Source organism: Callospermophilus lateralis, chromosome 7 (assembly GCF_048772815.1).
Source record: "Callospermophilus lateralis isolate mCalLat2 chromosome 7, mCalLat2.hap1, whole genome shotgun sequence".
Classification (NCBI taxonomy): domain Eukaryota; kingdom Metazoa; phylum Chordata; class Mammalia; order Rodentia; family Sciuridae; genus Callospermophilus; species Callospermophilus lateralis.
Window position 1 is genome coordinate 121,600,517 of NC_135311.1, and position 63,064 is coordinate 121,663,580.

The window sequence follows — 63,064 nt, forward strand, 5'->3', positions numbered from 1 at the left end:
CCCGCCCCAAACCCAGGTGTCGGTGTGTGACTCTTAATCCAGTCCCAAGTCCTCTGCTTCCTGAAACCCAGACAGGTCCGGGAAGCCCTGCACCTCTCCCCTGTGAGCCCTCCCATCTTGCTCTGGGATGTGATCCTCTCTGGCTCTCCTTCCTCCCTGCTCTTCTTCGGTGGCTTCCCAATGCTGCAGGGTCAGCCTCCGTCCACCTCTCTGGGCTCATTTCCAATGCTCTGCGCACTGGCCCCGGTGACCTCTTTCATTTCATTTCCTTGAAAGTCCATGGTTTCTCTGCCTCCAGGACTTTCCCATGTGATGCCTCTTTCTCTCTCTCTCTCTCTCTCTCTCTCTCTCTCTCTCTCTTGTATAATTCTTTTAAAAAATTGAAACAATATTTGTAACCTTTATGGGGTACATTATGGTAATTCAATACATGTATACAAGGTATAATAATCAAATTAGGGTAATAAGATAGCCATTTTTTCAAGCATGGATCATTTTTATGTGTTGGGAACTTTGTACTCGTGGAGTCATTTTGCAATGTATCCTAGATTATTTTAAACAATAGTTCTCCTACTATGCTAGAGAAGAACCAGAAGAGATTTCCCCACTGTGTTCTTTGGTTTTGGTACTGGGAATTGAACCCCGGGGCACTTACCACTGAGTCACATCCTCAGCCCTTTTTTATATTTCATTTAGAGACAGAGTCTTGCTGACTTGCTTAGGGACTCCCTAAATTGCTGAGGCTGGCTTTGAACTCATAATCGACCTGGCTGAGCCTCCAGAGCTGCTGGGATTACAGGTTTGAGCCCCACGCCCCGCCCCCACTGTGTTTTACACTCCGATTGAACTTCTTCCTACTGTCTCTACTCCCTGTCTCCACTATTGCATTCTGCTCTGCATGATTGACATTGGTTTCTAATGTGACATGAGGTGCTTGTCTGCGATTGTCTTATTTCCCTTAATATAGTTACCTCCAGTTCCATCCATGTTGCTGGAAATGGCAGAATTTTGTTCTTTCTTTTTTTTTTCTTTATGGCTAAATAATATCCCAGTGTGTGTATAAACCACATTCTCTTTATCCATTCATCCACGGAGGGGCATCTGGGTTGCCTCCATATTTTAGCTATTGTGAATAGTATTGCCATAAACATGGGAGTCCAAGTATCTTTTTGGTGTAACGATTTCATCTCCTTTGGATACATACCCAGTAGTGGAATTTCTGGATCATATGGTAGTCCTATTTTTAGTTTAGTTTTTTTTTTTTTTTTTACGGAATCTCCATACTGTTTTCCATAGTGACTGTATTAATTTACATTCTCACCAACAATGTATAAGACTTCCCTTTACTCTGTATCCTTGCCTGCCTTTATCTTTCTGACGATAGCCATCCTAGCTTGGGTGAGATGATATCTCATTGTGATTTTGATTTTCACTTCCCCATGATTAACGAGACTGAGCATTTCTTTCCTGTACCGATTGGCCATTTGCATGTCTTCTTCTTGTGTGCTCCCTCTTCCTCCTGCTCTTTGCCTGCCAGACTTCTACTCACATTCCAGATCTCAGCTGAAAAGTCATCTCCCCCAGGGGACCTCCCTGACTCCCCCAACAGGTGTTCACAGCCCTAACGATGCCCCCACGACAAAGTCAGGACATATGGTACTCTAATTCCATCCAGGGAGTAACGCTGGCCACTTTATCAGTCCACCAAGGATAGTTCAGGGTGAAAGCCCAATTTCTATTTGTTTTTTGGAAATACTGACAATAGCACTGGGATCCCCGTGGTAGGGACACCCAGAGTCTCTGGGCAGCCTGGGATGGAAGGGAGAGTCTTGATGAAGAGAATGGAGGAAATAATGCCAGGTGTCTCCCTTCCAAAGAAGAAGGACAGAAGCTGTTTCCTGGTATCGTTTAGGCAAAACCATGGGTGCCCGCCAATGATAGGGAGCTCTCTGCAGGAAGAAGGACTAACTGAACTGCTTTCTTGAGATTCCTTGGGATTTTCTTGAAATTGTGTTTAGTTGTGCAAATGACATTTAAACAGCACCAAAGGCAATGTTTAAAAAGCAAGAAAAGCCACTGGACTCCATCCATCTTCTACATCTGATGCACTGGAAAAAGCCCTGGACTCGGAGTCCAACAAACCAGGAGTTGGGTTGGCATTCCTACCTCCCAATTACTGGCTGTGCCACCTCGGGCAGGTTCTGTTGCCCCTCTCTGGGCCTCATTGTCCTACCTGGAAAGGGGAACAACTCTGACCTCAGAGGGATATGGGGGGAGTTGGGAAAATCAACTGAGATCATACGTGTGAGCTTTTGGCACGGAGTCTGACATATGGTGGGCACTCGGTAAAGTTTCTTTCTTTTTTTTTTTTTTTAAATCAAGGCAACTGTTTTCCTTTTCTCGTATTTTCTGCCAAGCTTTCATCAAGTCCAGATGAACATTTTGCACATTGTGATCATGCTTCAAATTTAACTTTGCAATCTGCTTATAAACTCACTATTCCAAGGCGTTTATTTCAACATTTTCATGATTATTTAATGGTGGAACGCCATGCCGTTGAACTGATATATCATTATTTATGGAACCATTCTTCTGTCCTTGGACACTTTTGAGTGTTATAAATAATTCTGTGTTGAATTCCGTATCTATGTTATTGTTGCTTCCGTTTATGTCTCATTTGTATTTCTTCTGTTGAGGGTTAACACTTCTTCCACGTTTATTTACTACTCCCATTTCTTCATTTGAATTGCCTGGTTGTGGCCTTTGTTCAGCTATCTCTTAGCAACTCAGACATTTTTGTATGGACATGTGTGGAATCTTGACATAACGTTGACGTTAGCCATTTGCCATCTCCCCCACTTTCAGGTACATTTTAATTTTAGTTATTTTTTTCTGTTACGCAAATTTTAAATGGTTCAACTTCCCATCTTGGCATTTGTAGTTGCTTTGAGTTTGTGCGACAAATATCGTGAGGACATCTCATCTGTATGGGATGGGCATGAAAGAGTGCTGGGTTAAAGGTCACCCTAGTTTCTGATTTCCAGGGGCTCAGTTTTGTTGGGGATACAGACATAATGTAGCCCTGATAAGCGCTAGAACAGTAAGAATTACAGCAGCAACAATAGCTGATCAAGCTTTCTCTGTTCCAGTCCCACCCTCAGGACTTGCATACACCATCTCATTTAAACCTCACAACCATCCTGTGACTTATTTATCCCCATCTTGTAGAGGAGGACAATGAGCCTCAGAATGATCAAATGGCTTATTCAAGATCTAACAGCTTAGCAAGAGCCAAGGCCACTAGCATTTGAAATCAGGTCATTCAACTTCAGAGATGGTCTTCTTGACCATCCCACTAAACGAGCTCCCCAGTGCAAGGATGTGGGGGTGGTGACAATGGTGGTGGTGGGGATGGAGTTGTACACCCAGGAAGGCCTCCAGGGACAGGTGAGTCAAAGCTGAGAACTGAAGAATAAAGACGATTTCACTGTTAGGCAAGGGGTGATAGAAGAATGGGTATTCCATTAAGAAGAAACAGCCCCCAAAGACATGGAGACACACCCCACCCCCGGACCCCCCAGAGACTGTAAGTTGTTCAGTAACTTGAAAGTACACGTGGGTCTATTATCACCCCCTTTTAAGTTATCCATTATTCATTGCAGGCTCCATGTTAGGTTCTGGGGATATGGTGGTGGATGAGACATTCCAGATACCTGCCTGCATGGAGTTTACAATCTAATCAGGGGAGACAGACAAGAAGGAAGATGACCTGAACATTTGTCATCCGTCACTGTTAGACAATCTTAAGAATTCCTTTCTACATTTTTGATTACCCCTGACAACTTGAGTCCTTCCTTCCCAATCCAAAAACAGCTTCCCTTGCAGCTAGGGTGCAGGCGTGTGACCTAGTTCCTCCAATCACACCATCACTCGAGATACCATGTGCATGTATAGCTGCCAGTGGGACATCTCTTATTGGTAGCCAAAACAGCCTGGTTCTGGAATCAGTGATGGCAGCAGCAGCTCCCCCAGGAGTCTGACCCTGCAGTGCGTCTTGGAGAGGCTCCTGAAAGCTATCTTTAGAGTTTGTTTGTCTAACATCCCCCAACAAATTCCCTTTCTAGTTAAACAACCCAGAATGGACTCTGTTGTCTGCAAGCAAGAATACTTGCAAACAGGGCTGGGACTGTAGCTCAGTAGTAGAACAATTGCCTAGCACATGTGAGGCACTGGGTTGGATCCTTAGCACTGCAGAAAATAAAATAAAGGCAGTTTACTATCTACAACTAAAAAAAAAAAAAAAACTTTCAAACAAACAAAGAAAAAAAAATGTAATCTGAGTAATCTAAGAGAGATTAAGAGCCTGGCCCAGGGTCTTGCAATGGTACAGCTTGTACCCAGGAGAGTGAGAATCCAAAACCAGAACTTGCACCCTGGATGTTGCCAATCGACACTCCCAGTGGGTGGGATGGGTTCTATGGGCGTTGCTCACACCCTTGGCTGATCATTCTGTCTTCCTGCTTTTAAGCTCATTGTGGGCAGAACTGGGATTTTCTCTCCCCTTGTCAGGTGCACAGGCTCCAGGTGGCTGGGAGAAGCCTTTTTGCGCATGGCACGAATGGCCCAAGGCTCTCTATCTCTTGCATGGACTGCAGTGGGATGAGATTGTTTGTTCATAAAATGGTATTGTCATATAATTCTATATCCATCTCAGATTTAGAAATGAGTGACAGGCTGGGGGTTGGAGCCTGATGGAGCTGTCACAGGAAGAGGGAAATGGCAGAGACAATCTAAGATTGTGACCCTCAGGTCTGGGTCATCCAGCTCCAGCATATCTACCAGGCTGGCTTGGTCCTTCTGAGAGCCACATTTATGCCCTTGACATCACTCTGAAGATTATCTGCAAGATGGGAAATGGGCTTCTGCCACAACTCTGGATCTGTTTTAATTAAATCAGCATCTTGTCCTGGGAGACAAAACAACTTGCCAGGAGCCCTGGGCCTATGGCAGGGAAGTCGATTGCACAGAAATGGTTTATCCACTGGCAGCGCCAGCTTAGCAGTCCGAGATGAGAGGCGTTTTTCTGTTGGATGGATTTCTCTGCATTTCCAAGGCTGGTGGATCAATAACTACAAACAGCTAAAATAAATTTCTGTCTCTGCTCCCTGTGCCCTCAGCTGGAGAGATGGACATCTAGATAACTTGGATTGCCATCAGGAGTTACTGCTCTGAGCTGCTGTCCATGGCCTGGCTGGATCCATCGGGGCTGCTGGGACTATTTCAGAGATGCAAAAACTGAGGCTCAGAGAGGGGACACCACAATCAGAGTCCCAGAGCCAGTGGTTGGCCTCAAGGCCTCTGCAAGTGGCGGCTGTTACTGCAAACGATGTTATTAACACTGTCAGTTTCCTGGGCCAGAGTAGTAACACTCTTTTGAGGAGCAAAGTTGCTTGCCCAAGGGCACATGGCCAGTGTGTGGCAGAGCTGGGCAGAAGCCTGTGTGCAGAGCTCGCCTGCTTGGACCTTGCTTCTGCACGGCACCCCGAGAAACTAAGATTCGTGTTTCTCTGGGAGGTCCCTGGAGGGAAAAGCAGGCTTCTTCCTCATTCCAGCACCAAGGGCATCAATTCAGGCTCTGGAAGGACCTGCTCCCAAGGCTGCGGCTCTATTTTTAGCTTTGAATCCATCAATAAATGGAGCCTGGCAGAGCAGGCAACTCCTGGATGCCTGATATTAGGAGAGAAAGGGAGTATTTATTAGACGCTTCCTGTGTGTAGGGCATTATGAGAAGTGCTTCACGTGGATTATCTGCTTCAGTCTTCATAACGTTCCTATAGAGTAGCTGCAATCATCATCGTCATTTTATAAATAAGGAAAATGAAGCTCACAGAAGTTAGGGAACTTGCTTGCTGCCAGGTCACTGATGAACTGCAGGGCCATGATCCGCAGGCGGATCACACGCAGGCCTGTGGGCCTCTGAGTCTACGTCCTGTATTCTTATCATCTGCTCTAATACAACATGGCTCTGACCATGGGCAGTCTGGGGAGGTGTGGGGTGGGGCAGGGAGGACATCCAGCATATAGGAGGTGCTGTCATGCAGAGGAGAGCACCAGCTCCAGATGGCTCATTAGGAAAGGTTCTGCTGTGTCACCAACCAGAGCCCTGGAGTCCCCAGATGGTGGAAGGCAGGAGGAGCATGGCAAGAGGGTGTGGCCCAAGCAGAGGCCAGCAGGTGGCTGTTTCTCCAACTGGGACAGAGTGAATAGTCTGGTGGATCTGAGAAACAAGCAAGATGAGGCTGGGGGCATAGATCAGGGGAATATTCCAACGATCTGGAGTTCAAAGGCAGGGGTTTTCTCATCCTGGAAGGATTGAGAGCACAAGAGTGACATCGTTCTGTCTGAGCTTTAGAGTGAGTGTAGAGGATGGATTCAGGGGAGAGACTGTGATGTCTAGATTGCAACTAGTGATAATAGTTGGTGTCTAATGAGTACCTACTATGTGTGTTGGACTTCATGTTAGGTGCTTTTCAGAGTTATCACCTAATACCCACAGCAGGTGCTCAACCAACAGTACCTATTTGGAGGCTATTATTATTCCTCTTTTACAGAGGATGAAACGGATGCTTTGAGGATCAAGTGACTGTCCAGGCTACGAGACTGGAATTGGAGTCTGGTTGATTCGAAAGATGTTACGCTGACCAGATGGGAGAGTGTGTACTAAAACATCTCAGGCAAAAGAGGGTTTATCTGAAGTACAGAAATGGAGGAGATAAGCTAGGCTTCAAAGGCAATAGAGAGGCAGACTTTGTTTTGTTTTGTCCTTTAGATGAGTCTGTTCACATACTGAGGGTGGCTGTGACATCACTCTAGTCCCAAAGCTTTTCTGAGCTAGAGCAGACTCCACCAGGGAAAGGGCACTGCTGCTTCAGGGCAGTGGCTGAGAGAGGCCGAAAAAGGCAGGGTCCAAAGTCCAGAATGTCCAGCTGCTCTGAGGTCCCAGAGGCACAGCCAGGGCTCAGGGGTCCAGTGGCAAGTGTCAGGGGTGAGTGAAGGAAGGGGTCAGTCTCAAGTGCATCCAAAAACTGACATGGGCAGGGGGTTAAAGGTCTCCAAGAAGGGAGGAAATATAACACACACACACACACACACACACACACACACACTTATGGGTGTAAGTAAAAATGCCAGAGACAGAGGGGCCAACTCAAAGACCTCCAATGGCCAAAACAGAAACACTTGAGCAAGAAAATAAACTAGAATTATATTTCAACCCCAAATATAAAACAAATATCAGCTGGGTTTGGGAGAACATGCCTATAATCCTACTCAGCAAGCTGAGGCAGGAGGATCACAAGTTCAAAGTTAATCTCTGCAATTTAGTGAGATCCTGTCTTAAAATAAAATAGAAGCTGGGTGTGGTGGCACATGCCTGTAATCCCAGCGGCTTGGGAGGCTGAGGCAGGAGGATTGCAAGTTCAAAGCTAGTCTCAGCAATTTAGAGAGACCCTGTCTCTAAATAAAATATTAAAAGGGCTGGGGATGTGGCTCAGTGGTTAAGTACCACTGGGTTTTGTTAGAGTCTGTAAACAAGTCTGGATGGCGCCTGGCAAAATGCCAGAGGGAGTGGTTTGTGAAGTAACAAAAGCGAGCCATTAAGTGTGGAGATTCCTTATTGGTTGACTGCTGTATCTAGTTTATGCTAATTAAGATAGGCTGTGTGGAATGTATAAATATCGCTCTGGTCCTACAATAAACGCTCCTACTCCTGCTGTATCAACCTACACAAGTTGTTCACCCCCCCCTCCCCCTCCCCCTTATTTTGCTGCAGCCAGACTGGGGCAGGGTTTAATCTCTGATCCCAAAATAAATAAACAAATAAAACAAAATAGAAAAGGGCTAGAATGTAGCTAGAATGCTTGTCTAGCATGTTCAAGGTCCTGGGTTCAATCCCCAGCACCAAACATAGATAAATAAATAAACAATCTATGAGTGTTGGACCGGGGATCTAGCTCAGTTTTAGAATGCTTTTTTAGCATGCATCAGGCCCTGAGTTTGATCCTCAGCACTGGAAAAAAAAAATCCACGGATCCATACACATATAAATGACTGATACATTATATAAATAAAAGATTGAGGAGGGACAGATCACCTATGCAAAGAGGTGGCACATAAATGCCCTCTACTTAAGTAGCAACCTCCTCCCTAGAGTTTGGTATGGAAAGCAGGGGAGATGGGAGAAGAGCAGCCCTTTCAGAGCAGAAATCAGGCAAACACTACCTAGGTGACCCAGATGGGCATACCAGTGATGTCACATAGCTCTCCTGTGTGTCCACTGGCAGTGCTGGCTCTGGCACAGGACCACTTTTCATTGGCACAGGCATATCCACCAGTAGCAGACGCTCCAGCTTCCTCCTGACTGTGCTGTCCACATTCCAGCAGGATGAAGACCACAAGCCCCAGAGCATCTGGCCATCTTCTCAGCTCAGCAGCACAGAGGTGCAGGGAATCCAGAAGTGCACCCATGATGAGAGGGGTCTCCAGAGGGCTCTGTCAGAAGCACAATGTCTGGGAGATGTGACAGTGATCTGCACCCACAAGTTGGCAGTGCCCAGTGGCAGCAGGCATGACCTTGAATGCAAAGGAGCAACAGCATCTAGGGGAGTCTCCAAGGGGTCAGAAGCTCCAGGTGCTGGTGGTCCTGGGGACTGAGCCCCAGGGTGTGAAGCTGCGTACCCTGTGTTCCCAAGCCTCATGCCTGGGGCTTCAAGGGTCTGCTTCTGGTTTTCTAGCGCATGAGACTGACAACCACAAACATGTCCTTCAGCGAACAAGGGAACCTGGGAGGCACCTCCATCACCCACTTATTTTCAGTACCTTTTCATTTGGGTAAAACTCAGTTTTCTCTTTTCTGGAAATCTCCTCTACATGACCCTGCTGCGGACCTCTCCTTCCTTTTGTTATTAAGCTTCTTGCTCGGTTTCTTCTATCCTTCTCTGTTGTCCTCTCTCCCCACCACCATCGCCCTGGAGTTTCAACCCCTCCACCCAGAGTCAATATCCCTGCACCTCAAGATGGGCCCTTTCCTAGTCTTAGGTTTTCAGACTTTTCTGTAGCGACTGATACAGAAAACATACAGCAACTGGAAACATAAAATTTATTTCTACTTCTGAATTTAAAAGAAATACAGCAAAAATGGCATGCTTATTGCAGGAAGGAAGAAAGAGAGAGAGAGAGGAGAAAAAAGGAAGGAAAGAAAGAGAAACAAGAGAGTCAAATGGGTCAATAAGCAACCTGAACATAGCATGTGCTCGGGAGGATGTGGATCTGCTGGGTTCTCGCGCACCGCCCACGGCAGTGTGAACCGGCACAGCCACTGGGGAAGGCAACTGGGCATTCGTAAAGTCAAACATTCCCTGTCCTATAGCCTCCGGTCCAAGTCACCTTCCCTCAGCTTCCCTTCCAATTTAAGTCCCAGGTACAGTTCTGACTCACTCCATGCTGAGAGGTCCCCCTCACCACAAGCTGCACACCTCTCTGGGGATGGGGTGGAGGTGGGGACTCAGCCCACGGCCAAGCCCAGTCTGGAGGTGTGGGGAAGTCAGCCTTCCAGGGGCAGCACGTGGCCAATGAGGCTCAGAGCCCAGAGATACATGCATGGGTCATCCATCCTTTAGGCCCACAGTTCCCGGAATCAATCCCCCAGCAATGATCTCATCCCTGCCTCACTGTCCCTGCTACCTCACTCCTATTTCTGGGATTATTTTCCAAATAAACTGTTTACATGTTAGACTTTATCTCCAGCTCTGTTTTAGGTGTTCCTAAACTGAGCCAACTGAGATCCAGCAATTTCAATCCTAGGCTTCAAATGCAAGAGAAACTCTTACCACATACTTCAGGAGATGCATTCTAGAAAGTTCTGATTAGCAAAAAACAAAACCAAAAGCAAACAAACAAACAAAGACACCAGAAATAATCCAGATAATCCCTGAAGAAAACAGACATGTACATTTTGGAGTGACATACAATGGAGTAGTGAACAGTCAGAATAAATGTGATGTGGCTACATGCAATGATATGTATGGAATTTAGCAATATGATTTTGAGTGGCAAAAGTAAATCCCCAAAACACCACATTAAACAGAGTATCCTTTTAATAAAAACTGAACACTAGAAAAAATATACCTTAGGGGAACAGAGATAGGTATGATAAAACTACATAAAAAGGAAAACAAAGAACAGTGAACAGATTCATAGGAGTCACTTTGGGTGGATGAAAGTGGGGAGGATCTTATTAGTAGATGTAAGTTCTTACCAGTAATTTATTTTTCATAATGAGCAGTGGTTCCATGGATATTTTTTATATTATAAAATAAACATATGAATACACAAATTCATAAACAATTTAAGGAAGGACTAACATTGAAAACTGGACCAACATTGAGGATGTGTACTGTATACTCAAAGATTATGATAAGCCTAATTCTATGTACTTAAAAACTACAAAAAGTAAAAAACGGAAAAACACATAAAGTTGCAATAAAGAAATAAAAATTTCTACTCCGAGATAACCCCTGTCAACATTTAATGAATGCCTTGTAACTTTTTTTCTATGAATAAATAGCTCTATGTGTTATTCATAAAATTGAGATGATACTATGGATAGTTTTTAAAAATTTAAGAAGTTTTGAGTCATTTACATATTAATTATAGAACAAAGAAAAATACAGAAAAGCAAAAGAGAGGAAAAGAGAAGCACTTAGATCCACTGTCAGCGTTTGGTGCACTTCCTTCTGTTCTTTTCCTGTGCTAAGCATCACAGTATGACTCTCTCAAAACAGTACCTCTCTCCATCTTACAACTCTTAAAATAGTACTGTGCAGCAGAGAAGTCTGGAAAGCATTCTACCAAGTGGTGAAGGTCAGTATCACCTGTGGCTGTAACATGCCCCCCCACCACAGGATGTCCCTCTGTGGGGTTCTTTTTGAAAACCTCTAAGACCAGTTTCATCAGGAGAAAAATGACAAGGCAGCCCTAATTGAGCAACACTTTGCAAAATACCTGACCAATACTCCTCAAAACGGTCAAGGTCATGAAGAACAAGGAATGGCATGGAGACTGTGCAGACCACAGAAGACTCAGGAGAAAGGAGGCTAAATGTCACGTGGTGCCTAGTACTGGAGCCTGGATCAGGAAGAGGGCATGAGGCTGGGGTACGTGAAATCCAAATAAAGTCTGGGGTTGAGCAAATGCTGACATACCAGTGTTGGTCTCTTAGTTGTGACTAATGTACCATGGAAACAAGGTTGGGGAAACAGGTGGGGAGGATATGGAATTCTTCTGCATATTTGCAACTTTCCTGTCAACCTAAAATTATTTCAAAATCATATATTAGGCCCAGCGCAGTGGCGCATATCTGTAATCCCAGCGGCTTTGGAGACTGAAACAGGAATATCCCAAGTTCAAAGCCAGCCTCAGCAAAAGCGAGGCACTAAGCAACTCAGTGAGACCCTGTCTCTAAATAAAATACAAAATAGGTCTGGGATGTGGCTCAGTGGTTGAGTGCCCCTGAGTTCAATCTCTGGTACCAAAAAAAAAAGAAAGAAAAAAAGAAAAGAAATCATCTATTACCTACCTCTCTGCTTGCCCCTGTGGATATGTTTTCGTACTTGATAAACGACAGCCACCATCTTAGGCAGGGAAATTGAAGTGGCCAATAAGGCAGGGCCCATCTAGTTCCTGTCCAGAGCAGGGGCTTTGGATGGAGTTGGACTTGAGACTAGTCACCACTCCTGCTTCTCCCCAGCAGCCTGATCCCAGGAGCCTCAGCTTTTCTTCCCTGTAAAGCAAGCGAGGATGCCCACCTTAGAGCGTGGAGTGAACAATAAATGAACATATACAGAACGTCCTGACCCGTAGGAAATGCTGGGTCACTTCTGCAACCTTCCACACAGTCTCTCCATCTCTAGTTTTGCCTTTTCCACAGAAGGATTTTGTGTGTGTGTGTGTGTGTGTGTGTGGTGCTGGGGATTGAACCCAGGACCTTGTGCATGCAAGGTAAGCACTCTACCATCTGAGCTATATCCCCAGCACACCATGAAGGAGTTCAATGTAAGAAGATACTAGGTAAATCCTGGTGACAATCTGAAATAAGTGTTGACTATAAAAATATATATATACAGTTTTTTGGGGGGGGCAGGGAGTACTGGGGATTGAACTCAGGGATACTCTACCTCGGAGACACATCCCCAGTCCTTTTTATTTTTTATTTTGAGAAATGGTCTTGCTAAGTTGCTGAGACTGGCCTTGGACTTGTGATCTTTCTGCCTCAGCCTCCCAAGGAGCTGGGATCACAAGCATGAGACACTGCACCCAGCTCAGAATAATTTTTATGTCTGTTAAAAGAAAGAAAGAAAAAAGCTGAAACTAAAATAGCAAAGGAATGGAGGTGGTGCCTTCGGGGGTAAGGGGATGGAAATGTTTGAAAGAAATAGACTTACTTGGGAGAAGAACAAAAATGACAATTTAGACTTTCTTGGAGAAATATAGATTTAAGTACATATGTAGAGCAACTGTGTAAAATTAGAAATGAAGAAACATAATTTCCCATGTGATCAAGAAAATAAAGGAGATAAGTATAAATTGATACATCCTTAGCAGGCAAAAGGGGCCACAAAGGAAGAGAATTTGTGATAAGATGTGTGAAAAACAACATCAGAAACAAGAACAAATATATCAGTAACCACAATAATATGTGGCGGTTACACACACCGCAGGTGAGAGCCTGAGATGCTCTGATTGGGTTCCTAACATCAAACTACTGTATGTGCCATTTGTAAGAGTCATGGTGAAAAGCCAAATGACACACCAAGACTGAACATCAGAAAAATTAAACATGGTAAATACAGACCAAAGGAAGAAGCAAACCAACATTAATATCAGAAAATCTAAATTAAATCAAAAGAACATTAAGAGGAAGAGAGAGGAACATTGGGCTCATGAAAGTTTACAATCCTCCAGAAAGATGCAGAGATGGTGGATTTGTATGCTTCAGAAAAGGTGCTTGGAAAGATATAAAGCAGGAACTTAGAGACATAAAGGAAAAAATTGACAAGTTCACAATAATGATGTGAGGCGTTAAAAACTTGCCACCGAGAAAACTGATCCAGTCGATTAAAACATAATTTAAAATATTGTAGAGAATAATGAGGACTGACTCCCGCCGGCATTCAGTCCCACAACTCAGAGTGCTTCCTGCACAGCGGAGGATGGGAGGGAGGGGAAGCTGTTTTCCAGATGTCCTTATCACGGGGCCTGTAGCTGGGGCAGCTTTAATACAAGATCTGAAAGGCAGATTCGAGGCATTGACCACTGCCCTGTTCCTTAGACCACTGCTGCTTCCAAGCACAGTCTACAGCCACTGAGTTTATAGCCTCAATATTTGTCCCCAGTGCTGTGGACGTTGGGGGAATGCAGTGTTCACATCTGGATCTTTGTATTGTCACCACAGGGACATTTGTCAACATGGTTCCAGTGGTGATGTCCTTAGGCTCAGCCCAATGTACCTCTACAGGGAGTCCACTCTTGAATTTGGGGAACACACAATGCCCTATATTAAACCTCATTTTGCTTAAAATACCTGAGGCAGTTTCTTTTCCATAAAAATACACTGATTTTTATTGATTTAAGTTACCAGAGATTGCATTTTACATTAAGTTACCATAGACTACAGATTTGAAAAACATGATTTAAAAACTTGAGTTAATATAGAGAGACAATAAAAGCTTACACTATTAAGCTGATAATGTACTTATTTTTCAAGCACACAACAAACAGTGACAATGTATCACAACAAACAGTGACAATGTATCAGATCAGAGAGGAAATTTTAAGAATTCTCAAGAAGGATCAGTGTTTTATAGATTATTTTATCTGACTGCAATTCAACTTTTTAATTTAAATGTTTTTTTAAAAATTGACAGTTAAATACAAATTTCTAAGTTATTCATGAATCAAAGAGTAAATTATAGTGGAAATTATAAAATATTCACAATTGAGTGACAATAAGAACTCTACCTTTACTTATTCAAGTTTTATAGGCTCTAACTCAAGAAATACTTAGGGAAAAATGTACAGCATTAAATGAATTAATTATAAAACAAGCTGGGTGGCACACACCTATAACGCCAGTGACTCTGGAGGCTGAGGCAGGAGGGTTACAAGCTCAAAGTCAGCCTGGGCAATTTAATGAGATCCTATCTTTAAAAATAAAAAAAATAATTATAAATGAGGTGAGGATTCAGGTCAAGAAAGAATAAAAATAATAAAAGTAAACCAAAGGAAGTGGAAGAGAGTAAATAAGAAAAGTAAGAACAGAAGATAATGAAATAGAAAATACAAAAAGGATAAAAAAAAAAACAGAGATAACAAATGATAAAAAAAAAATCTAATTCTTTGAAAAAGAAAACCCTAGAAAGACTGACCAAGAGAGAGTAAGAGAAAGTGAGCAGGAAAGAATTGACAGGATTAGGAATAATTAGGGGAAAATAACTCTGATACAATGAAGATATTTTTAGATTGTGAGATCATTTATCTCTATGCCATTAAATTTGAAAACTTAAATAAAATGATAAACTTTAGAAAAGTATTAATTACAAAAATTGTTTAAAAAAAGAAGTGGAACTGAAAACACTAAAAGTCATTTAATAAGTTGAGAGGCACCCAATTGTTTTCCAGTGAATTTCTCCTGTTTGCAGCTTTTCATAGCTATGACTGAAATACTTGACAAGGGACAACTTAAAAGAGAAAAAGTTTAATTTGGGGCTCAAGGTTTCAGAGATTCAGTTCCTGGTAGGCTAGCTCCATTGCTCTGGGCCTGAGATGGTGCAGAACATCATGGTGGAAGCTGCTCAGCTCATGGCATCCAGGAAACAGAGAGAGGGAGAGAGGGAGAGAGGGTGTGGGGATGATTGAGGACCCTGGAACAAAATATCAACCCCCAAAGCCACACCCCCAGTGACCTAAGTTCTCCAGTGACACCCTACCTGCCTACAGTTACCACCCAGTACACCAGTCCTTTCAAATTATTAACCAATCAAATAGATCAATCCACTGATTAGGTTTAAGTTTTCATGATATAATCATTTCACTTCTGAACATTCCTTCTTTGTCTCACACATGAACTTTCAGGGGGCATCTCATATCCAAACCTTAACATACACAACAAATTTTCAAGGAAAAATGCTTCCATTTAAGTCAAGAACAAGGAAAAGAAAATCTGTATTGTATACACACTGTTCCAGAGACCAGAAAAAGTGGGAAATCTACTTAATTCATATAAAGATACTACAACCTTGATAGTAAAACTAGAAAAGGCAGGGTAAGAAAATCATAATATCAGCTTATCTTTCTTAAAAATATAGATGCAAAATCCTGACTTATATGATTCAAACTAAATGTAGCAGTATTTTTAAAAACAACGTGTCATACTTAAGCAGGAGTTCTATGAGGAATGCAATGATGAATTGACATTAGAAAATTCTATCAAGGTATGTTATATTAATCAATTTAAGCAGAAAACTATCAAAAGATATGAGGAAACATAAAATTCAAGAACCATTAAAAACAATAAAATTGGGCTGGGGATGTGGCTCAAGCGGTAGCGCGCTCGCCTGGCATGCATGCGGCCTGGGTTTGATCCTCAACACCACATACAAACAAAGATGTTGTGTCTGACGAAAACTAAAAAATAAATATTAAAAATTCTCTCTCTCTCCCTCTCTCACTCTCTCTTAAAAAAAAAAACAATAAAATTAAATACAATATAATAATTAAATGCAATAAAATTCAAGACCAATTAATGAGAAAAAATCAATAACTTAATAGGAGAAAGGAACTTTCTTTATCTAATGTATATTTATCAAAAAGTTTATAGCAAAAATAATATCTGTGAAACTTTAAAATTGCTTCCATTTAAGTCAAGAACAAGACAAAGATCTCCATACAGCTATTCATTATTGTACCAGAAGTTCTAAACAATGCAATAAGACAAGAAAAATAAATATGGCTTATAAGGATTGATGCAATCTACCAAAAGATATAAATGAGAAGGAATAACAGGAGTCTGATACAACACAAGATGGAATTGTCATTATTTATAGACCATCTGACCATATAGATACACACATTTTAAAAAGGACCAGTAGACAAATTACTAGAATTAATAAGAGAATTCAGGAAAATTTCTTGATGCAAGGTCAACAAAATAAATTGCCTTCCTTTATATCGGTAACAACCTAGAAACCAATTAACAAAGCAACAATAAATATGAAGTGCAGACTAACTGAATAAAAACATGCAATATTTTGATGAAGAAAATTTATAAAAATGAAGACCTGAAAGAATGGATATAAATATATCTTATTCATAGATGAGAAGACTCAGTATTAAAAATTTTGAATTAAGCCTCTAATCTGTAAATTCAGTGAAATTAGAATAGAAATCCCAATAGAATTATTCAGGGAAGTTGGTAAAAATGGTTGATTCTACAGTTCATATGGAAGAACACATGTAGATAGATAGTTAAGACAATTAAGAAAAGTAGGAACCAATAAAGGTGGATGGATAGAGCTTGTTCCCCAGATTTAAAGATATATCACAATACCATGGAATTAAAACAATAGTATATTGGTCAGGAACAGACAAATTGACTAATGGAACAGATAACTAAGAAGTAAATTCATGTATTAATGGGAACTAGGTATACAGCACAGTTGTCATGATATGTCAATGGAACAAACAGCTAACAATAGAGTGAAAGGTATTGGGCCAGAATCTAGGCAAAACCATATATTTTATTATTATTTTTTGTACCAGAGGGGCTTAACCAATGAACCACATCTCCAAACTTTTTTTTTTTTTTTTTTGTATTTTAATACTTAGAGACAGGGTCTCACTGAGTTGCTTCCAGCATCTCTAGGTTGCTGAGGCTTTGAACTCCTGATCTTGCTTCAGCCTCCCTAGCAGCTGGGATGACAGGCGTGTGCCACCTGCCTGTCACTTATTTCCTCAGTGCAGTAATTATGGTTATTGGTGACAATGAATCTCAATTCTCACTTCGTTTGTGACCCTGAGAGTCAGATCATGACAAATTTCAATATGGACAACCGTATAATTTTTTTTTTTAAATAAACTTTATTTTCTAGAATGATTTTTGGACTTACAGAAAAAATGTGAAGATAACTATGAAGAATTTCCATATACCCCACAGTTTCCCTTTTGCTATCATCATGGTGTTTTTATTTGACATTGGATTGAGATGCATCTGTATTGATCAAATTCATTCAGTCTAACTGTGGTGTAGTGTCCCGTGGGCCTGGAGGATTTCAGGGTCCCTGGGGGCACGAAGGTATTCAGTGCTAGTGAGTTCAGCCTCCTCACTCAGGCCCATCAGACCCCTGGTTCCATATCGAAAGTGTTTCCATAATCTTAATGTGAGGAACGTCATTTGGTTCTCAGTGTTAAGAATCAGTCTATCGGTGAATAATGGCAAACCGAACTATCTTTACAGGATAGAATGTAAAGGTTATGAGTCTCGGGGATGCAAAAGTAAAGGTTTAGTTGATAGAAGGTGGCAGAAGTGGAGAGGGACTATCAAGGGAAGTTGTTTCACACGGAGGAGAGTCAAAACATGGAATATAAAGAAGAAACAGACACTTAAGATTATCCCCAGGGATAACAGAAACCATAGAAAAGCTAGAAATGTAAACATTAAAAATTAAAAATTGGGAGGAGAAAGGGGAATGGACAGTTAATTAAATCACCACATCAGAAGTCAATAAATATTAACCCAGTGCGGGGTCACAGGCCTGTAATCTTAGGGGCTGCAGAGGCTGAGGTAGGAGGATCTTAAGTTCAAAGCCAGCCTCAGCAAATTACCAAGGCCTTAAGCAACGTAAGGGTGAGCAGGTCCAGCCCTCCATGAGGTGGTCTCCCTTCTCTCAATATATATATATTATATTATATTTCTCCCTTCTCTCAAAATATATCTTATATTTGATAAAGGGGCTAAAAGCATGCAATGGAGGAAGGATAGCATCTTCAACAAATAGTGCTGGGAAAACTGGAAATCCATATGCAACAAAATGAAACTGAATCCCCTTCTCTCGCCATGCACAAAAGTTAACTCAAAATGGATCAAGGAGCTTGATATCAAATCAGAGACTCTGCGTCTGATAGAAGAAAAAGTTGGCTCCGATCTACAAATTGTGGGGTCGGGCTCCAAATTCCTTAATAGGACACCCATAGCACAAGAGTTAATAACAAGAATCAACAAATGGGACTTACTTAAACTAAAAAGTTTTTTCTCAGCAAGAGAAACAATAAGAGAGGTAAATAGGAGCCTACATCATGGGAACAATTTTTTACTCCTCACACTTCAGATAGAGCCCTAATATCCAGAGTATACAAAGAACTCAAAAAATTAAACAATAAGATAACAAATAACCCAATCAACAAATGGGCCAAGGACCTGAACAGACACTTCTAATAGGATGATATACAATCAATCAACAAGTACATAAAAAAGCTCACCACTCTAGCAGTCAGAGAAATGCAAATCAAAACCACCCTAAGATACCATCTCACTCCAGTAAGAATAGCAGCCATTAGGAAGTCAAACAACAACAAGTGCTGGCAAGGATATGGGGAAAAGGGTACACTTGTACATTGCTGGTGGGACTGCAAATTGGTGCGGCCAATTTGAAAAGCAATATGGAGATTCCTGGGAAAGCTGGGAAAGGAACCACCATTTGACCCAGCTATTGCCCTTCTCGGACTATTATTCCCTGAAGACTTTAAAAGAGCGTACTATAGGGATACTGCTACGACGATGTTCATAGCAGCACAATTCACAATAGCTAGACTGTGGAACCAACCTAGATGCCCTTCAATAGATGAATGGATAAAAAAAAATGTGGCATTTATACACAATGGAGTATTACTCTGCACTAAAAATGACAAAATCATGGAATTTGCAGGGAAATGGATGACACTAGAGCAGATTATGCTAAGTGAAGCTAGCCAATCCCTAAAAAACAAATGCCAAATGTCATCTTTGATATAAGGAGAGCAACTAAGAATAGAATAGGGAGGAAGAGCATGAGAAGAAGATCACCATTAAACAGGGTCGAGAGGGGGAGGGAAAGAGAGAGAGAAGGGAAATTGCATGGTAAAGGAAGGAGACCCTCACTGTTATACGAAATTACATATAAGAGGAAGTGAGGGGAAAGGGGAAAAAAAACAAGAGAGAGAAATGAATTACAGTAGATGGGGTAGAGAGAAGATGGGAGGAGAGGGGAGGGGAGGGGGGGATAGTAGAGGATAGGAAGGGCAGCAGAATACAACAGACACTAGTATGGCAGTAGGTAAAAAAGTGGATGTGGAACCGATGTGAATCTGCAATATGTATACGGGGTAAAAATGGGAGTTCATAATCTGCTTGAATCAAATGTATGAAATATGATATGTCAAGAGCTTTGTAATGTTTTGAACAACTAATAATAATAAAAAAATAAACAGAATAAGGGAAGAAAGGGAAAAAAAAGGGCTGGTGATGTGGTTAACCATCCCTGGGTTCAATCCCTGGTACCAAAAAAAAAAAAAAAAAAAAAAAAAAGTCAAAAAATACTGTTAAAATGGATAATTTTAGTAATAGAGGCATAAGTATATCGTTCACAATTATGAAATCAAGCAAACTAAAACAATACCCACGGTTTATAAAAGTTTGTTCCCTAAGGTTGGACTTGAATGTGCCCATTGCTAGCTACATAAATTATATTTGAAATAATAATAATATTAGAATAAATAATTAAGCAAAAAAAAATCTAGGTCTGATTTTTATATTCCCCCAGGGGCTCAGGCACTGTCACTCCGTCAACACCAAACCACCGGGTTTAAACTCAGCAGGCGGGTAAAGCCATTCAACGCCTGGTACCCCTGGCGCATGCGCCCGTCAACCCTGCCCTGGAGGATTGGCACCTCCTCCGGGAAGCCCTCCTGAGGGAGGGCGCGCCCTCTGCTGGGGCGGCAACGCTAGCACCCCCAGGAGAGCTATCTTTTGCGCCTCATCAAGGACTCCGCCCCCAGCCTGCTCCAAGGCGGGGCTCACCCACTTCACGTGACCCTGGTTGGGGGTGTAGCTGGAGGAGGGGGAATAGGTGAGAAGGGCTGGACCCGTTGGGCCAGGGTTCAGTGGACGGTGGGGGACTGTCCAAGTCAGGCCTGGGAAACTGGATGGGGTGTATCAGAATGGGACGGAAGGGAGCGCTGGGGAGGGGTGATGGGTATGAGCCCTGCTCTGTCTGGGCCATGTGGGGTGATTTAGAGCTGGGCGTTTGATTTGGGGGGGAATGCCGGCTCTTCGCTTCCTTAGGCGAATCTGCCAGGGCGAAATGAAATAGTGCATATAAGCCATTAATAGCAATAGATATTACTATCTCCCACTTAAACAGAGAGGGCGAGGCCAAGGCTGCTGTAGCAGCTCCTGTGGGAGGCAGCCTCCCCTCCCTCACCCAGGGCACCAAGTCCAGCTGGAGTGCTTGATCCCTGGAGGGTCCCCCTCCAGACCTGGAAAGGAGGCTACCAACCAGGTTCCCGTAGGCCTGGTGCCCTGAGGTGGTCTCCCTTCTCTGTCTCCACACAGGCCCTTGTCTTCCTGTGGCCCTGCCAGGTGAACAGACATGTCACAGGTGGGGGATGCAGAGGGCTCCAGTCCAGAGGATCCTGTTCCCCATCCCCAACTCAGATGTGGGGACTTCCAGAAGGACATAGCAGGAACCACCCCCATGCCAGACCTAAAATCAGAGGCCCAGGTTTGGGCTTGGAGCAGGAAGAGGGGCCTCATGGAGGGGTCCCATCCAGGTGCCAGCTCCCAGGCTGGAGGTGCTTCTGAGGCAAGCTTGGAAGTTTTGGAGCTGCCAGCTTTGGAGCAGGGCCAAGATTCCAGGCCTGGCCCCAGGCTCCACGTGCAGCTGCCCACAGTGCCTGCTCAGGGGAGTGCTCAGCTCCCCAAGAGGCTCCAGATTTCCCTGCATGACATCTTACATACCAGATGCCTCAGGGATCTCTGTAGCAGGTCACCAGGTCTCCCGAAGAGAGCACAGGTGGACAGAGAGAGGCTGACAGGAGCAAAAGGGGCCAGCAGCCCCAGGCCCAGGGAGGTGGGAGATGAAGACACGTGCTCTCCAGGGTGTGATGGGAGAAACCCCACCCTCAACAAAGAGGCGCCCCCTGGAAGGGGCCCTCCCTCCGCACCAGGCCCTATGAGGTCACGAAGAAAAAGCAGGAAGTGTAGGGCCTTCTCCAAAGGTAGGAAAGGGGCTGATGGCTTCTTGTGGCTTGATCAGAGCTCCTCTGTGGGAGGCTCCCCCCAAGGTGCTGACCTGGAGTCCTTGGGGGGCCCCTCTAGGCCTCCCTCTCCCAAGGACGCTGGGCCTAGAGATCCAGTTGGAAGTTGGGCTGCGCGTGCCTCTGGGGCGGAGGAGTGTGAACACTTGCCTGCTGCTGGGGACCGGGCTCAGCCAGGCAGCCCCCATGGTTCTGTTGGGTTCCCAGTGCCCTTTGGAGAAGAGTCCCTCAGGCCCACTGCACAGGACCTTCTGCTGAACCCTGTGCTGTGTCTGGAAGTGCCAGGAGGGGCTTCCACAGAGCCGCAGGAAGCAGAGCCCCTGCTGGGGGCTGGCACTGAGAACCAGGAGGAGCTGGAAGCCAAGGCCCAGCCAGCACCCGGGGAGAGGCTAGGATGGGAACTCGCTGCCCCTGCGGATGCCTGTTCCAGCTCCCCAGAGAGCCTGGACATCTTCAGCTCCTCCCTGGAGTCCGCCACCAGCCAAGCCGACATAGGCCCCCTCGAGGGGCAGAGAAGGCTAAGGAGAGGTCCCGCATTCGGTGCCCAGGAGCACAGCACAGATACACGCTCAGACCACCCCTGCCAGGATGAGCCAGAGGAAGCCAGCCCAGGAGGCTGCCCCAGACTGGTAAGTTGAATCTAAGAATTTGGAATAGGAAGGGCCAGGCCACCTCTTCACACGATGCTTGGTGGTAGAATTCAATAGGGCGAAGCTAGATGGGTTCTTCTTCTTCTTTTTTTTTTTTTTTAATTTTTTAGATGTTGATGGACATTTATTTATTTATTTATATGAAGTGCTGAGACTTGAACCCAGTGCCTCACACATGCTAGGCAAGTGCTCTACCACTGAGCCACAACCCCAGCCCCTAGATGGAGTCTTAATGAACATTCTCTCTCACTCTTATGTAAGCTGAGGCCTGCCAGAGTCAGAAAAGAGGAAATGTATTACCCTACTGAATTCTTGGAGGGGTCCTAATCATCTGGAGTCAACAAGTCCTGGGTTCAAATCTTGCCTCCCATCTTTCCTAGCTGAGTGACCTTGTGATTTTTTTTTAATCTAAATTCCTCCATCTGCAAAAAGGAAATACTAACACCAGCTAAATAGAGTTCTTTGGGGGATTAAATGAGATTATGATGTAAAATAACGCACCTAGCACAGCATAAGGTACAAGGTAAACAATGTAATTCATGTTAACATTTGCTTTTTCTTTAGTGTGGACAATAGCCCTAGAAGACAAGCATTAGCTTTATATGACTGGATGGAGAAACTGAGGCTCAGAGAGGTTAACAAAATTGTTCAGGCTCACACAGCTGTGGAATCAGTACCCAGCCATGTTCCCTAAAATCATTGCTTCCCTTTCTGTAGTTTTCCCACTTACACTAATTTTGTTAGTAATTCACAGCTAACATGTATGTACACCAAAAATGGAAGGTATTTTTTAGTGACTATTTCCCACACAGTTGAAGTTTCCACATTTATTGTACTTGCATATTAATACATTAGATGTTTTTGACATAATCTTCCTGTGAAACCCAGAGAGATAAGGTAACAGATCCAAGGTCACCCAGCTGGTCAGTGACAGCCAGGGCACAAATCAGCCTGTCTTGAGAGCTTGCTGCTCATGAATCTTCACGTCATAGCACAGTAGTCCTCATATCTAGGTGGGCTAGCATGTGCGGGGTACTGTGCTAAGCACTTCATCTTCAATCTTTTAACAGTCCCTCAGGGTAGATGCTATTGACTTCTACCCATTTCACTGATGCAGATGCTGAGGCTTCAAGGGGTAAAATGACAGCCTAGTTAAGGGCGGAGAGCCAAGTCGTAGCCCTGGGATAGGAACCAGTGAGCTACCTGTTTGTTTATTGCCATTTGTACCATGGTTACATTAGAATGTCTTCATATCATCTTTGTAAACATAACTTCAAAACATTTATCTTTAATTTTCAAAGTGATGTGTGTTCATTATAGAAAATAAAGAAGAAATAAAAGTCACCCGTAATGCCAACGTTCAGCACCAACTCCTGAAGGCATTTTGGGTATCGATCTTATTTATTGTTAATGCCTCCTGGGCTCATTGCCCATCATCCGGGGATAATGCCTGTCACACCCTGTGCCCTTCCAGTGTCTTTCCTGGGAATGTCTGCGCAGATGTCAACATCTCTACCTTTTCAGCTGAGTGGGCTCTGGCTCTGCCCTCTGTGTTGCTCTGGGGCTTGAACTTGGCTTTGTAAGCTCCATGGTAGATGAAGCTCTTTCCAAGTTGGTACACGTTGTTCTGCTGAATTTTTCTGCCTTTCCTGAACCCTGCGTCATAGCTATCTTAGACAGCTTTGTCACAGTCCTAGGCGCTGTCAGGATGAGGGGCTGGGCTGGGACTTCCTTTTCTCATTTCCAGCCACTGTGGTGTAGCAGGCAAGGGGCTGGCATTCTGTCCTGGCTTTGTCTACCCAGTGACTTAGGCCAGTGCCTTCACCTTTCTGAGCCCAATTTCCTCATCTGCAAAATGTGGCTATTAAAAGCACTTACCCCGTGGGGTGGTGGCAAGGAGTACACGAGATGACACATGTTTGGCTTTTAACACGGCGCTGGGCATAAGAAAAATGTTTAAAAGGTTACCTGTGGTTGACAGGTGCGGTTTTGTCCTGTTGTAAATGATGCTGGGGCGGACATCCTGGTACACCTGGCTCCTCCCCACGCCAGATGATTTATCTGGACCAGATGTCCAGACTTGGGATTCCTGGGTCTGCGGCATTTTGGGGGGGCTTGTTGAGGCGTGGCAGTAGAGCCAGGTTCCTGCCTCGCTCTACTGGAAACAGCCCACGGCTGCTCCCTTCCCCGGGCCCCATCCTTGACTCTGCAGTACAGCCCATCATCCCACAGCTTCCCAAACATCCCGTTGCCATGGTGACCGGTGCCAGCTGCAGGAGAAGAATGAGGCTGGGCTGTGACAGGGACGGGCGGGTGGTGAAGGACAGGGCTAATGGGGTGTGGGCAGGGGTGGGCTCAGTGCCCAGCTGGTCTGGAGCCCCCTTTTAGGGCCCCAGCTCCTTCTCCTGGAGGCTGCCTGGCTGGAGGCAGGGACAGACAGATGGGTTCAAGGTCAGGCTCTGCCTCTTAGGACAGGGTGACCTCCGACAAGAGATGTCTCTTTCTAAATCATAGTTGCATCCTCTGTGAAATGAGGAGCATCCCGTGGGCCCCAGAGCTGCAAGAGAGGTGGCCCGTGTGTCTTCAAATGGCAGAAAATAGAGACTTTTGGAGGAGGGATAGGAGAGGATCTGGAAGCCATTATTTTGTCTATCTTGAGCCCCACAGGGGATAGGAGGGGCCATGGGGAGGGCAGCTCTGTCAGTGCCCTGAGCTCTGCCTTCAGTCTGCCCACCACGACCAGGGGACACACAGCTCCTCTGGCCCCAGGCAGATTCCTGGGCACCAGGTTCACTGTCTGCACCTGCGTGGAGTCAAGAGGCTGGTGAGGGAGGAGCCAGTGGTTGCAGCGGGTGGGAAGCCTAAGAATAGCTCTTTTGGCTGGGGGTGTAGCTCAGTGATGAGCTGCTGGAGGAGCATGCGGGAGGCCCCAGGTTCCATCCCTAACACGGGGGTGGGGGGGCAGGGGGAGAAGAAATAGAAATAGAATAGCTGTTTTTGTTAGAGTGCTTACTATAGGCTAGGAGCTTTCCCTGTGTCGTCTCAGGTCATCCTCATGAGCAAAATCATTGTTATCCCCCATGTTGCTGATCAAGAAAATGGGCATTCAGAGTTGGCAACTCACTCAGGGTCCCTTGGAGAGTAACAGGTGAAGCCTGGGCAGTGAACCCAGGCCGTACCACAGCAGAGTCTGGGCCCTCAGCCAGGCTGCCAAAGCCCCAGCTAGCGGGGTTTGGATGTGTAACAGCCTCCTGCTGAACAAAGAGGAGGCCTCCTCTGCAGCCTCCACAGTCTAGTGAGAGACAAGCAAGTAACCAGAGTTTAGCTACAAACTGAAGCCCAGGGGACTGTTCAGCAGGCAGAGCAGGTAGGAAGGGCGGGGCAGGAAGAGGGCAGTGCATGTGCAAAGGTACTGAGACAGGAGGCAGCATGGAGCGGGGCGGTAGGTGTGTTAGGGCCAAGCTGGGAAGAGTGAGGTGAGAGATCAGTGAAGAAAACATTGGATGGAACAGGAGACACTGAAGTGTGGTCACGTGTCAGGAGGAGGGCCCTCTCCAAGGCAGGAGCCAAGGAACCTTATCAGCATTAATGTTTATAGAGAGAGCTTGCCGGGTTCTGGGCACAGTTTAAAGATTCTTGAATAATGATCGCAATCCTTGCGTCACAATCCAATTGCGTCAATGCTATGAGGTAGACACTGGTATTATCCCCATTTTACTGATGAGAAAACTGAGGCACAAAGAGGTTAACTTTCCCAAGATCACACAGATCCTGAGTATTGACAGCAGGTATCCCATTGCACGAATATGCCTCCATTTATTTGTTGACTCCATATGGAAGGGTGGGTTCTTTGCAGGGTTTTTTGCTATCACACATGGCGCTGTTGGGAATGATTTGGTGTGTTTCTTGGCATATATGAGCAAGAGTAGCTCCAGGGAACATTCTATGGAGTGGAATTTCTAGGTTATAAGATACACATGTCTTCACCGGGGGGCACAGTGGCACACTCCTGTAATCCCAGTGGTTTAGGAGGCTGAGGCAGGAGGATCACAAGTTCAAAGCCAGCCTCAGCAACTTAGCGAGGCCCTAAGCAACTCCAAGAGACCCTGTCTCTAAATAAATAGGGCTGGGGATGTGGCTCAGTGGTTGAGTGTCCCAGGGTTCCATGCCTGGTACCAAAAAAAAAAAAAAAAAGATACACATGTCTTCAACTTCACTTAAGCAGTGCCAAATATCTCTCAAAGTGATTGAAATGTTTTATATCCCACCAGCATATATAAATGTGTCAGTGATTTCACATCTTCACCAACACTATTGATATTTTCATATTTTTATTATTATTATCAAAGTAGAGATATGCTACAATATCTCAGTGTTGTTTTAATTTTCATTTCTCTATTACTAAGGAGATTCTTGTGCATTTTAACCATTCCTGTGAAGTCTTTTGCCAAAAATAATAATTTTTTGTTGTTTAGCTTTTCTTATTGGTTTGTAGGAGTTATTTATATGTTCTGCATACACTACTCCTTTTCAGTTATATGTTATGCAAAGTTCACGGAGAGTTTGGCACATACTTTTACTTTCCTTATATGACTGTTGGTGAGCAGGAATTCTTGATTATTTTTATTGTTGTAAAATACCCATAATGTAAATTTTACCATTTTAACAATTTTTAAGTGTTCAGTTTGGTAGAATAAAGTACATTCATATTGTTGAACAACCATCATCATCATCCCTCTTCAGAACATTTCCTTTATCCCAAACTGAAACTCTGTACCTATTAAACAATAGTTCTGTTTGTAATTCCAGCAACTCGGGAGGCTGAGGCAGGAGGATTGTGAGAAAGCCTCGGCAACTTAGGCCCTAAGCAGCTTAGTGAGCTCCTGTCTCTGAATAAAATATAAAAAGGGGCTGGGGATGTGGCTCAGTGGTTAAGTGCCTCTGAGTTCAGTCCCCGGTATCAAAAAGAAAAACAGAAGTAATAATTCCCATTCTTGCTTCTCCCCAGCACCTGGCAACCACTGTTTTACTTTTTGCCTTCGTGAATTTGATAACTCTGAACACCTCAGGTAGTGGAATCATGCAGTTATTCTTTTGTGACTGGCTTATTTCACTTAGCATAATATACCACATTTTATTTATTCACTCATCTCTCAGTGGACATTTAGATTGTTTCCACCTTCTGGCTGTTGTGAACAGTGCTGCTACGAACATTAGTGGGCAGTTATCTGTCTGCGTTCCTGCTTTCAAGTCTTCTTTTGTCTATTCACTCAGAAGTCTGGGGGAGTTCTTACTATTGCAAATATCCAAATTTATGAATTTATGCATTCTCCTTCTTCCCTTCCTTTCTTTCTTTTTTTGAAGAAATGAGATTTTTGTCCTGTCGTTTTATTGCATCTCTGTGGCTTAGTTAAACATGGTCCTCTGTAAATTGGTTGAATCTAGAGGTTTGATTAGAATTGGATTCTGTTGTGAGCTTTGTGGGTGGTAGTGTATTCTTTCCATTGGAAGGCCCATAATGTCTGGTTTTTTTTTTTTTTTTTGATGCTTTCATAAAATGATAACTTTAAAAAAACTGCAATTTCTAGCTGTTGCTGGCATATAAAAATTATAATTGATTTTCACTTATTGATTTTGTATCCAGAAATCTTGCTGAACTCTTACTAATTCATATAATTTGTCTATTAGGAGTTTTTCAGACAGACAATCATGTGTCGACAGATGACAGTTTTTGTTATTTTCTTTCCAGTTCTTCACGTCTGCCCCCTCCCTGTCCTCACTGTGCTGTATGAGACCACAGTGTGACATTGAATAGAAATGGGTGGTGATAGCAGGGACTCTGGATCAGTTCTAGATTTTTTTTTCTTTTGGAGGGGTACTGGGGATTGAATTCAGGGGCACTCAACCACTGAGCCACATCCCCAGCCCTATTTTATATTTTATTTAGAGACAGGGTCTCGCTGAGTTGCTTAGTGCCTTGCTTTTGCTGAGGCTGGCTTTGAACTCACGATCTTCCTGCCTTAGCCTCTTGAGCCACAGGGATTATAGGCGTGCACTCTGCACCCGGCTTCAGACACCCCTTTTTGGGAGGTACCAGGGATTGAACTCAGGGGCACTCGACCACTGAGCCTCACCCCCATTCCTATTTTCTATTTTATTTAGAGACAGAGTCTCACTGAGTTGCTTAGTGCCTCATTATTGCTGAGGCTGGCTTTGAACTTGCGATCCTCCTGCCTCAGCCTTTCTAGCCACTGAGATTATAGGTGTGCGTCACTGTGCCTGGGCAGACCCTCCTTTTTTAAAAATATTTATTTTTTAGGTATAGATGGACACAACACAATGCCTTTATTTTTTGTGGTGCTGGGTCCCAACCGTGTTAGGCGAGTGCTCTACCGCTGAGCCACAATCCCAGCCCCAGACCCTCCTTTTTAACATAAACTTTCCCCCCATATTTTTAATTGGTGCCTTGTAATTCTACAAAATGGTGGAATGCCTTGTTACATATTTGTCCATGAACATGATATACAATAGAATTTGGCCATGGTCATTCCACCCGAATTTCCCCTTTCCCTCCTGTTCTCCCTCCCCCTGGTCTCTTTCCTCTACTCTGCTGATCTCCCTTTGATTTTCCCAAGATTCCCCCCACCTTTCTTTGCCTTGTTCCTCTCCAGCTTCCACATTTGAGAGAAAACATATGACCCTTGAATTTCTAAGTTTGTGTTCTCGGGATCCATTCATTTTCCTATAAATAATATAATTTCATTCTTTTTTAAAATTGTTCTTGTAGTTGTAGATGGACAGAATGCTTTTATTTTATTTGTTATATATATATATATATATATATATATATATATATATATATATATATTTTTTTTTTTTTTTTTTTTTTTTTTTTTTAATGTGGTGCTGAGGATCGAACCCAGTGCCTTATGCATGCTAGGCAAGCACTTTGCTGCTGAGCTACAGCCCCAGCCCTAATCTCATTCTTCTTGAAGGCTGGATAAAACTCCATTGTATACATATGCAACATTTTCTTCATTCATTCATTGATGGATATGTGGGCTGGTTCCATAGTTTGGCTATTGTGCTGCTATAAACATGGGGATGTGTGTATCACTCTAGTGTGATGACCTTGATTCTTTAGGATAAATCCCAAGGCATGGGATAGCTGGGTCCTATGGTGGTTCCATGCCTCATCTTTTGAGGATCCTCCATACTGATTTCCATAGTGGTTGTACTAATTTACAATCCCACCAACAGTGTCACAGAGTCCCTTTGTCTCCACATCCTCTCCAGCATTTATTGTTTTGTATTCGTGATGACTGCCGTTCTGACTGGTGTGAGATGAAATCTCATTGTAGTTTTGATTTGAATTTCCCTAATTGCTAAAGATGCTGAACATTTGTCTGTGTGTATTCCTTGGCCATTTGTAATTCTTCTTTTGAAAAGTGCCTCTTTAGTCCATTTGCCCATTTATTAACTGGGTTATTTGTCTTTTTGGTGTTAAGTTTTTGAGATCCTTATGTATCCTAGGTATTAATCCTCTGTCAGAAGGGTAACTAGCAAGGATTTTCTCCCGTTCTGTAGGTTCTTTCGTCACATTCTTAATTGTTTCCTCTGCTGTGCAGAAGCTTTTTATTTTTTCCCCAGGGTTAAGGACCAAACTCAGGGCCTTGCAAGTGCTGGGCAAGTGCCCTGACACTGAGCTAAATCCCCAACCCCGAGAAGCCTTTTTTTTTTTTTTTGGTACCAGGAATTGAACCCAGGTGTGCTTGATCACTGGGCCACATCCCCATCCCTTTATATTTTATTTAGAGACAGGATCTTGCAAAGTTGCCTAAGGCCTTGCTGCGTTGCTGAGGCTGGCTTTGAACTTGCAATCCTCCTGCCTCAGCCTCCCAAGCCACTGGGATTACAGTCATGCACACCATGCCTGGCCCCCAGAAGCCTTTTAATTTGATGCCATCCCTTTTATTAATTCTTGCATATTTCCTGTGCTTTAGGAGTCCTATTGAGAAGGTCATTGCCTGTACCTATAGGTGGGAGTGCTGACCCTGTGTTTTCTTCTAGGAGTTGCATAGTTTCTGGTCTGATTCCCAGGTCTTTGATCCATTCCAGGTTGACTTTGTACAGGGTGATAAGAGTCTCATCTCATTCTTCTACATTTATTTCTACCATCCTGTTTAGAATTTCTCATTCCTATACTTGGCACCTTTTAGATGGATTATTTCTCTTGCTCCTTTTTTATCTCTAATTTAGAATTTTTCTACGTCCTGTTGATGTTCTCTCAGCCTGAATGCCTGACTTAGCAAAGCGTAAAAGTAGTTACAGTCTTCCTCCTCTGAAGTAGGGAAGGATCTTGGAATACTTTCATTCTGAGCACGCACCTTCCCAATTTGTGTGTTATTGTTATCCAGCAAATTGGTCTTATCCTATTTTTTAAATACAACAAATCACACACTGTTATTATAGTTTCATGCAATGTTTGTTTAGATTTAACAACATATTTATCATTTTCTTTGCTCAGAATTCTTCATTGCATCTCAGCTTTTCTGAGTGGGATAATTTTTCTTTCCTTCTCCCTCCATGCTTTATCATTTTGTTTATTGAGTAAAATAAAATGATCAAGAAAACCAACTGTCTTTGTTTTCTCTACAGTGTCTTTATCTCATCCTCATTCTCATCTGATTCTACAATTGACAGTTTTCTGGTTTGGTTTCGTTTGGTTTGGTTCTGGGGATTGAACTCAGGGCTCCTCTAACACTGAGCTACATTCCCAGTCCTATTTTTTTTTTTTTTTTTTTTTGAGACAAGGTTTCCCTAAGTTGCTGAGGCTGGTCTTGAACTTGCTATCCTCCTTCCTTAGCCTCCCGAGTCACCAGGATTGCAGGGTGCTCTACCTTAGCTGGTGACACTTATTTTCTTTAAGCACATTGAAAATAATATTCTAGCCGGGCACAGTGGTGCATGCCTATAATCCCAGTGACTAGAGAGGCTGAGACAAGAGGATCACAAGTTCAAGGCCAGCCCCAGCAACTTAGTGAGGCCCTAAGCAATTTAGTGAGACCCTGTCTCAAAAGAGAAAAAAAAAAAAAAAAGGTTGGGAATGCTGCTCAGTGGTAGAGTGCCCCTGGGTTCAAGCCCCAGTACCAAGAAAAAAAAGAAAGAACATTCTACTAGGGTTTACCTTTCATTATGACGATTGAGGAATTAGCTGTTAGTTATTTTCCAATCTTTTTCTACCTACAGTGTCTTTTAGTGAGTGGCATTAATAGCACAGTGGCCTGTGGAATTGGACTGCCTGGATTTAAATCCTGGTTCTTTGGTTTGCTAGCTGTGTGACCTTGGAGAAGCTAATCATTTCAAGCCTCAATTTTCTCTTCTGTCAAATGAGGGCAATAATCATATTAGTACCTCATAGGGTCATAGTGAGAATGTAAAGTGCTTACAAAGCAGGAGTAGCATATTTGATGTGCCCTTACAATAAGCTATAATTGTTTTCTCTTGGTGCTTTTAAGATCACATTATCACTGGTGTTGATGTGTCTAGGTATGGATTTTATTTTTCCTGTTTGAAATTCACCAAACTCCTTTTTTTAAAATTATTTTTTGGTACTGGGCTTGAACTCAGGGGCACTCGACTACAGAGCCACATCCCAGCTCTTTTTTATTTTTTTATTTGGAGATAGGGTTTCCTTGAGTTGCTTAGCGCCTCGCTGTTGCTGAGGCTGGCTTTGAACTCTGGATCCTCCTGCCTCAGCCTCCCAGGCCGCCAGGATTATAGGCATGCACCACCGCATCCAACCTCACCAAGCTTTTTGAATCTGTGAATTGCTGTCTTTGATCAGTTCTGGAAAATTCTTAGCCATGCATCGTCAAATACCACCTCTGCACCATTTCCCCTCTTCTCCCCTTCTGTAACTGAAGTTAGATGAATTACTCTTCTTTACTCTGTCCTTTGTAGCTCCTTAGCTGTGCTTCACAGTCTCTGTACCATGAATATTCTGTATCACTTCTTTTTTTTTTTTTGTACTGAGGCTTGAACCCAGGGGCAGTTAACCACAGAGCCACATCTCCAGCACTTTTTTGTATATTATTTAGAGACAGGGTCTTGCTGAGTTACTTAGGCCTCACTAAGTTGCTGAGGCTGGCCTCAAACTTGCGATCCTCCTGCCTCAGCCTCCCAAGCCCCTGTGATTACAGGTGTACGCCACTAAACCAGGCCTGCATCACTTCTTTAAATTTATCTTTAAGCTGGGCACAGGGACACATGCCTGTAATCCCAGCCACTTGGGAGGCTGAGGCAAGAGGATCACAAGTTTAAGGCCAGCCTGGGCAAATTATATATCCTCAAAATAAAAACTAAAAAATTGGGGGATAGAGATCAGTGGTAAAGCACCCCTGGGTTCAATCTTCAGTACCCAAAAGAACAACGTTTACCTTCAAGTGTGCCAGTTTGTTTTGGCTGTGTCTAATATGCTAGGAAACCTATACATGGAGTTTTTAATTTTAATTTTGCCTATATTCCTTATTTCCAGAAATTGTATTTGGTTCTCAACCAGATTTGCCTTTTAAATGTCTCCACACCTACTCGGCCTTCTCCCTTCACTCATATGCGAGGCTCTTCTTTTATTTCTTTACACATATTATACATAGTATTTTGTATTCTGGTCCCATACGTCTGGCCTCGGGGACCTTCGCGCCTCCCCCGCTGCTGCCTGCCATTCTCAGCCTCAGTGCTGGCTGAAGGACCCTGGAGACCAGGGCCGGCCAAAGGCTCGGAGCTGTGAAGAGCTGGTCTTAATATCTTCCCGGCTCCTTTTCCCAGGTGTACCCTGTTTTCTATTTTTTCCTTCCTCTTTCTCAATTACTCTTTTAAAAAGCTGATTCATTCCCATGTTTTAAAAACACCACCAAAAAAGTGACCTGCCTCCCTCCGAGCACCCAGCCCCTGCCCTGCCTGCAGCCCAGGTTATGGGCCCTTTTGGTACTTCTGGAGATAATTTATGCACATTCAAGCGCATACAAACTTAAAAATTCACTCTGTCTGAGACACAAATGATAGCACACTACGCATATTGTTTTGCACTTGCTTTTTAATAAAAAATATGTTTCTGATTATAAAAGAAATACACGCTCATTTTGAATAACATAAATATCCAAGTGTAGACACGTAGAAAGTGAAAGTCCCTCTGGAATTTCCTTCCCCAGAGATACATTCTGTTACGCATCTATAAATATATATTTACATAAAGGGGCTTATGCAACCAATATTGTTCTGTAACCTGTTTTTTTTTTTTTTTTCTTCTTGTTCTCCCAATAACACCATGATATCTTTCCATGAATCTTTCTGCATCTCCACGGAGCCCAGCAGTTAAGTGTTGGGGCTTTGGGATCAGAATTAAACTCCAACACAGCTCGCCAGCTTAGAAGCTATGGGACTTTTCAGGGCCTCTCTGAGCCTCAGTCTCTACATCTGTGAAATGGTAGGATAAAGGTAGTACACCCTGCCTCGTGCTGTTCAGCGACCTTAATAAGGCTGTGTGGGATGAGCTTCCTCCAGGGCCCGCTACTTTGTAAGCCCTGGTAAAAGGTCACTTTTATTGGGACTTCCTCATCTCTTTGGCCACACAGAATTTATGGTGTAATATGCTACCATGTATTCACTCTTCCCTCTTTAATTGGATTGTGCCCGACTTTATTTTGTTATAAATGTCAACCTGGTGAACGCCGCATACCCTTCGGAAAGAACATCTTACAGTGAATTCCCTGCCAAGGGGTCATCACTGGGTTCTTTGGATTCTAATCTCTGCATCCTCTCTCTCTCCAAGGAGGAAGTGAAAATGCCCCGTGGGGTGAAGCTTGTATCTTACGTAGGTTTTTTTTTTTTTTTTACTCTTATTGACCTTTTTCTTCCCTGTTTCAGTGTGGCGGGGTCCTCCCCGGGGTGATCCTCCTCCGGCTATGATGCTGAAGTTTAGACTTCCAGTCTCTCCCTTGCAACCTGACCGTTCCATGATCATCCAGTCAAGGATTAATTTTCAAGCACAACCTGCTTTCTAGAAAATTCCTGTGGTTTGCAATAAATTTTAAAAAAATCAAAACACACTTAAAGTGGGATAAAAGCCTAAAGAAAGCAAGGAAAAGAGAAAGAAAATATTAGAAGTCCCCACCCTCTACCAATTCTGGAAAGGCACAAACTTCTAGGCTCAAAGTTACCACTGAGCTGCTTCCTGGTAACCATAGCAAAAAGAGGAGCAGGATGGATTCCATAGTTCATTAGAAGACCAAAAACTATGCTGCATCTTGGAATGAAGGGATTTCTCTCAGGAGCAATAGCTGGGTGGTGGGCAGTCTTACAGAAGGGGAGATGGTTGCAAGTGGCTGTTTCAAGGAGAAGCAAAAAACAAGTTAGTGGCCTCTGAAAGGGACATGCCCAAAGCTTTGACAGGAGGAGGTGGTGCGAGGACAGAACATGTGGCCCCTGAGGAGGTCACCTCTGGTCAGAAGGAGGTGAGAAGGTTCCTAGCTCAGGAGGGTGGGAGTGAGCACAGGCTCCTCTCCTGGGACAGGGGCCAGCCAGTCGGCAAACGTTTACTAAATCCTGCTAAATGCCAGGCCTTTTGCAGACATTGGGTAAACAGTGAGGACCGACATAGGCACGTCCCCTGTCCTCCTGGGGGACAGACAGACGGCAGTTGCAGGGGAGGCGGGCCCTCCGTCCAGGCTGGTGCTCAAGTTCTCCTCTCCCCACAGCTCAGTTCCGGGGCGGTGATCCGGCTCTTGGGGGCCATCAGCCACGGCCAGGCTGGGGGACAGCAGCTGCTGAAGCTGGAGGCTCTGGAGGACTTCATGGAGGCCGGCTCGGCCTTGCCGGCCCAGAGGCCCAGAAGGAGGGAGAGGGCCCAAACCCGGGGTTCCGCTGGTCACCAGGTACAGAACAGGCTCCTCACGTGGTTGGTGTGGCTCAGTCACCTGACTTGGAGGTGTCACTCAGGCACAGAGGGATGGTGTGACTTCTCAGAGCAGTAGCCAGGGGCCCACCTGCCTGGCTGCCTGGGCTCTGTGTGTTCTTCCTCCAGAATTCGGGAGGTCAGTTGGAGGAGGGGGACTAGCGTGTTTGGAGAGGGTGTCCTGTCAGGCCTTTGTCTCTGGCTGACCAGCATGTTCTGCTGCCCCCAGGTTGTCCAGTCACCTCCTTTAGGAGGGACAGCACGTGACTCCGGAAGCCTCTCTGATCCCTCCCTCCCTCCAAGCGGCTGTTCTGGGCCCCTCAAGGATCCCCTCCCCAGGGCCGACTGTTCAGGGGTGAGTGCGCCTGCCCCTGCCACCCGGCCACCCTGGAGAATGGGGAGCAGAGCATGGGGGGCCGCAGGCACTGGGGAAAGCAGTGTCCCCTGCTCACCTCTCCCTACAGGGTGGCCTGACGGAGGCTGCAGATGGGGAGCCTCTCCAGGAAAGGGCAGAGGACTCAGGTGAAGGGCCATGGAGGGTCCCGGCCCCAGCCCCTGCTGGGACTCCTGCCTCCCACCAGCCTAGAGTCCTTCCCCTCGGGCGGGGCTGCTGGCCACCAGGGCCCAGCTGTGGACAGGGGGGCCTGGGTCCCTGAGGGGGGATGTTGTCCATCTGGGCTCCTGGGGCCTGCCCCGCCTCATGCTCGTGGGGGCTCCCAGGAGGTTCTCTCTCCCCCACAGCTGGACTTCAGCTTCGACAGGAGATGACCCCCCAGGATCTCGTGGTTCGGGCTACTGTAGTGCGCGCCATGCAGGAGGCACTGTGGAGTCGGTAAGGCCTGGCCTCTGCTTCCCCAGTGTGCTGGCCGTGTTCTGAGGGCTCGTGTGTGTGACTAACCCCACTCGAGGGGGAGGTCACTGGCTCACCCGGCCAGCCTGCGGAGAGCCGAATTGTGAACCTGGGCATCTCTGCCTTCAGGGTCATGCTCTGCCCTTCAGCTATTGCAGCCCTCAGTGTCTGCTCCGGGCCTTGTTGGCATCACCCACAGCAAATGCTTTCAGACACAATGAGAGGCTGTGCTGGGAGCATCTGAGATGGCTGCCCAGGTGAGGCCAAAGCCCAGAGAGGGCAGGACTTTGTAGAGGCCACACTGCAAGTCAATGGAAGATTCAGGGTCACTACTATCCTCTCCCCTTGGCTTCACCCCCACCAGCCAGATCCCTCCCTTCCCCACCTCCCCAGCTCCATTGGCCAGGGACGGCCCGGGCGGAGGAATCTGGATTTGACTCTGGCTTTGCCATTGATCAGCCCTGATCTCTTCTGAGCCTCAGCATCCTGTGGAAGGAGAACGGTCATATTTATTTGTTATGAAGTTGGGTAAGAATAGCCAGGCCCAGGTAGGGAGATGCCCGTGATGGAAGTGAGTTGGCCCACTTGGGTTTCCCCGCCACAGATCTCCCCTGGGGCTAAGTGTGTGAATAACCCCATGGACTCAGTGCCCAGGGGCCTTCTCTTGTTCCTACAGCCTACGGGAGTGTCCCGACCTGGTGCTGAGTGAGGAGGTGGTGGAGGGCATCGCTGGGGACATCGAGGCAGCCCTCTTTGACCTGACACAAGACACCAGTTGCCGCTACAAGACCAAGTACCGCAGCCTGCTGTTCAACCTGCGGGACCCCAGGAACCAGGTGAGCGGGCTTTGACCTGGGCCTCCGCTGGGGTGCCGAGCACTGGCAGGATGCTCTCAGGATGGTTGGTACAGCCTCTGCCCCCTGCCTTGCAGGACCTGTTTCTCAAAGTGGCTCACGGGGACGTCACCCCCCACAAACTGGTGCGGATGAACTCGATCCAGCTGGCCCCTCAGGAGCTGTCCCGCTGGCGGGACCAGGAGGAGAAACGGGTGAGCTGTGGAGCCGAGTCAGGAGAGGGCACCCAGAGATAGGAGAGGGTGAGAGGGACAAGGACGGGGACACAGACAGGGAAGTGCAAGATGGGGAACCAGAACCAGGAAGCCGTTGGAGAAGTCACATGGAGAGTCCGGGAGATCCTCCCAGGAGGAAAGCAGGAAGAGGCAGAGGTGAAAGGCACTGGGGACAGAGGGCTCTGTTGAGAGGTGACACACTTGGATTTCTGTGCAGCTGGCTTGTGTGACGGTGGGACAGGGAGGACCAGGTGTAGTCTGCAGTCTGGAGTCCAGGGTGGTCATTCACCCTCCAGGGGGAAAAGTTCACAGGAGTCTCTCTTCCATTCCAGCCTCAGAAGCCTTGGGAAAAGCTGGAGGCCTCCTGGTACCCCAGTCTGGGGAAGGGGCCCCACAGTCCCATCCCTGTTACCCTGTGTCCATGGGCTTCGCCATGCCTAGGAACTCAGGGGTGGGGAAATTATGGAACTGACCAGCTTTGGAGAACGTTCACCAAATACTTGTTGGTGACCCATTGAGAGGGGAAGGGACTAGCCTAGGGGATGGGGTGGGGTCTGAGATGCTCTTCTGAAAGACCCTGGGCTGGTCAGAGCTCATAACCGGAGTCCACTAGGTAAATCCACTCACTGTGGGCAGAGCTGCTGTCCAGGCATTGTGGGGTCCCGGGGCAGGACTGGCTCCATAGTTTGTGGGGTTCAGTGCAACATGAAGATGTGGGGCCCTTTGCTCAAAAACTGTTAAGAGTTTCAAGGTGATAACAGCAAAGCTTCAGGCCAAGGAGGGACCCGGGCGACTGCATGGTCCTACATCCTGCTAAGGGAGGACAGGACCCCTGCCTTCTGGGCTTTTAAGGAACCTTGCAGTTAGGATGACATTGATCACCAGTGACAACCACACCAGGCCAGGCTCTCTGCACGTGATGTTTAATCCAGTGCTCTTAATGGAATTCCCAGAGAACAGGTAAACCAAGGTGTAGGGCAGCTCGGTGGTGGTCCAAGGCCACACTGCCTCATGAGTCTTTATTAACGGTCCAGCAGGGACTCAGCACCTGTGCTCTTTCTCTCCACCACAGCCTCCCCAGGGCAGTGAGAGGCAGAACTGACTGTGGGTGAAGGTGAAGTCTGGGAAGCCTTCCTGGAGGAGGCAGGATTAGCATGGAGGGTGAATGAATGAGTGGAATCTGGAGAGGTGGGACTGAGGGTGGTGGGCTTTCCAGGTGAGGGGAACCAAGGAGCCAGTGTGGAGGCAGGGAGAGGCCTGGCTTGGAAGGGGAGCCACAGGAGAGGGCCCTTGAGATGGGGAGGTGTGGCTGGGCCCTTGGTGGTCAGAGGTCCCTGACTGAGCTCATCCCCTTCAGGGCCTAGAGATCATTGAACAGCAACAGAAGGAGCCTCGTGGGCTTCCGGCCTCCAAGTTGACCCACAAGGGCGAGGTGGAGATCCCGAGGGATGTGGACCAGACGCTGACCCTGGAGGACCTGGTGGTAAGTTGGGGTCACTAGCTGTGTGGTCGAGAGCAAGTCACCTGTCTACTCTGAGGCCCGCCTTGTTCATTGTAAAGCAGGGACCGTGGTCCTGACTGCGCAGGGTCCAGCTGGGCACGGTGAGACAGTGCCACCAGGCTGCCGTGTCCACGCTTTCTTGGTGCTGGTCTGCTTTCTTTTGGCCTCACTCCAAGGTGTCCAGGCGGGTGGCACCAAGGCCTAGCCACAGTCCGCCTCAGCCTTGGCCCTCCTGCCCAGGTCTGTGGCGGGGAGGCAGGAGGGCCACACTGCTCCGGCAGTGTTTTCCGGATGTCAGGGGCAGGGACATGCTCTACTTGGTGCGTTTGGAGATGCCCCAGGCAGGAAACCACCCATTGCTCAGGGTGGTCAGGCCAGAGGGCCTCCTGGAACTTTCCCTGGCATCTGGAACACCAGTAGGAGAGTCCAGAGTCTCAGCGCCTCTCGTCGCTGGGGACTGGCTTTCCTTCAGTCACATCCCACGCCTTCCTGCCCCTGGCCTCCTCCGTCTTGTGCAGATCCGGCCCCAGGGGCTCAGCAGCTCCAGAATCTATGACCTGGGCACCTCAGCCTCCCGCAGCCGAACAGAACTTCCCCTTGGCGCACATCAGTCACTCTCAGAAGAAGCCCACTGGCTTGGTTTGCTGTTCCCTTGGGGTTACTTGTCCCCTGGCTCTAATCAGCTGTGTGTCCAGGAGAGAGAGCTTCAGAGCTTCAGGCCTCTTGACCATGACCATTCACTCAGCACATACGTACTGAGCACCTACTGGGTGCCAGGCTCTGGGGGAAATGGCAGTGAGCCTGACAAGCTGAACCCCCAGCACCCCACCTGTCACCCCCAATGCTCAGGCCAAGGAGAGCCACAGCCCGGGTGGAGAGGAGCCCTGGGAGACGGTGGCTGCTCCCCCACCAGAGCCCAGCCCTCAGAGTAGGGGACTGAGGGAGCCATGTGTCTGCAGAGAAGAAGGTGGGAAGACCCAGCAGGAGTCCTCAGTCCCCAGAGAGAGGCAGAGAGAGGGGAGGTGGTGGAGTAGGGAAGGGAAACCACACATGGTACACCTGAGCTGTGCCCCTTTACAAGCAGCACCTCATTCAGTCTCAGACCTCGCAGTGACCTACACAATCTGTGCTATTCTGGGATGGAGAATCTGGAGCCATTGGCCTGAGGCCACCCGGTAGTGGTGGAGCCGAGGTTTGAACCTGGGCTGCCTCGCTCAAAACCCGAGCTTCGGCACTGCTCCCGAGGTGGCTATAAGACAAGGACAGAGTTTCAGAATCTTTTTTTTTTTTTTTTTTTTGTGCTGAGGATTGAACCCACTGAGCCACATCCCAGCCCTTTCTTATATTTTATGTAGACAGGATCTAGACAAGTTGCAAGTTGCTTAGGACCTCACTAAGTTGCTGAGGCTGACTTTGAACTTGGGATCCTCCTGCCTCTGCCTCCCAAGTTGCTAGGATTACAGGCATGTGCCACTGTGCCTGGCAGTTCAGAATTTTCTTAAACCTTCTTAAAGCAACCTGTTCTTTTTAGGTGTGTATTTTAAAGGGAACAATAATTCGGCAGGGGACATCAGGAGTCCATGGGACGCCAGGTGCGGTGGAGCACACCTGTAATTGCCGTGACTCAGGAGGCTGGGCAGGAGGATCTCAAGTTTGAGGCCAGCTTTAGCAGGTTAGCAAGGCTCTATTTCAAAACAAAAAAATAAAAAGGGCTGGGGGTGTAGCTCAGTAGAAAAGCACTCTGGGTTCAACTCCTAGTACCAAAATATAAAAAAAATTAAAATGTAAAAAAATTTAAAAGTCTATTGAAGGTGGCTCACTGTCCCTGATTCTGCCCTCTGTTTCTGAGACTGGATCTAAGAATATAAAATTTAGGAAAATACTTCTGCACAAAGATGTCCCCAGTGCTATTTAGAATAGTGCAAGCCAGCAAATGACCCAGACAGCAAGCAACAGAGGTGACGGGGACACTTCAGCCCACTGCATCGAATGCTTCTGCTATAAAACGAGGATGTCAGGTTGAATGCTCCGTCTCAGCTGTTTTAACAAAGGGCCCAACCCCCATGTGTGGAAAAACTATGATAAAGGAACGAATGCCTGGAGTATCACGAGTTGTATGTGTGGTAGGATGAGGAAGGATGTTTCTTTTTTCAACATTTTTTTTTTTTTGTATTTTCAAATGAGAAAAGTAAAATAAACCATCTCTCTGAGGCTCCCTGCCCATGGAGGGCCGCTGACTCCCCAGCCACCTTTCCATTTGCCCCCTCTGCTCCTGTGCCTTCCAGGGACCCGTGGTGTCTAGAGAATGCAGCCCCCTGGCCCTGCCCGCCTCCCTGGAGGACACCACGGAGCAGCATCATCACCACTTCCTGGACCCCAACTGCCGCATCTGCACAGGTCGGGGTGGGTGGGGCACTGGGTGGGCTGGAGCTGGTGTGGGGATCAGCAGCAGGATGGCGACCTGGCGAGAATGGGCAGAGTGGGGGTGCCTGTGCCCAGGTCACTATGAAATGAACCTGGTGCAGCCGCGGCTCTCAAGCCTGGGTGGCCTCCTCTCCTGCCTGTGGTTTGAGCTCCTGCCTCTGCTGTTTGCAGACTGCGAGACCTTGAGCGGGCTGCCAGGCTTCTCCAGAGCCACCAGAAACAGGGAAGACCAGGTCTCCCAGAGAGCTCCAAGCCCAGCTCCTGTGTCCTCTCCAGAGATGTCCCAAACCAAGGACACCCCTCTTACAGAGCCCCAGGACAGGTTTGTGGGAGCTGGGAGGAACAGGCTGGGAGGGAGAGGCACACCCAGCATGTTCTTGTCTTCCTGTATGGTCCTGGGCAAGTCTTCCTGCTCCATGAACCTCAGTTTTTCCACCTGTACAATGGAACTAATCATTCCAGCCTACTAGATTCCTTCTGCACGAGGTCACGCTGGGACCAATGTTCCAGTCCCTGCCTTGGTGACCCAGCACCTGCTCTGAAAAGGAAGGAGTTGCTGGGGTTCAGTTCCGATGACCTGCTCTGCCTGGCCCAGTCTGTTTGTCCCTCCCTCTAGGCCACAGATACCTCCTGGGCCCACAAAGGCCTTGCCCAGCCCCCCACCCTGGGAGGGAGCTCTTGACATGTTCTCCATCAAGCGGTTCCGAGTGAAGGCCCAGCTGGTCTCAGGACACAGCTGTCGGCTGGCCCAGGTACTCCTGCTCTGCTGGCTGGTCCTCCCTCACACCACCCCGCGGCTGCTCGCCTCCCTTTCCTTCCTTCATCCATCCATTCTGTCACCCTTGCTAAAACAACACTGCATCCTCTCCGTACCTGGCAAATGAGACCCCAGCCCCATCCCTACAGGGACACACAGGGTAAAGCACTCCCTGTGATCCCAGGCTTAAAGCAAAGGAGGGTTTTAGGAGGGATTGTCCAGTGACCCAGTGACCAGGGCGCCTGTTGGGTGAGGGTGAGGAGGGGTTGTAAGAGATTGGCTGGGACAGGCTGTCAGCCTCCAGGGCAGGTAAGTCCTCTGGGCAGCCCCTGAGGGTCCCCGTACACTACCTGTCCATCTTCTTCACCCCAGGCCCTTTGGGTGGCTGGGAATGAGTCTGCCTATGGGCGTGGGCAGTTGGGGGGCTGACTGGCCTCCTCCATGCCCCCAGACTCTGCCTGAGGTGATCCGCTCAGCAAGCTGCATCCTGCCCAATGTTGTCTGGGACCTTCTGGCCAGCGTCTGCCCAGCTGAGGCCAAGGTGACTGCCCCTCTTGGTACCCCTGCTTTTCCTGCTGCTTCACCTCTTCCTGAGTTCCCTCCCGCTCCTGCTCTGCTGCAGGAGCCTGCCCTGAGAAATTGAGTCTAGTTCCTGTGTGACTGAGCCTCACTGAGTGACCCTCAGCAAGTCCCTCTGTCTCCTTCCCTGGGTTCCCAGAGACTTGGATGAGACCAGGGGCATCTGCAGGAACAGGGGACAACTGCTCCTTAGCTGCTCTCCTTCTGTGACTGCAGGACATCTGTGTGGTCAGACTGTGTCCCCTCGGGGCTCGGGACACCCAGAATTGCCGCCTGCTGTACTCCTACCTCAACAACAAGCAGCGCCATGGCCTGGCGGCTGTGGCGCACGTGGAGGTGGTCCTGCTCCCGCTGCCTGCCTTCCAGCCGCTGCCCACCAGACTGCGCCCTCTGGGGGGCCCAGGTGAGTCTCACTGCTCACTCCACCCCTGCCTCCCTCACAGGGGACCGACTTGTTGGTACCGGTACCTCTGTCTCAGGAGAGGCAGGCACATCTCAGAAGGGAACTACAGACTCAGGCAGATGGGAAAGGAAAACAGCCCTCCCAGGATGTACTGTTTGACAGATGAGGAGACCGAGGCAGTGAGAAGGCAAAGTGACCTGTCCAAAGTCAACAGCAGAGCTGGGCTTCCCATCCAGGCAGTACCTAAGTACCACCCTGCACTGCCTGTCCCGTTAGGTACCCCTGAGTAGAAGCTTCTGGAACAGCCACATTTGACTCAGGTGCAGCAGGACAGAGGCAGGACCCACAGATAGCAGTCTGAAAACATCACTGAGGACAGGAGGAAGGGAGGGGTCTTTTTGCGGCAGCTGTGCTGGTCAAGTTTGGGTTCCACGCAGGGATCAATCCACAGTGTGCCTCCGGGAATGCCCCTGAGGAGGAGGGCTGGGGACTCAAGGGTCCCACTGTACCAGTTCCCTAGCAAAGTGTTTGAACTTTCTGGGCTTCATGTCCTGGGACAAGGTGGTAGACTTTGAATTCACAGAGCCGTGAGGTCAAACATCCACGCCCCACCCTCAGGTGGACCTTGGTCAAGCCAAGACCAGCTCCTCCGAGACAGGCTCACCCTCCCATTTACTTTGGGGGGCTCTTCTTGGGACCTCATCTCCAGACCTGCTGTAGCCACAGTGAAGCTTTGGGGGCTCCGTGTTGTCCCCTACCAGGCCTTCCATAGCTCCCTATTCTTTTCCCAGGTCTGGAGGCTACTCACTCAAGTCTCTTGCTGGCTGTGCTGCTCCCCAAGAAAGGACTTCCAGACACAGCTAAGTCCAGCCCTGTGTGCAGGAAAGTTCCCAAGATGGTCTCCTTCAACAGGAAAGTGGAGATGCGGTGCTACCAGCAAGAGGACAGGAGGCAAGATGTGCCCCTGAGAGGCTCCCCTTCCCCAGGGGGTTCCCTGCAGCAGAGCCAGAGCAAGGGTATCCCACCTCCAAGGGGAGCCTGTGCTTGGCAGGGGTTTCCCAGAGGCAGGGGGAGGCTGCTGGCAGAGCCTGAAACCTGGCACGGTCCTGGGCGAGGGCAGAGGGCCCCAGCACCAGGATGGTTCCAGTCCCAACATCCCTTTTCAGTTATACCAACTGTCCGTGGCTTTGGCCATGGGCAGCACCTCCACAGGGCCTCCTGTCCCCACCAAGCCCTGCTCCAGCACCTTGAGTCCCTGGTTACTATGACTCACCAGTTCCAAGCCTCATTGTGGCCCCCAGGCCAGAACCCCCACCCCCCATCCTCTGTAGCATCTGCCCAGCCCCCTACAGCCCCAGGGATTCTTGGCTTCCTCTGCCAGCCCGCTGCAGTTCCAGAACCCCCTGGCCCAGGCCCTGACCCCTCTTTGGGCCCTATAGATGGATCTTGATGAATCAACAGGGATCTTGATTCCCTTACTCCAGACAGAAACAGGGTGGAGGAAGAAGAGGGTCAGCTCTCCCCACCTGTCCTGTTTGTTTCCTGTCCTGCAATCTGTTTGGTGTTGGATTTTGGTTCAATAAAGAATTTGGCAAAGTTAGTTTTGCATCTGTGACTGGTCAGGAGAGACCCTAGTTCCAACCAGATGTGGTTTGGTGTGTCTGGATTTTTATGTATAGATTTGCAGCCTTGCTGACTGCTGGTCTGGAATTTGGAACCATCACTTTGCCCCAGGGAAAAGCTGTTGCCCTGGGTAGCTTCTAGAAGCATTCTGCAAGTATTCTGATTAGGGGGAAGAACAGGCAGTGGGAAAAGGCAGGACTGGGGTTGGGGGGAGAAGTGGATAGAGGCTTTTGAAGGTGCACAGACATGGAAATTGCTAAGGAGCAAAAGGAGAGCAAGTTTCAATGTTTTTTTAAGCTTCTCAGTGACCAAGATTTCTTCCTTTGGATAGATGAGGGGTACCACAAAGTGCGACTATATTCCTCTGTGTGTGTGTGTGGTGTGTGTATCTTTGAATGTCCCTGTGCATGCATGTATGTCCCTATGCACGTGCATATGTCTGATTGCCTAGCATTGGGCGGTACTACCTTGCCTTGGCCCTGCAATGAGCTTGTCACAGCAGCTCTAATGATAAAGTGTCTCTGTGTGTGTAACTTGAGAGAATTGAGTCTGAAGACTGACCTCAGAACTAACTAGCTGCCCTGGCTAGCCAGCCCAGGGTGGGGAAGCAGGGGCTGGCCAAAGGGAGAGAATTCTGCAGAACCCCCCCCCCCCCTTCGCTCCAGAGACTGAAGGTATGTATCCTCTACCCACGTTTCCACCTCGCTCTGGACCCTGATGAACTGGGAAGGAAGGGGCCACGGTGGTTTCCCTCTTCCCTGCCCCTTGAGCTCTGCGGCTGCCCTACCCGCGGCCGACAGCAGAGGGGGCCCTCGGCCTTGGGATGGAGGTCGGGGCTGGCAGGACAGAGGCTGAGCTGGGGGCGGGGTGAGTGAACTTAGTGGAACGGGTTGGAAGCGGGGGCGCGGGGGGCTGTAGGTGGGGGCCAGGGAGAGGGGGATCGACAGGTGAACCAGGGAAGGTAGCAGGGCTCCTTGGAGAACTTATCTGGCTCTGAGGGACAAGGGAGCACCACAGCCTCCGCACTCTATGCAAATGATGCAAATTACTATGCAAACCTGCAGCTCGATTTGGAGTCCGCAACTTGGGTGGTTTTCCTAACGCTGTGGGGCGGGGGAAGATGGCTGTGCACCCCTCCCCCAGGCCAGGGCTCCCCTCCGCCCCCCGGGAGACTAAGCGCTTGCTGCGCTCCCGGGAAGAACAAGCACTAGCCTCCAGACAGGGCCTTCCCTTCTGAGCTTTGGTTTGCCTCTCTGTAAAGGGGGGGTGCTAACGCGGCCCTCGAACGCCTCGCCGGCGGGGAGGGGATCTCCATGTAAGGATCCCGTCGCCTGTCTTGAGGCGGCGACTGGGTGACATGACCCCCACCCACCTTTTAGTCCTAGTCCACTGTCCCTTCCCCGTCTCTCTTTTGGTAGGGGCCGGGAGCGCGGCTTAGGCCTGACGTTGCTAGGGGGCGTGGCCGGGGTTGCTAGGTTCGAGGGACGTTGCTATGCAACGCTGGGCGGAGCTCGCGTTGCTAGGCCGGAGTAGGAGTCGTCCTTTACCCTAAGGGTTTGGGTGGAAGGTGCCCCAGGCCCACAAGGATCGAGATGGTGCCCTTCCTGCGACTTTCCCCGGGTCTCAGAGTCCCCCGGCTGGACACAGTCTCTGAGGGTCCTTCCGGTTCACACCCTCTGCCACTCCGTGATCCTCTGGGCGCCAGAGCGAGGAACCCTGGGTCTTTGTGCACGTGTCTATGAACCTGCTGGTGCAGGAGGTGGGGGGGGGCATCATTTTTGGATTTCCATAGCAACTGCTCCTGTGTCACCCCATTGCTACTTAAGGTTTGAGCAGTTGCTTGTGCAAATTTGCATATCTGCATGTCATTAACATAGAGGCGGGGCCGGAGCTTGTTTGGGTAACTATCCCGGACGGTTCCCTTTGCTTCTGTCCCATTTTATCTGATGAGTACGTGGGAGGTGCATGCGTGAGTGTTTTGCTCATCAGGGATCCCAGGTTTGGGGTGGGTGGCTTGAGTTGATAGTGACCACTGCCACCCAGTCAAGTATCCCTGAGGGAAGACATCTCCCTAAGCAAAGCCAAGGCTTGTTGGAACTCAAGTTCAGCCCTATCCTGCCTGTGTGGTTTTTCCCTTTCTATGGGTCAGTTTCCTTCTCTGTAAATAGAATTACTAATCCCTAACTCACTAGTTTATGTGAGGTGAAATAGGATTCCTCTTTTACACACATTTATTCCTGCTTCTGGCACACAGTAGGCACTCATGGTATCTCCCTCCCTCCCTTGCCGAGCCCATAGCTTTTCAGAACCCAGCTAAAGCAAATCAACTTCCTTTGCAGCTCGAGATATGACATCTAGACACCAGGAAGAACTTCCAGATGAGAGGGCAGACTGGATTCCAGGCACAGGATGAGGATTATTGGTTTGCCTGTTTTTCCTTCCTGGAGGCTAGAGGTCAGGTTGGTGCAACATGGACCCTGTCCCCCCACCACTTACATCCTTACAGGGACACCAGTGTTTCCAAAAATCTTTCATTCTTAACCCAAAGACACTGGAGCCAGAAGCTGCTGCAGCGGTGACCGCTGAGGTGGGAGGCTTGAAGACTGAGCAGAGGAGATGGCGACTGAGAAGGTACCCTCTGGGACTGAGATGTCTGGGATGGAGCAGGGCCACAGGAAAGGTGGAGGGCAGAAACATTGGAGAAGGCTTGAGCCTCTACCAGAGAGGACTGGGGAACCCTGGAGCCACTCCTTTACCCTTTCTGGGTCTCAGTTTCCCCATGATGACAATTGGGACTCTCTTGCTACAACAGTCTGGAGGGGAGAAGTCAACTCAGTGTGCAGAACTCACTTGCTGAGGAGCAGCTGTGCGGCAGGGCAGTGGAGGGAGGGAGGGAACTCCCTATTCTTGGGGCTGTGCTAGCAGAAGCGTGGCCGGGATGGGACTGCAGAACTTCCTCCTAGAAGCCCTTACTCTTGTGTAGACTCCAGCTGCTCCAGATACCTCCTCAAAGGCTGGGAAGTGCTTCTTGGGTCTAACTTCAACTCCTCTTGCTCTGCTGAATGCTTCTTGCTCTCTTTTCTCCCCGTGTCTCTGTAACTTTTATGACCTTGATCGCTAGGGTCACATGGAAAAAGCAGAAGAGGTGTTAAAGGGCAAAAAACAGTTCCACTCTGTGTTGATGTTAATTCTCGATTAGGTTCAGATAATTAAAATAAATGAGCTTGGCTCCTGTCCTGGTAGAAGGTTGGTGATGGAGAGGGAGTTCAGGAGCTGGGTTCTGATTGGTCAGTTGGCTTCTGGGAAGAGTTAGGATCGCATAGGGGCTATACCTTGCAGTTGGCGCCCTGACTCTTATTGTGCTTAGGACTGCTGACTGCTGGCAGTGGGCCAGCCCCTTCCCTGGTGCCACCTGTGCTCCACAGGTGAGAGTTCTAGGGACAGGCTGAGAGCCTGGCAGTGCCCGGTTGGCCCGCCTGTGTCCCACTCTGGGGGCCAATTAAATCTCTATCCCTAGCCGCGCCGATTAACAGTTAATAAGGCAGCAAACACCTGCAGCTATGGAGGCGAATTAAGAGCAACAGTCGGCATAATACACAACCCGATAAGTGAGCAATTAACAACCGGAGAAAGATTAATAGAAGCAATTATGTCCTACTCAGAGCTCGGTAAATACAACTGTCATTGGCTGGGGGATTTAGTCCAGTCTCACCTGACCCCACCCTGGCCATAGCCTCTGCTGGCTGTAAAGCCAGCCGAGTCAGCCTACGGAGCCTGGACCACAAGCCAGGTACTCGTGGGACACTCACAGATATGCAAATGTGCACGTAGACAGGCATACACAGGCACGAAAGAGATGGCCTACAAGGTGCAGTTACACAGAAATAAAAAATCCCCACTGTCACTCCCATTCACACATGTGGGTACACACGGCCACACATAAGTCCTTCCAGGTATACACACAGACACGCACAGAAAAACATGCTCCTCGTCATAAAGAGTCATCCCCTTGTTTTTCAAAGAGCTAGAACTATACAGACTATCAGACATACAGTGACACATGGACACAGACATAGGCACACACAGTTTCATGCTCATTGGGTCACATGCATATGACATTTGCCTTCCTTTGATGCCCTCCTTGCAAAGAGCATGCAAAGGGCTACAGTGAGGCACTGGACTGAGAGAACTGGGGTGAGGGTTGGAAGAGACAGAAGTGACAGAGTGCATGTGAATACATATACAAGCACATCTGCATGCATGATTCTAAGTGTGTGCATCTTTGCAAGAATTTACTTTGTCAGTTTATGAGTATGAACTGGGTGCAGTGGCACATGCTGTAATCCCAGTGACTCAGAAGACTGAGGCAAGAGGATTGAAAGTTCAAGGCCAGCCCGGGCAACTCAGTGAGACCCTGTCTCTAAATAAGATACCAAATAGGACTGGGGAGGTGGCTTAGTGGTTGAGTGTCCCTGAATTCATTCCCTAGTACCCCCTCCCAAAATATCATTTTATGAGTGTGTTCCTATGTGTAAGCACACACATGTGGCCATATGAGTGTGTGCATGCCATGCTGTATGCATGAGTGTGTACACATGCTTGTGTCTGGTGGATTTGTGACTACACATGTGAGTGTCTTTGTTCATGTGTCCAGGTCTGGGTAATCATGTGACTGTACTTCAGAGTGGCTTTGCTTGTGTCCTGTCTCTGGGCTGGGGCAGGGGAGGGGGTGCTCTCCTGGTGAACCTAGGATTTCTGATGATGCTCGAAGCCAAAGTCCACCTCCAGGGAATGGGACTCAAGGACAGACAGGGATGCTTTAGGACTCCCCAGCTGGCTTGGTTTCCCTCACAGGAACTACCAACCCCTCTAAAGAAATGGGCCTGAGGTTAATTTGTCCCGACTGAGAGCTGAGCCAGGAATTCACAGAGCACCCCTGCCTCTACTCAGAGCTTCCCATAGAAAATGCCCAAGGCCAAGATCCACCATTGGTGGCACGCACTGTCACGTACAGAAACTCCAGACCAAGAGGAGACCTTCACTCAGACACGTACACATAGACAGTCAGGAATGCTCCTCACAGCCACACCTGGGCGAGCACAGGCTAAGCAAATGTGCCCACACACCCACCACTCGGAGGTTTGCCTAGCGCCAGGCCCGAGAGCCCAAGGGGCATCCTTTGACAGGTCTCCCGCCTCCAACACCAGCCAGGCCAGATGGTGGAGCCTGGCTGGCCCCAAGAGAGCTCTCCATCACCACTAACCCGCCGGCTGACAGGCAGGCGCTTTGAGGCCGGCTGTACCAGCGGGGCGGGGTGTAAATATGGAGGTAATAAGGCTCACCAACATCTCCCTCCATCCTGATACAGACCTGGATGGGGCCTGCCCCAGGGCTTCTAACCTGGACACAGAGGAGTTTCTGGGGGAAGGGCATAGAGACATCCCTACGCTCAGATACCTACAGGACACAAAAGGACCTAGGACACAAGTGGACACTAATTCTAGTAGAGATGAGCCACTTCCCAAAGCCAGGGCTGACTTGCAAAGAGCCCAGCCAGTCCCTGGCTCCCCCTGTCACCCATCAGCTAATGAAAATAGAAACAGTGATGGTCTGGGAAACAGATTTGAGGCTCCCACAGACAAAACATCTGCCTGGTGGGCTGTCCTGCTCGGTCCACGGAGCCTTCAGTTTGACTTTTATTCATTTTAACTTTGTTTTTCATTCATTCATTTGTTCATTGATTCACTCAACCAATAAGGACATTAAATAAATCATTACACTCTGTCTAATGGCCTGGCTGCCCTCCTGGATCCCGGCCTGAGGTGCAGCTGCGGGAGAGGAAAAAGAGGAGGTTTGGGCTCTGAGAGTGGAGTGAGGAGTAGAAGGGAGATCCCCAGACTCCACTTCATCCTAAGTTTCTCAAAATGAAAGAGAAGGTGCTTCTTCTGCAACTGGAGGGGAAAAAGGCAAATCCCAGGATGATAGATAATAATAGCTAACACGTTCGTGCTCTTGCTCTGTGCCAGGCACAGTCCTAAGTGCTTTGCATGAATTAGCTCAGTACACCCTCACAGCGACAGAGGTGGCAGCAACTATTATTAACCCTACTTAGGAGCACAGGGAGGTTAACTAACTTGACCAAGGTCAAACAGCTTTTCAGAGCCATCTCAAATGTTTGAAGAACCCAGGGCAAGAATACCAAAAGAGGGTCCTAGCCCTCTACCCATCTCCCCTCTCGGCCCACCCTGGGATCAGTTCTGCAGCTTCAAGGGCTTCCTATGTGTGCCTTGGACACCCTGCATTCCAGTGCCTGCTTGGTCTACACTCCTAGCAAATGACCAGCCTTTGAAGATCCAAAGACCCTGGTGGCTGGCTTAGGGCTACTTGAACAGGGAATCCTGGGGTCCTGGGTTGAGGTACAGACTAGAAGGTGGACATAACTCTATGGGCATATGGATCTTTTTACTTTTGAATTCCTCACCCCATGCAGATGGGGGCCAAACTGGCATCGTCTACAGTGGGGGTCCCCAGGGAAGAGACCCCTGTTTCCCAGGTCTCAGAGTCCTGGAGCTAGGAAGTACAGGCCCCGGATATGACATGGCCAGTCTCTCTGGCCAGAGGATCCCTCTTATGGAGGTGGGCAGGGGCAGAGGCTGCGGTGTGTTGCCTGTCCTCCTCCCGCCTTAGCCCCAAGTTCAGACCATTCCTACCCATGGGAATATTCTGAGCCCAGCTCCTCCGTGCTCTCAGGAGTTGGGGTGCTCTCCAGGAAGACTTAATGTTTAATTTTTTAAACTGTTTTATTCTTTAGTTGTAGTTAGACACAACAGCTTTATTTTATTTATTTTATTTTTTTTATGTGGTGCTGAGGATTGAACCCAGGGCCTTGCATGTGCTAGGCGAGCGCTCTACTGCTGAGCCACAACCCCAGCCCTTAATTCTTGATCTTGTCGCCTCTCCCACTCCATCCTTGTAGCCATCCACTCTCCTGCACCAGGGCTTAGGGAAGGAGTGGGGTATCCTAGAACTGGATGGGGACCTTCAGTGTCAACCCAGCAGCTTCCGGCCTCTGCTTCCCAGACCCCAGGATTCCTGCTTGGTCTCTAGAGACTTTTTCACACAATTACCCAGGCCAGGAATTTAGAACTCTGGTGCCAGCCAGGCCCTTGTCATGCAAATTTAAGCAAATGAGATGCAAACAGAGCAGTCCCAGATTAACAGAGAAATCCCCAGCAGCTGGAGGAGTCACCAAAAGTCAGCTTGCTCCCTCTTCCAGGATCCCCCCTCACTCAGGCTAGGTCCACCTGGGTCTGTTTGGGCTCTTTCTGGCTTTTCCACCACCTCAGGAGCTGTGTGCTCAGATACAGGAAAGTTATGGACAGGCAGGTGTGTGGAGGCCACCACCCTTCCAGCCTGAGATCACTGTTCCGCCCCTGCCCCACCCCTTCTTTTTTGGGGGGGCGGGGGTACTGGGGATTGAATCCAGGGGCATTTAACCGCTAAGCCACACCCCAGCCTTTTTTTTTTTTTAAAAAAAAAAAAAAAAACAGGGTCTCACTGAGTTGCTTAGCATCTCACTAAGTTGCTGAGGCTGGCTTTGAACTTGTGATCCTCTTGCCTTAGCCTCCAGAGGCGCCAGGATTATAGGTATGTCCCACCACACCTGGCTTCTTCCCCTCATTTTAAAAAGATCCAGGCATAAATGAAGGTTAGAGGTGGTGTTTTCCCTCTCTTTTTCCTTGTGGAAGAGGACATTAACATACACACACACACACACACACACACACACACACACACACACACACGGAGTCCAGGGGGGAGCAGCCCCATTGATACACACACAAATGCTCTCGTGCAGATACTTACACACAGCCTCACACACCACCATACAAATTGGGCAGAGCCCCCGCCCCTTCCCTCTCCTGACACACTGTAAATTAAACCACAGCCATCCACAGGCTGCAGTGGGACAGTGGGCCCTGTCTCTACCCTGGGGCCTAGATGTAGAGGGTGCTGTGATCAGTGTGAACACAGGGAGTAGGAGACCCTCCCTTGGGCATGACCCTGGGGAAGGGAGCCACAGGTTGTGGAAGAAGCTTAGCTGGGGCAGTGCCCACCTAAGCCTCTGGGGCTTCCTTCTGGTATGGGTGCCCTCGGGCATGCCCGTGGGAGCCTGGCCCCTGGCCGAGCCAACCAGTCCAGACCCAACTTCTAAAAATAAGAGCCGAGAATCTCAGCCTCTGGTTGGTTCTGCAGGAGCCTGTTGCCGTGGCAACCCTTTCTCGGAGGCCTCCCTCCTCTGAGCTGGGCTGCCCCGTTTGGCTGCAGGTCCCTGTGCCAGTCCCCTGTGCTGGCCCCTCTGCCAGACGGCCCTCTGTCCTGTGCTCCTGGGGGAGGGAGGAGGGATGTAGAGTGGGGTGGCACAGGCAGGAGGACCTTGGGGACTCTGGCAGTGCACAATGGCCTGTGTGTGAGGCCGAGGCTGGAGCTGACTGGGAGGCTGTGGACTGTGGGGCGTGTGACTGTGTGGTGTGTCCTCTGTTGGGCTGTGTCCCTGGGTGTGCATCAATGCCTGTGACTTGACTCAGTCCCTGAGGGTGCCTGTGCTCTATCTCTATGGATCCATGTCCACGTGTGGCTGTCGCGTCTGTGTTCCAAGGGAGGGCCCTCTGTGGGCTTCCTGAGTGTGCCCCTCCCCCGCCTGTGCTCCTCACCCCCCCTGCCCTGGAGAAGAAGGTATAGAGGGGCCCAGGATAAGCCAGAGGTCAGCCAGAAAAATCCTCTCCCAGGATTTTCTGCTGCCAAATAGCAAATAAGCCCCCAGTCTGCCCTTCCGGTGGCAACCGTGGGGGAAGTACTTCTGACACTGCGATCCACCCTCTGGGTGCCCACGACAGAGGCTCCCCTCCCCCACGCTGCCTCCCCTCTCCAATTAATCACCGAGTCCTGTCAAATCTCCCATAATCCCTGCTCCAACAGGCCCCTCCTCTCCTCCTCTTGGCCACCAAGTCCCAGACCAAGTCCACCCCTCTCCCCAGACCAGCTGCCTTAGGCTCCCTGCTGGTTCCTAGGTGTCACATCTTGTCTCTCCCTGGGTCCCATGACGCTGTCCCCACCTCCATTCTTTGGTCATGAGGATCTTTCTAGAACACAGCTGAGGACCCTCCAACACTCACTTCTGTAGAGGCAAAGTGCAGCCCCCAGCCTAGGCCTTCCCTGGCCTGGTTTCTGCCCACTGCCTGCTCCACCTGTTGCCCTTTACTCCGGCCACACAGCTTCCAAAGATTTCCAGGCGTGGTGAGGATCTCTCTGGCCTCGCTGCCTTTGCTTGTAACCTTCCTGGCCTTGAACACCAGCCTCCTTCTGTTGGCCAAAGCTTCCTCACTCCGAGCTCAGAGCAGGCAAGGCCCGGGCAGGACACCTTCCCAGACTGCACCTGCGGAAGCTGGAGAAGAGCCTGCGAGCTCTGATAGCACTCCGGGCTTCTCCCTCCACATACACCTGCATGCTTTCCTAATGACTTTTTCCCTGAAAATCTGTAAGAAATAGAAAAGTATAAATTGAAACAAACAAAAAACCACCCATAATCCTCTCAGATTAAGTCTCAGTTTATTTCCTTCCAGATTTTCTTTACATGAATTGATTGAATATTTTCTTGATAAAATTGAGACCATCCCGTATGTACAATTTTGTTTCCTGCTGTGTTTCACTTATTATATAGTGAGCATTTCCCCAGGTTATTAAAAATTCTTCAAGAACATGACTTTTAATGTTTGCATAATATTCTTATATACGGATGTATCATAATTTATTTTACCAGCCCTCTATTGCTAGACATTTATGTTGCTTGTGTTTTTTCACAGTTATAAATAACAGCAATAAGCATCCTTGTACGTGGGTCTTTTTAACATCTTTGGATTTTTTTTTTCTTTGATTTGAGTTCCTAAAAGTCGATTAATGGCACCAAAGTGTCTGTTTTTTAAGCTCTTGACACCACCACCCAATGGCCTTTCAGAAAAGTTGTTCTGATTTACCCTCCATCAACAGAGTCTGAGAGTGGCTCAGATTTCAGTTCTCATCAACACAGTTGCTGTCTTTAAAAAACAAAACAAAACAAAACAGAAACCTGTATTAATTTCAATAGGTTAAAAAAAAAGGTATTGTATTGTTTTAATTTGCATTTCTTTGATTACTACTGAGGATAAGCCTTTTGTTCTCTTTTGTGTCATGCATGGATCACACTGAGCTATAATTATATTTGTACATCCTGCCTGTGCCTCACCCACCTCAGCTCTTGAAGACTGGAGCTGGGAAAAGAACCTGTTCCTGGAGAGCAGGGTGCATTGAACTGAGGACTGTCTTTTTTTTTTTTTTTTTTTGTACTGGGGATTGAACCCAGGGATGCTTTACCACTGAGCTACAGCCTCAGCCCTTTTGTTTTTTATTTTGAGATTGGGTCTCACTAAGTTGCCCAAACTGGCCTTAAACTTGGGATCCTCCTGCCTGAGCCTCCCTAGTCACTGGGATTACAGGCATGTACCACCATGCCTGACTTTTTTTTTTTCTTTTTGAGATGGGATCTTGTATGTTGCTTAGGCTGGTCTTGAACTCCTGAGTTCAAGTTATCCTCCTGCCTCAGCTTCCTAAGTAGCTAGGACTACAATCATGCCTGCCACTATACCTGGCTTCCTTATGTAAGTCCAAGAGCAGCTCTGACCATATCTCGCAAGGTTTGTGGGTGGTGGGCTCCTTATCCCTGCCTTTGGTTGGTATGTCCACTGAACAGAGACGGAGAGCACCTCTGCCTAGTGGCACAGCATGTTTTCTGGAGATTGGCCCTCTGCCACATCTTGGGAGCATCTTGGAAACAAACCCCTGCTGGGGGGGCGGGGGGCGCGGGGGTTCCTTCACCCATTCTGGCTCAGGACATGTTCCAAGACAGACACGCACAATTTCTCCTCACATTACCAGCCTAATGATACTGTCACTTGGAGTCTGGAAATGAGGAGAAATCGACTTTTTCTCGGTAATTAACGTGAGTGATGGGCCTTGCGATGGAGTCGCAGCCCCCCGAGTGAGAACCAAGCTCCCAGGAACGGCAGCCAGGTCATCCCCCTGCCTCCGGGAAGGTTTGAGTTCCATCCTTGGCCTCTTCTTGGCTTCCCTTGCCTTGGTCATTCCTTTTGGGACCACTGAGTGCTAACCATCAGGAGGTTCCTCCTCGAGCCTGCCCACAGTCCTTCATACTGCAGTTCAGTCTGCTCTGCCACTGCCCTCACAAGAGCTGCCATTACTTTAGGGTACTCTGAGCTGTAGGAACTTTCTCTGAAGGCAGAGATGAAAACACCTCGTGGCATTGGTAGAGGTGGGCACCTTCGAGCTTTGTGGGGTGTTCAGAAACCACAGGAGTGGGCCAGATCAGGGCTTGGCTCCCATGAGCAGAGGGCTGCAAGTGGACCTCCTCCTTCTAAGAGAGACGCTCCCCAGGTTCATGAATATTTCTCAGGATTTCTGCCTTACTGTCCCCACTGTCCTCAGGGGAAAATACTTTTATCTCACCCCTTTATCAGCTTTGTTCATTCACTTTTGGTGCTGGATGGAGGAGACGTGGGGTAAATCCAGACCCTGCCCCAAAGCAGCTCCGAGTCTGCTGGGACAGGCGGAGCTGGATGCGCACACCTGGCGGCAGAGTGACCAGTGCCATGAGTTTACAGAGAACCCAGAGGAGGGAGGAATAGATACCTTCCTGGAGGAATTGGGGAGGCAGCGTACTTGGTAACAAGCAAGGGGTCTTGGAGAGGGGGGAATCCAGTCAAAGGGAACAGTATGGTGAGGGGCTAGGAGTTGTGAGAGAGCCTGGTGTCTAGTCCCTGTAGCACAGGGTGCACGCAGAGGTGAGGAAGGGGGAAAGCTGGCAGGTCCCTAAAGGTCAGATGGTGAAGAGCAGTGATGTCAGGGGAGGGACCTTGACCTTTATTCTGAAAGTCCTGGGGAGCCATGGAGGGTTGAAGCAAAGGGGGAACATGGTTGAGTTTGTACCTTGGGGCAATTTCTTGGGGGAAATATAGACAAGAAATGGTAGGGAGACACAACTGGCAGCTCTGCTGTGGTCCTTGGGGTCTTGAACAAGGCTGGTGGATTCCGGAGAAGTTAAAAGGGGAGACAGATCAGACCCCACAGCAGACTGAAGGTGGCTGTCAGTTCCAAGAGCAGAATCCCAAGATGCACCTCAGCAAGTCTCCTCCCTCCAGTGGCTCCCAACAACTCCAGGAAAATGTTTGAATTCCCTGGAAGGACGGTCCCAGTCTGGCCCTCCATACCCCGTAGCCTTAACTCCCCACCCCATCCTGGGCACTGACCCAAATGGTTTCTCCGTGAGCTTTGAGCTCCTTTGACTCATTCTGGCACTTAGTCCTCCCTGCTCTGATGCCGGCTTCCCTTCTCCCTGCCTCTCCAGTTCCTCCCCCCACCATCTCCGTGAAACCAGCCTGTCGTCTTCCCTATGCTCCTCCATCCACATTGGTTCCTTTATTTTACTCTGGTCACTTAGCGCAGGCCTGGGCAGATGACGGAATCAGCATAGCAGTTGCTTAAAGATCCTACAAGGATTGCAGTCTCTGGCCCAGGTCAGGGCCAAAAGCGGCTTCCATCCTGCAGGGGCCCTAACAGGGCCAGGCCAGGGTGAACAGTCTTGTCTGCAGCTATCTTTCCTCGGCCAGTGGAGCTGTCGTTATTGCTCCAAATTAGACACCAATTTGCCTGTGTAATTGTTTGCTAATTGGCATGAAATCCTAATGTAATTAGTTGGGCCCCTTATCGGGGAGCCTGGGGAGCCAGAGGCAGTGGGGGGCCACTGGAGCAGTGAGGGTCTAGGAGGCTGGAAAGAGGAGGCTCTGAGCTGCCATCAGGGCTGAGACGGGGAGTGACAGTAATTGCAGAACATCACAGTTGAAAGGGCTGTTGGAGAGGCTAGCACTTCCCACCCATCTCACAGATGGGAAAGCTGAGGACACAGGAACCTCCTGGGAGTTGGTGGCAGAGCTGCGCCAGACATTCAGGTTACCTGTTAACAGTGACATAGCTGTAGGACACAGTGACTTAGCCTGTGGCTTCCTGGTATCTGTTTTCTAAAGAGAGTAGGCAGAGAAAGTGGGTGGGGCTGTGGGTACCAGGCTGCCTTTTGAGTAGGGAATGCATTGGATAGAGGGCCTGAGCAGGGTGTCAAGTGGTTAGAGCCAGATATGCAAAGGAGGTAGAGGGTTTCTCCCTAGGGAGTGATGTGGGTGTTCAAGGGAAGATGGGGTTGGAAAGCCTGGCTTTTCTGCCTCCCCCATTGACAGGCAGACCCCTTACCCAAACTCCAAGCTCCCCGCCTCTTCCCATCTCTCTGGAAAAGAAGATGCTAGAGCTGCCTAACCCCAGCTTGTGAGAGCTGCTTGTTAAATTTTTAGGAATTGTGCCAGCCGGTGGGCTTCACGTTGGTGATTAAAATTGGCTGTTGTGGGAGGATTTACACCTTGAGAATTGGCAGATGCTACAGATTTGGGCTGCACCTTCCCAGCCACCGAGCCAGTCTCTGAACAGACACCAGCATAGCACTGAACCCATCTGAACGTGATGAAATCACCCCAGAGATTCTGGTCACATTCATGCTGGAGGGTCCTGCGTACATCTTTACCTCCAAATCCCAATGCAAGGGGAGACAGGCTCACAGGCCACCTGGGAGGTCTGTGGCCCAGACCCCCAAACTCTCTTTCCCAGGTTTGATAACTGTTAAGAGGGGCTGTGCAGTGATGAGGATCCAGCCTCAAGCTAGAGAAAGGAAGCACTAATGGTGGATAGACTGGCTGTGATGGCCAGGATGGGGGCAGTGGGAGCTCAGGGGGCCATAGGAGACCATCTAGAAAGGGGCTCTGGTCAACAACCTAGCCTGCTCCCCTGGCTCTCTCTCAGGCAGCAGGGTAGGATCAGGAGGAGGGGCAACTGGTACCAGAGCCATTCTGGGGGTACCATTTTAATCACGTGGTTCTCCTCATTCTCCATCCCTAGTAGCCAGTGTCCTCAAAATTGACTCTTACACATCAAGTCGCCCCCATTCTCCTCCCTGCAATTATCCTTTGACTCATTCCTAGAATTCCATTTTCTTTAATCCCTGTCTTTACCTAAATCATTCCTGTTTCCTGGTCACTCTCACCGGATGTCCTGAAGGCACCTTGGATGCAGCAAGTCCAAAATAGAACTCTCTGACTTCCCACAAGTCCTTCCCCATCTGAGTAAATGGCACACTCCCCCCAGGGCCTTTGCACTCGCAATTTCCCCTATTTGAACAGCTCTTCCTCTAAATGTCCTCACCTCCCTCATGTGTCTGCTCAGTGTCACCTTCTCAGAGACATCTTTCTTGACCACCTTACCTAAAACATCCCCCTGTTCTACCCCTGACCAGCACGATTTCCTTCTGTGCACTTATCAACACAGATGTTCCATGTATATATATATATATATATATATATATATATATATATATATATATATAGTTTTTTTTTTCATCTGCCTGTACCATCCCACTAGAAGGTAAACTCCGTGTAAGCACAACAGTTTTGTGATCTAGTTCTAGAATTTTCTTGGGGTCTGAGATTGTATGTTTGACTCACTCCGTGCTAGACAGTTTTAGTAAGCTCTCAATAAATATTTGGTGAATGAGCGAATCAGCCTGTAGCCAGTCCCTTTGTCCTCAAATCCACCTTCCATTTGTCCCCATTGTTTCTTCTTTCTTTCTTTGTTTTTGGTATTGGGGATTGAATTCAGGGCCACATCCTGGGCCCTTTTTATTTTGTTGAGTCAGGATCTCACTAAGTTGCTTAGGGCCTCCCTAAATGGCTGAGGCTGACCTTGGACTTGCCATCCTTGTGCCTCAGCCTCCGGCATTACTGGGATTACTAGCCTGTGCCACCACACCCATCTCCAGTTGTCTCTTAAACAAACTTGACTTTGATTCTTTGCTAAAACCCTTCATAGATCTTTTTTGCTTTCAGAATAAAACCTGCCTCTAGTTTTGCTTCCAAGGCCCTCAGTGATGTATTTCCAGCCTTGCTTCCTGCTTCAAATGGCCACCCTCAAACTACCGCCCCCCCCCCCCCACTCACAGCCATGTCCAGAGCCTGTACTCTTTCTGCCTCTCCTGTCTAGTACTCTCTCACTTCTTAAGTGGTCCTGCACTCTATGGCTCATTTCTTTCTTTCCTTCAGTCAGCAAGTTTTTTGGAGTAAACCTTTAATGCCAGGACCCTTGAGAGCCCTTGTGAGAGGAGTCAGCACCACCCCTTCCCCAAATGCTCCTGATGGGTCAGGAGAGGCGGCTCTGAACCAGCTTTCCCTCTCCAGCGCCTCCCTTACTGCCCATGGGCTCTTGGGTGTGCATTGGTGGCCTTCTCCCTGAGCCTCGTGTCAGGGGCCTGTCCCAGACTCCTGTGCGTGGCAGGGGGAATTGGGGGTGCTGTGCCTCTGAGTTTGGGCGCTTGTGTGCACGTGCCTCCCTGCCTTTGGACGGGAAAGTCCTCCGGATGCTCTAACTCGAGTCTCCGCACTGCCACCAGAAGATGCAGAGACCGCAAGGCAGCAAAGGCCCATTGCCCGAGACAGATGGGCTGCCCCTGCGACCTCCGCGGAGCAAGGTGGTGGAACAAGCGCCGTCGTGCCCCGCCCCTTGAGCTAACGGCCCATCCTCTCCGGCCATTGCCTCTCGAGAGCCCATCTAGCGCCCGCGGGTCGCCGAACGGGCCACTGGAGAGGGCGGGTGTGCCGCCAGCGCCCTGCGTTCTGCTGCGGAGGGCAGTGGCAGCACTGGCTCAGTATGGGGACAAGGAAAGCCTGGACCCCTCCAGCCACCCGTACCCTCCAGCCCGTGGCCATGCTCTACCACACATGGGCACAGACACACCAACCCTGGCAGGCGCAAACACTTCCAGAGACACACGGTGACACAGACAAGCTCACAAAGGCACCGACTCTGCCAAAGACACACACAGCGGCCAGAACACGGACACACAAAGGCACAGACACACTCATAGGGACTCGTTCCTAAAAATATACACTCTCAGATGCAAAGGCTTGCCCAGAAGCAGCACCCACACAGTGACAAGCCCTCAGGGTCATTCACACGGTGGCAGTCACCCATGAACCCTCAAGCCCACTGACACAGGACCCATGCAAGGGCTTGCACACAGCCTCACAAGGTACAGTCACAAAACAGGTCTACCCAGACATGCCACACTCACAATCGCGCATTTGCCAACACGCGCGATTGCATCACACAGATGCACTTGGAGGCCCAGCTGCCTTTGAAATTCAGATCCACTTGCTCTTTCTGCAGCTGAGTGCCCACCCTCAGCACCCCTGCCACCGCCATGGCCAGCACCAGCTCGAAGTTCACTATGCCAGCCTGCCAGCCCCAGCAAGTGGAATTTAAAATTCAGTCCAAGAAGACCCAGCAGGGCTCCATGAGTGGGTGGCCTCAGCCGTGAGGCCCTTTGTGAGCTGGGAGCTGTGCCAGACGACATAGGAAAAGGAGCCCCTGCTGTCCCCACTGTGTGACCTTGACCTGAAGTGATAGGCAGTCTCAGGGTTCCTTCAAGAAGGGGAGGCAATGCAGGTACAGGGCTGTCCAAGCTGGCTGACAGTGGAGGACATGTCCAGGTTTTAGCCTGGGAGCAGGAGAGGTGTCCTGGATAAGCAGTTCCACAAGTCCCTGCAGATGAGAATCCCAAGGCCGCCCTGGCACACCTGCAGACCATGACACACTGACCCATACCCTCCCCTAGACACCCAGCCCCACAGACACATGCCAAATAGTGTTACCCAGAGACCTCACTGGAAGCTGAGAACCAGGCTGGCATTCCCCAGCACACAGGGAAACACACCAGAGACTGTCAAAGACACTGACACACAGGGACACCTCCCACCCAGGCCAGCAAATGCCACATATCCTGACTCAGCAAAGACCAAACACACATAGGTCTGAAAACATTTCCTCCCTGTACACACACACACACACACACACACACACACATACGAGCTTGAACACAAGGAAGTACCACCCTCTGGCTGCATAGAAACTCCATTGACACACCTCGCGTTCACCTAGACAAACCTCAGCACCACACACGTGGCTGCATTCTACACTGTTCATGCACACAAGCAGAAAAGGAAATGCAGACAGACGGACAGACACATGCACGGAGCAGACATCCAGAGCCAGGTCCAGGCGCCTGACGTACAAGGCCTGGGCAGACACACACAAAACCTGCGCACAGGCACACCACACACACAGACTCTCCCCCTACACATTGACGCACACCGCCACCCACTCCTGTACCCGAGCTCAGCCCCACTCACTCCCACTGTGACACAGAACACTGGCTCAGCCAGGCTCCCAGGGCCCCTGCCCCCAACCACAACACTCAGGAACCTCCTCCCCTCCCCATCCATCCCAGGCCTCACCCAAGTCCGGGGCACCCTGAGGTCCAGCCATGCCAAGGCTGGCAGTGACAGGAAGCCCACCCCCTCATCCAGCAGCGACTGCTTCCCTGCCAGAGCAAACGGCCCATATGCTGCGTGAACATCCAAGCAGGAGGGTAGGTGTCCTCCTCAGGGGTCAGTGAGGAAAGGGGTCATGCCTGCAGGCATGTGGGTGTCAGTGGTCCTGTGCCTTGTCCTTCCCAACGCCCCCAGCAACTCACATCGCCTCCCCCAAAATGTGGGTGTCCAGCCTCTACTTCTTCTTAAAGGGCCAAGCCCGGGCAGTCAGGCCGCCCCACTTCTCTCACCCTCAGGGAGCTGGTCTTCTCTGGAAGCTCAACTCTAATCCTGAAATAAATTGTTTTCCACAGCTTGTCTGTCCTCTGGGGGTGGCAGGGAGGATGAGGATGAGGCAGGACTGAGGCAGGGTCTTGCATAAACCCTGAATGAAGCCTGAGGCGGAGGCATGGGTCCTGGCTCTGTCTCTCTCTAAGCCAGTTTCCTCATCTGGGAAATGGGGGTGGCATACCAATTTTAGGGTTGTTCTGAGAGTTAATTTTAACAATAAGTGAAAGGCTGGCACAGTGTCTATCCATAAAGGGGTTTGGCAGCATGAGCTGGTCCCCCCAATCTCTAGGTCACCCCACCCTGCCTATTCTGCCCATTGTGTCCTGCTTGGCACAAGTCCAGTCCAGCAGGATCCAGGTGGCACAGAGCCCAGGGGAGAGGACTGGGACATCCCAGGCAGCTGGAATGCACTGGTCCTCCACTGCTGGTGTGCCCCATGCCTGGGAGAGTGTCCCCACCCCTCCCTAAGGGACTGTCCTTCCTATCCCCCTGGCAGGAAGCTGGGAGCAGCTCTTCACAGGCACCTTCACCCTCTGCCTGTCCACCAGGCACAATGGCTTTGTGGCTGGAGCGGCTGCCAGGGCTCCTTGTCCTTAAGATTTGCAGCAGGCAGGTGGGGATTACGGTTCAGAAGCAAATTGTTGGCTTAGGCCAACCCTGAGAGGGAGTGCGCCTGACCCCAGCCCAAAGCAAGAGGTGACAAACTGATAAATGAGGCAAACTGCTGCCCCCACCAGAAAAATGGTGGGTGCGTGTTGGGGTCTTACGTGGTTACTGATGTATGTGTGAACCCGACAGCCATGCGCTTGGGAGATGGGCAGGGCGAGGACATGCAGATGTGGGCTCCTGTGTGTTTACACAGACTGGAGGGCAGAAGGGGAAGGAAAGCCCCTAGTAAGGAGAGGAGGTGTCGCAGGGAAAGGGATCCGGATCCTGCTTCTCCATGCGCACTGTCTCGCCCTATGGGCAGAACCAGAACCCGGGGCTCTT

The 63,064-nt window shown here is 48.6% G+C and overlaps 2 protein-coding genes across 2 annotated transcripts; both read left to right on the forward strand.

The window, feature by feature from the left end:
* The first annotated feature begins 20,900 nt into the window (after positions 1-20,900).
* Spocd1 (SPOC domain containing 1) lies at positions 20,901-36,708 on the forward strand. Its single transcript, XM_077110079.1, has 7 exons — positions 20,901-22,034; positions 33,886-33,927; positions 34,811-34,987; positions 35,237-35,362; positions 35,472-35,529; positions 35,749-35,839; positions 36,534-36,708. The coding sequence occupies exons 1-7, from the start codon at positions 20,901-20,903 to the stop codon at positions 36,706-36,708; spliced, it is 1,803 nt and encodes a 600-aa protein (XP_076966194.1).
* A 134-nt stretch (positions 36,709-36,842) lies between these two features.
* Positions 36,843-43,558, forward strand: LOC143642012 (SPOC domain-containing protein 1-like). The gene is made up of 7 exons (XM_077110132.1): positions 36,843-36,905; positions 38,284-38,409; positions 40,713-40,824; positions 41,023-41,173; positions 41,447-41,603; positions 42,060-42,149; positions 43,382-43,558. The coding sequence occupies exons 1-7, from the start codon at positions 36,843-36,845 to the stop codon at positions 43,556-43,558; spliced, it is 876 nt and encodes a 291-aa protein (XP_076966247.1).
* The last annotated feature ends 19,506 nt before the right edge of the window (positions 43,559-63,064 follow it).

Coding starts and splice junctions, on each gene's coding strand:
- Spocd1 (XM_077110079.1), top strand. CDS start 20,901: ATGGAGGGGTCCCATCCAGGTGCCAGCTCCCAGGCTGGAGGTGCTTCT. Junction 35,363..35,471: donor CCAGGGCCGACTGTTCAGGG/GTGAGTGCGCCT, acceptor CTCTCCCTACAG/GGTGGCCTGACGGAGGCTGC. Junction 35,530..35,748: donor GGAAAGGGCAGAGGACTCAG/GTGAAGGGCCAT, acceptor TCTCCCCCACAG/CTGGACTTCAGCTTCGACAG.
- LOC143642012 (XM_077110132.1), top strand. CDS start 36,843: ATGAACTCGATCCAGCTGGCCCCTCAGGAGCTGTCCCGCTGGCGGGAC. Junction 40,825..41,022: donor CAACTGCCGCATCTGCACAG/GTCGGGGTGGGT, acceptor TGCTGTTTGCAG/ACTGCGAGACCTTGAGCGGG. Junction 41,604..42,059: donor ACAGCTGTCGGCTGGCCCAG/GTACTCCTGCTC, acceptor CCATGCCCCCAG/ACTCTGCCTGAGGTGATCCG.